The 72,089-nt window shown below is 35.5% G+C and overlaps 2 protein-coding genes across 6 annotated transcripts; both read right to left on the minus strand.

The window, feature by feature from the left end:
- Nucleotides 1–16,166: 16,166 nt before the first annotated feature.
- Nucleotides 16,167–25,989, minus strand: LOC108983666. Of its 2 annotated transcripts, none has more exons than XM_018955379.2 (3): nucleotides 25,361–25,989; nucleotides 22,278–22,376; nucleotides 16,167–16,558 (listed from the first exon to the last, which is right to left on the minus strand). In XM_018955379.2, the coding sequence occupies exons 1-2, from the start codon at nucleotides 25,743–25,745 to the stop codon at nucleotides 22,303–22,305; spliced, it is 459 nt and encodes a 152-aa protein (XP_018810924.1). In that variant the 5' UTR covers nucleotides 25,746–25,989; the 3' UTR covers nucleotides 16,167–16,558; nucleotides 22,278–22,302. The 2 variants fall into 2 exon arrangements, with proteins under 2 accessions (XP_018810924.1, XP_035548339.1); XM_035692446.1 differs by lacking the exon at nucleotides 16,167–16,558 and adding an exon at nucleotides 23,199–23,305 and having other exon boundaries at nucleotides 22,289–22,376; nucleotides 25,361–25,972.
- Nucleotides 25,990–53,427: 27,438 nt separating this feature from the next.
- Nucleotides 53,428–63,529, minus strand: LOC109004242 (E3 ubiquitin-protein ligase MARCHF3). 4 transcript variants are annotated; one of them, XM_018982725.2, is made up of 8 exons: nucleotides 63,421–63,525; nucleotides 61,518–61,840; nucleotides 61,125–61,210; nucleotides 60,757–60,903; nucleotides 59,475–59,577; nucleotides 56,265–56,377; nucleotides 54,877–55,000; nucleotides 53,428–53,868 (listed from the first exon to the last, which is right to left on the minus strand). In XM_018982725.2, exons 2-7 carry the CDS (start codon nucleotides 61,750–61,752, stop codon nucleotides 54,908–54,910), a joined length of 777 nt encoding a protein of 258 aa, XP_018838270.1. In that variant the 5' UTR covers nucleotides 61,753–61,840; nucleotides 63,421–63,525; the 3' UTR covers nucleotides 53,428–53,868; nucleotides 54,877–54,907. The 4 variants fall into 4 exon arrangements, with proteins under 4 accessions (XP_018838270.1, XP_018838269.1, XP_018838271.1 ...); XM_018982724.2 differs by having other exon boundaries at nucleotides 63,311–63,524; XM_018982726.2 differs by lacking the exon at nucleotides 63,421–63,525 and adding an exon at nucleotides 62,870–63,086.
- Between the last annotated feature and the right edge of the window lie 8,560 nt (nucleotides 63,530–72,089).

Consider the following 72,089-nt stretch of genomic DNA (forward strand, 5'->3'; position numbering starts at 1 on the left):
TTGAAGTTCATGCATTTTTATGTATGTTGCGCTACAATCACTATACGTACTTATGATTATTGTAAATGTTCTAATATGCAATGTCATATTATATGTCATGTTTATCTTTTACATGTCATATTATATGTTATGTCAATTATTTCAAATTCATGCTTATCTTTTACATGTCATATTATGGCATGTTATTTGTCACATGTTCATTGTTACATGTCATGCCATGTCCCATGAATATAGTATGTCACGAAAAGTATTTGCAAGTCTGTGGAGTCTTTTATTTTTATCACAACCACAAGTGCAAGGATGTGGTATTATCCTACTAGAACTCCATTTTCCATGTTGAAGAGTTTAAACTGGTGTGCAATTCCCAAGGTCAACAAAGTACCGTCAAAAGGTTTCAAATGGGACCTAAGTATTTGGTTGTCGGAGTGACGTTAGGCACCCAACACCGGTGGTGCCAACCTCATGTTTATCAATTTTAATTTAGTTAGCATGACGTACACACAGTTGGCACAGATGCATGTGATGTGATGCAGTACTAGCAGGAACACACGACTCAAGAGGACCTGTGTAGCATCCACATGTTCATGTTTAATTAACTATGTATATGTTGAACAAGATTCTAAGTTCATGTTTAGTTCACGTCAGTTACAATTCATATTAGGTTTAGTTCATGTCAGTTTTTAGTATATGTCAAGTTTCAGTTTATGTCAGGACTGTCATCGAAATGTCTTTTATATGGCAAGACTGTCAGTCACGTTTATCATAGTTCTGGCATCCGATTGACTAGAAGAGTGATCTTGAATCTCGATCGTCCATGTGTACACTGGACTGAGGGGTGGTAGAGACTAGGTGGATTGATGGGACAAGATGCGTACGTCCCTGTAGTGTGCCTTCTAATGAATATTGCCAACCTAGCATTGGGCCTTACTTCTATGGTCAGACATATGGCCTTCTTATGAATCCATTTCCCATGCGTGCCAATGTTGAGACATCATTGTGAGAACATGGGCCTCGGTACATCACTTGCTACCATCTGAGCTCTTCCATATTATTAACTTGGAGTGTTCCTAGCTCTATATGTTGTCCATTGCTCGTTGCTCACTTTATGTAGTGCCAACATGTCCTTTGCTCGCCCGGTGTAGAGTGTACCTCCATCGTCACTAGGTTTCTTGGTCGCCCAAGTGACACTTGCCTCGTTCTCTTAGTGCCTAGCCTTGCTCACCACAATGTGCTGCTCGCCTTACGTCATTTTTGGCTACCTGTTATTCTCCCAACTACCTTCTTCTCGCTAGTGTTTGATTATGTGAGGGATTTCTTCCCTCGATTCAGAGAGGCCCTCACATCGTCACCTGGTGAGGGCTCTACCTAAAGTGAAAGGGGAGCGACCATTTATGGAGTTGAAGGCAAGGCAAAGATGAGAAACGCTCCAATGGCCTTAGGAACTAGCAATAGGAGACACCAAGTGCAACATTTGGGCAAGTAGACACCTCAATACAAGCTAAAAAGGAATTGGTGAAAGGAGCTAAGGCATACCTAGTACACCTAACTTCGAGAAAATGAGTGCATAAGGAAGTGGGAAACATACCAGTAGTAAGAGAATTCCTAAGAGTCTTTAAGGAATTGTCAGGGATGCCCCTGCCAGGAAAATAGAGTCTGCAATTTATTTAGAACTAGGAACTATTTCAGTTCAAAGGGCACCCTATAGGATGGCCCCAGCAGAGTTAAAGGAACTAAAGAATCAACTGCATGAGTTATTGGTAAATGGGTTAATTAGACCCAATACCTCTTCTTGGAGATCGTCGGTACAGTTTGTGAAGAAGAAAGATGAAATCCTTCGAATCTGTATCGATTATCCAGAGTTGAATAAGGTGACCATTAAGAATAGGTACCCGCTACCTAGAAAAGATGATCGATTTGATCAACTGTAAGGAGCCGCAGTCCTTTTCAAGATCGATCTCAGATCGAGGTACCATCAACAGAGGATTAAGGAAGACGATGTGTCTAAGATGGCTTTTCAGACCAGGTAGGGTCACAACGAGTTTTGTGACGCCCCTAGATTGCACTTGGGATTTGGCAAATTCTGAAGGGTAAGGACATGCAATACGAGGTTACCTCTGCCCCCGTTCGTGACAAATAAAGATGCAATGCACCTACCAAGCATCTAAAAATATGCAATATTCACATCAGATATTTTTTTCTTTGAGCAATACTATGTACCAGATAAGATATATCTCAAACATCCAAACATATTTCATAATCTTAAGATAACAAATGTTCAAAAGTTACAATATATGAAAAGATCTGTAACATCATGAGTTTTGGAGACAACGCTCCGTAAGTACATGCAAAGACTAATATAGCTACTAGGCTATAGTCCATCGAGTACCTCGTGCAACTCGGCCAAGGAAGCCAAAATACTATCCAAAACGGAGCATTGAAGCAATGAGCTCTGCGTCGTTGTGTTACTGCCTAGTCGACCTCCAGTTTTTACCCTCTGTCACTGTGATCTTGGCACATGGTCTACCATTTCGAGATGAATGATAGTTGCGTATAACATGGAATTGAACTGTGGTTTGGCACCATCGTGGTTGGTGCTTGATTTCGCTCAGGTGACTATTTACTTATGCCACATTCGAAGCCTGTTAATAGTACCTTGTAAACCTAGGAAATTTCACACTAGTTTAAACAATCCAACATGAATGATAGAGTTCCACTAAAATATTGCCCATCCTAGCAATTGGGGTCATAATAAACATAAAAGACTCAACTAACATGAAAATTTTCGTGACAAGCTTCATATTTGTGACATGAAAATAAATGACAAATAACATGACATGACATCACGTGTAAGTAAGAATATGAAATAACATTGCAATAATTAAACATGTAACAAATAATTTCGTACTTGAAAATAAAACATGGTATGACGTAATATAACATGTAACAAATAATTTTGCACTTGGAAATAAAACATGGTAAAACATAACTTGACATACATATATATGTATATATATATATATATATATATATATATAACATAACTAACATGAATGATGGTTTCTTACCACCATGCACACATAGATACCCTGAACGTATGTTAGAGACTAATTTACAGTGATTGTAGTGTGACAAAATAAAGCACTAAATAATGAAAAATGTAAGGAGACATTTCTAAAGGTTTGAAACACCTCACTAATATACATAGATATATAAAATCATTGACTCATGGCAAAATTACCATTTTATGCATCGATATGTGGGAATGACCATTTTGCCCCTAATTTAATGATTTTGCATCCTAACTACAAAACTCATCATTTTGTCCTAAATTCAAATATCTAATTAAAAAAAATTAAAACACAACATAGCTATAAGAACTAAGCATATGCCGAAACATACAAATGCTATATTCTTGATGTTTGTTGCAATTCCTTCAAACTCTAACTTTCATGCTAAAACTAAATCATGCAACATACAAAAATCACATCCTATGCTTTAATATCATGCTAGGACATTAACGAAACACATATCATAAAAATCACAATTTCCGTCATGCCAAAACAACAAGTTTTTTTACAACTAAGAACAAGTTTTTCCGTCTTGGTCTATCCTTCTCCAAATCAACTCCAAGAACTCCAAAATTCAAAAACATAATCTCAACATGTTCATAAATCAACTCTAATGATTATCATGCTTGAAAAATTAAATCAAAGACCACAAAAGTCACAAAATATCATCCAACACAATCGGTTTGCACATTTACTCCAAAAGCGAATACTACATGTTTTGGTTTTTTAACAAACCACTAGATCCGAATTTTCCATAAAGTAAACCGTGAAGAAACAAATCATATGGTTCATATTCAAATACTAAAATTGATCTAAGCATTAAACTCAAGATCACATGGTAAAAATTATATAGAAACACAACACAACCCGTGAGCCTCAAGTTTGTGTTCCAACCGGACCTTAGCATGCATAAAAATTCATTCCCTCAAGATCACAACCATAAATCTTCAAAATAACTTCTTAGCACATAGATCAAAGTCTTAAGAACAACATATACGAATATCAAGACCATAGGAGCATACTTCCATAACAAAAGCTCCAAGCTTACTTAAAACATAAACTGTTTTTACACCTCCAGTTTCAAACTTTTTCATATCATGCAAAACTCTTAGTCAAAACTCTTAATATGCAACAAATTTAAATCCAAATTTCATTTTAATATGTTAAATATAAACCATATAAATTCAGACAAAAATCTTATCAAGAACCTCATCAAAACAATCAAAGAATCACACACTGTCCAGATTATTGCCCAACTTGACATTTGCATGCTTAAACAGATTTTTAACTAATCCAATATCCATTAATATGATGCCCCCAGACCCCGCTTGGGATTTGACGGTAACTGAAGTATCGAAACATGTAACGCAAGGCTACATACCCTCATACATGACAGTTACGATGCAATGCACCTATTATATTCTAGCAGTATGCAATAAATCGTAGCGGAAATTCATGTAAATCTAAGTAAAAAGTAATTTGTAAGATATCACGGTACCATACACTAATTATCCTAAATGATTCATGTGCTCAAATTTCTTCAAAATAGATAATGTTTTACATTGTGACCAGTAAAAATCCAAGTGTCCCTTCGCTTGAGATACACAAAAAGACTCCTCTCCTTTGAGGTGGTTCGGGCTGCTAAATTCCCAAACTCTGAGCAACCCTTTGGGCTTCTATGGTGTACTCACATGCTTGTCTTAGATAGCCAGTTACAAAATCCATATGATCTCTTAAGGAGAGTGCGTCCTCATGCTCGGACAACCGTGGTGAGTCATGGTCTTTATTCAGCGTATCTTGGATGTTCCTAAAGTATTGGGAAGTAGCTCTTAAGCAAACAATAACAAAAATGTAGTGGGCCTCAAGAGTGTACTCATCCTTGACTAGGTCATTAATCTCATTCATCCTGCTTAGGATCTTGAGTACCTGCCACAACTTCTACCACCCCAGGTTGGGAATGGCGGTGGAAACTACCATGATGAGATTTTGAAAAATCGCAGTAAGTAAACAAACAACATACAACAGATAACATATGCATATAAAGACAAACCATGAAATGAATGCATAGACATGTACTTGACACAAAACTTGGCTTATGTAGCTTAACTTTTAAATAAAACATCATTTCCATCTTTGCATATTGAATAATATACATGTAACATATCCTTAACTCATTGCCTTGTTCACTTCTTGTAACATGTAGTTGGATACCTCACGGCTCCCCTATCTACCGTTGATTCCCCGCTAGTTACTGCATCATCCAAAGGCCCACTTGATCGTGGTGACTATGTCATGATCCTTGACTATGCGGCAGTTCACAATTTCACCTTCACCGCATATAACACATGTGAGGCACCCACTAGCTTTAGGTGTTACCCTACTCCAATATCCTTTCGACAAGGGTCAATTCGAGGTCCACCGATGACTCTTTGTCAACCCAGGGGCTACAACTCCAATTTAAACACTTCATAGTGGACAAAAGACTTCCACCAAGACATTCTCCCATCTTAGAATTGGGGGTCGTTATAAAACATGTACATACTCTTTCCTTTGAAAACAATATACAACCCAAATGCATGTGACATGAGACTTGTAGCACTTTTCTTTCCATGGACCATATGAACATGTGAATGCCGTGAGTCATGTAATCATGAAATCAAACATTGAACATCTTATGTTCTGGCTTTAAAATATTAGAATATTCGAATACTCAGTTTACAACACAGGCAAAGCACTCAACATATACCAAACAGAAGAACAATGTTTAAACCCAAGCATATACATATAGACATGGCCGAATCATTGAGACTCATAAGAACATGTTATAACCAATCAACTTGAACCACTATTTCTAAGCATTTTCGAAAACATAAAAAACAAGTAAGCATGGCAAGATATCATGTAAATCCAATTACATAGTAAGAGATTATCATCAATCAATGAGTACATACGATAGCAAATAAGAATGCAACGTTCACGAAGCATATACAAACATTATCCAAAGTAGGTTGAGAGTCTACTTAAAGAAAATCTGAGTCAACAAGAAGCAAGCTGAAAATATATTAAACAAGATTAAATGAAGTGACACACAAAATCCTAATCCGAGTGGGTGCATGTGTCGTGCCTAGGGTTTACTCCCTCATGGATTATGAAATCCATTTCATGGCTAGAAGGATTCTTCATGCATTCGAATTTCACTCATAAGGCTGAAACTCTATAGAGAAAAAGGACACTAGTTCATACTCAAGAGGGTGGTCGTGGCCTTTCTTCTCTTCCAAAATCTCATGCTCACGTGTATAATGCTAGTGGTGGTTTGGTCTTTCCATTTTGAGGAGAAACCCTAGCTTTTCCCAAATGTGCATGTGCAAAAAAATATATGGGTCTGAACCCATTCATCACCCTCTTCACTCAAGGTGGTCATGTGTGTGTGTGTGGATGAAGATGGGCGAATGGTTCTTACCGTGCGTGTTCCTTCCTCTTGGATGGATTCACAACTTCCTTCTTCACTCATGAGATTGGTTGGATGAAGATGGAGGATACATACATGGTGTTTGGTTGGAGAGAAATGGTGAGAAAGTGAAAATATGAACTTCTTCTCGGGGTGGTCATGAGAGAGAGAGAGAGAGAGAGGGAATTCAAAAATCAAATGGGCAGAGAGTGTCCCCTTGGTGTGTGCCTCTCTTGGGCGCCAGCCCTTGGTCTTCCCCTTATATAGACTCTCGAGTTCTCACACTCCCAAGACATAGGGAATCTCAAAGGTTGTATGCCATGTGTCATATGGCTTAGCCGAAACCCTTCCTCTTCCTCTCTTGGGAAGTCCACGTGACTTCTATTATGTGAATGACAAGTGGCTCATTTGCTTAAGAAAAACCAAATTCCTAAGGGCTCTTGGGCGTGTGACACAAGGTAATCTAGGTTCATTGAACCTCTAGGGCGTGTTGGTCATTTTGACAAAACCCTAATCTTAAACCTAGAGCTTCTTAGGCATGTGCATGCTTGCCAAGTGGCAAGTGGCGTGTAGGGATATGTGCTAGTGCCTTTTTGCCTCACATCCTTTGTTCTTCCCCACAAGGATTCTTCTAGAACCTTGGTGAGTGTGTGTGTGTTGCTGCCCCTTGCTTTTCCCCACAAGACCTTTCATCTCCTCTAGACTTGGGTGGTGTGGTCCTAAGCAATCTTTTCCTATTCCCCATGAATCTTCTTCTAGGATCCCAAGTAAATGACAAGTGGCATGTGTGAGGGTGAGTGGTGTGGTGGTCGAAACCTAGGGACTAGGGTTTTGCTCCATCCCATACGTCCCTTCCAATTCCAATCATTTCCATCTTCTAGAAAATCTCAAGCATGAGTGACACTTGGCAAAAAGTAGTTGGAACCCTTGGGTAGGTGTGAAGCCCTTCTTGAAACCGAAACCCTAATCCTCTTAGTGGGACGTGCCTTAGCCCCTTGAGCTCCCCCATGCGCCACTTCTCCATGCACCTTGGAACTCACATGGTTTTGACAAGTGGCATGAAAACGTGGGTGGTTGGTGATTGGGTGCATTGGCTGAGTGATCCATGGTCTTCCCTAGACCTCCCCATGATTGACTCCTTCTAGAAACCTTCTACATGTGTGACAAGTGTCAAGAAAAGTTGCCTATGCCATGGTAGGCGTGCTAGGGCTTTTGCGCTACCGAAACCCTAAGTCTCTCACCCTTTCTTCCCACAATCACATCCAGATTCATTGGGTCTTGCATGTGTGAAAAGTGGCCTAAAGGTGTCATATGTTGGGCGTTACTCTTGTTCCCTTAGGGTTTTTGGCTTTAGCCAAATGGGCTAGCTGAATTTCTAAGGCCTAGTTGGGCCCATCCTATGGGCTCAAATGCCTAGTGCATTAGAAACAATTAGGGTCCAAGCTCTCTGAGTACTCGACACCTCTTGCCTGGCCCAAAATTAAACATAAATTGGCGACGAAATACAAATGAAGACTTGACTAAGTCTGGGTTGTCACAATTAATGTGACGCCCCCAGGCCCCGCTTGGGATTGGATGGTGACTAAAGTGTCATGACATGTAAATCAAGGCTACATACCCCCGTACATGACAGTTAAGATGCAATGCACCTATTATATATTAGCAGTATGCAATGAATCGCAACGGAAAAATTTGTGTATCACTAAGTAAGATTTATAGCAATTTTAAAATAGCATGGTACCGTAAGCTAATCATCTCAAAAGATTTCACTTGTTCAAGATATTTTCAAAATAGATAATGTTTGAATTCTCCCAAAACAAAGGGATCTCCAAAATAAACCATAAGTCCTCTTTTTCACTTTTTGACTACAAGTTCTAAGATTCCCCCCCCCCCTTCTCAAAAAAACAAAACCCTATAAGCCCATCCTTATTCTGCCTTGTCCTTGTTTAGTATCCTCCTTAGCTTTTCAAAGAGCTGTAGCACTTCTGTGATAAACTGGTTGGCGACTTTAAGTCTTTCCATGATGGATGGCTATGATGAGCTCTCAATGCTCTTTGGGGCCTTCTTGACTATTCGAGCTACTGGCCTCTTGCACTTCTCCATGGTTGGTCTATTCCTGTCCTGTAATAACTTCTACCATTCCGAGTTGTGAATGGTAGTGGAAACTACCACGGTGAGATTTCAAAAACTCTTAGTAAGTAAACACACAACATACAACAAATAAGATAGACATAAAAGGGCAAAGCATGAAATGAATGCATGGACATGTACTTGACATAAAACTTGTCTTATGCAACTTTGATCTTTAAAATAAAACACTTTTCCATCTTTTCATATTGATCAATAAACATGTAACATATATTTAAGCTCATTGCCTTGTTCACTTCTTATAACATATAGTTAGACACCTCATGACTCTCCTATGCACCGTTGGTTCCCCGCTAGTTACCACACCATCTAACAGCCCACTTGATCGTGGTGACTACTTCATAATTCTTAACTTATGCAGTTGTTCGCATATTTTGCCTTCACCGCATATAACATCTATGAGACATCCACTAGCTTTAGGTGCTACCCCTCTTCGGTATCCTTTCCACAAGGATTCATTCGAGGTTTGCCGACGGTTCTTTGTTGACTGGGGGCTACCACTCCATTATAGTCACTCTAGAGTGGACAGAGGAGTTCCACCAAGAAATTCCCCCATCCTAGCATTTGGGGTCGTGATAAACATACACAGACTCTTTTCTTTGAAAACAATTTGCAACCCAAATGCTTGTGACATGAGACTTGTAACACGTTTCTTTTCATGGACCATATGAATATGTGAATGTCGTGAGTCATGCAATCATGTAGTCACATATTGAACATCTTAGCTTACGGCTTGAAAATATTAGAATATGTGAATACTTGGTTTACACATATGAACAATGGCATTCAACACTTGTCAAATGGTAAAATAGATTCATAAACATCCTTCACTATGCTTGGCCGAAACATATAAGCACTTGTAAGCATGATTTTACAAAAGTAACATGAGCTTATAACTTCTAATATGCTCGATACATCATCAAATAACATGGCAAAATAATCATATAGATCTGAATACAAAGCATGGCATCATAAGAGATTTCATTAAACCAACAACCAACATGGAAAACATATATTTATATAGAACTGAACACATAGCATGGCGAAATAAGAGATTTCATCCATTCAACTAGATCATCAAATAACATAAGAATGCAAATTCACACAACATATAGAAATATTATCCACAGTAGGTTGAGAGTCCACTTAAAAAGTCCAAAGCAAAGCAATATAATCAAGCAAGCTATAAAAAGTGTTCGCTTAATTAGAAACAAGAAAACCTAAACCTAAATCCATGTGTGTGGTCGTGCTAGGGCTTCTTTTGTTCATGGTGACACTCCAAGCATTCGGCCTAAAGGCCCTTGGTTAAAAATGGTCGTGTTTTTCCCTTGACTTTGGCAAGGTCTTAGGCATGTGCACGTGTGCATGGTACTTGTCATATATGGTGGCCGAGATTCCTTAGAAACGAGGTGAGAATCTCTTCATCTAGTTTCAGCCTCCTCTTATTGGAAAAACCCTAGTTTTCCCTATCAAATAACTCTTTCAAAAGAAAGGTTGAACATTCAGGCAGGATGGTCGTAGTCTTTCTTGGATCCGAAACCCTAGTGACCCCTTCACCCTTGTGTGTGTGCATGAGTGACTTAATAGTAGTGAGAGTTAGAATGATACCGTGCGACGTGTCCCTTGAGAACGTGGTTATCACCTCCTTTCTTGCTGGTGACTAAGAAGAGAGAGTGAGAAGAAGTGCTTGTTTGGAGAGAAAGTGGAGAGAATATGCAAGGAAGTGAATAGGCAAAGCTCTCCTTGGTTGGTCGTGCAAGAGAGAGGGTGAAAAGAAAGCACATGTAGAGAAAGATCAATATGGCACGCAAAGGAAAGGACCCTTGGACATTGGCCTCTTTCCCTTTTTATAGCTCTCCAAGTTCCATCTCCCTATGTCATATAGAAACTCAAAGGGTGGTCTTTTGCAATTGTCATGTGTCACCCCTTCTAGCTTTGACCAAAAAGTCTCTCCCTCTTCCCATCATTTAATACACGTTGGGAACTTCAAAGGTTTCTCTAAAATAGGACAAGTGTCATGACTCTCACGAAAATTCCCTGAAAGCCCTTGGACATGTCTCACGTATGGACTAGGCTCAATTAACCTCCTGGGCATGTATGTCCTTTCCTCAACCCTAGATCTTCCTTGGATAGTGGGGTGTGTGCATGCTTGCCAAGTGTCATTGGCATGTGAAGTGTTCTAACCCTAGGCGTCCACTCCTTTCCCTTTTCCCTGCAAAGATCCTTCTAGAGCCTTGGTGATTGTATGCATGTGTTTTCCCTAGGTGTCTCTTCCTTCTCCCCATGTGTCTCTCCTTGAAACTCTAAGTGTATGATAGTGGCGAGAAAGAGAGAGGGAGTGTAGTGGCTGGGATGCTTAGGAACTAGGGTTTTTGCTTCAATCTAGGCACCATTTCCTCTTCTAATCATTGCTTCCTTCTAGAAGAACCCTATCCCAAGTGCATGCATGACACTTGGAAAAAAGGTTGGGTGGCCTTTCTTAGATGGGCTTGAAGCAACCCTTGGCCAAACCGTAGGATCCTCTTGGAAACATGTGCCTAAGCCCTTTGGCATCCCCCCTACGCCACTTCCCTATGCCATCTTCTTGAAATCCTCTCATTCCTCTATATGTGTGACAAGTGTCAAATGGTGGGTGAGCTTGTCATAGGTGGCGTGTAACCTTCATGGTCGAGACCCTAAGGGCCTTCTTGGGGTTCCATGCCTCTAGTTGGTAGTGGCTCTAAGTGTCTCCTCCTATTCCAAATCATTGTTCAAAGCTATGGGAATTGCCAAATCTCATGGGAGGCATGTGGGGCTTTTGGGTTACCAAAACCCTAGAGTCTTTTTCCCCCTTTCCTCCAAAATACGTCTAAGTTCATGGTGTCTCTTGGGTGGAATGTGCATGCGTGTCAAATGGCTAGAGGTTGGTGGGTTAGGCATGTGCCCCAAGTTCCACTAGGGCTCCAAACCCTAATTCGAAGTGATGGCCGAATTCGAAGGGCCTTGTTGGGACTCTCTTATGGGCTTAGATGCCAAATACACTAGTAAGGGCAAGGGCAGTGTAGCCTCTAGCTCTAAGCATGTTGAGGGAGATAGTCTCGAAGACACGATCATTGACTTAACAAAGCTACTTGAGCAAATCAAAGAAGTCCAAGAATTGTTGAATAAAAAGAAACGTTGTATTTGGAAAATCAAATAGCTTATATGCTATTCGTCACTTTTGATGGATTTTGAGAATGTGGTATCAAGGGTTGTGGTTTAAACCCTATTGGCACAAATTTTGAACAAATACTTTTGGGATTAATAGTTTTCTTTATTTGGTATCATACTTTAATTGCTCAATCTTGCTTAGAATTAAACGTTTTCGCCGCGATTATTGCATATTACTATAAACATGCTAGGTGCATTGCATGTTAACTGTCATGAACGAGGGTGTGTAACCTTGACTTGCATGTCCCGAAACTTAAATTTCCGTCCAATCCCAAACGGGGTCTGGGGCTTCATAAAGAGTCAATTGATGGGTATTTAGGATTTTACAGTACAAAGTTTATTTTTCACTTTTTTAGAGTGAATAGTAGCCTCGTTGTTAGCACCTACATCAGTGTTTTTAAAATCATAGTGTGAAATGTTCAAAATAGGTTAGAGAAGTTTTATTGAAACACTTGGCAAGATCTTAGCCACAATTGTTGAAATGTATTGGACACCTGGCACCAAGAGGAACCAAGAGATGGAAATGTGAAGGAAATCAAGCTTTAAGATCATGTCACCTAAGCAAAATCCTATTTTCAACCCTAGTGAAACCCTAAACACTTGGAATCTAATTGAGACCCCAAAATCTTGGTGAAAACCGAAACCCCAAATAGTTTTCCCAAACCCCAAAAGTTTGCCTCCAAACCCTAATTGAACCAGGTTTTAGGTTAGTGTTTAATCACTTAATTAAATCACTTCCACATGCTATTAACAACTCAAAGTTATGTTATTACATCTTTATTTATTATTTAAACCATGGTTTTTTTATTGGGCTAAGAAAAATTAGATTTGAGCTTCATAGCAACCCAAACCCCATTAAAACCCTAAATGGAAGCCCATTCAGTTAAGGCCCACAAAATTGCACCACCAAGGCAAGGCTTTTGGAGGAATTTTCACAATTGCCCAGGTTATCCTTTAACTACCCAAGTCCCCAAATAGTGGTTTATGAGAAGGCCAAAAGCCACCTCACCACCACCCTTCACAAGGAAGCTTCCTTGGCTGAAAACCATGTGCAGTACTAGCACATGGTATTATCCACGGTTTTGGCTGACACCCCATCACTCAAAGTATCTTTCACACACCTCCTATAACCCCTCCAGATGTTTAAGAGTCTTTCATGTCCATTCCCCTTGCAATTGGTCACTTTTCAAACATTTTCTTTGAGAGAAAACTAGAGGAGCTCTCGAACAGCTTTTCTGGCTTACCTTGATCGACTTGTAAGTATTTTCTCACACAATACTCTTCACAAAAGTCATTCCTATTCGAGTGTAGTTTCTGTTTATATGTTTTGTGTTAATTTATGCAGTCATTTGATGGGTGAAAAGTTGTTTTAAGAATGTAAAGGTCATTTTGGCCGATAGTTTGGACAGTGTGTGATGTCTTGATAATTTTGACCAAGTTATTGGCAAGATCTTGGTCTGATTTTTTCTGGAGTATAGTTAACATGCTAATATATAATTTTGATGAAAATTAGTTGCATGTTATAAGTTTTTATGAGAGTTTTACTTAGATCTAAAATGTTGAAAATAGATTTTGTTTTGAGTAAACTTGGATCTTTTGTTGTGAAAACATGCTCCAATGGCTTTAATATTCATCTATGATGTTTCTAAGACTTTGATTTACATGTTAGGATGTTATTTTAAGGGTTTATGGTGTTGGTTTTAAAAATATGATTTGTTATGCATGAAAGAGTTTGGATAGGTCACAGATTTGAGGCTTTCGGGTATATTGATGTTTTGATTCAATTTTTGCCATGTGATCTTGATTCAAGTGTTTAGGGTTTTGCTAGGGTTGAAACCCTTTTTGAGTTGACCAAATAGTGTTTTGGTTGGATAGAATAGTGTTTGGCATAGGTAGCATGATCACATGGTTGGATACCCTTCATCTCCTTCACTTTTGTCCTCCATGGGACTAATGTCCTAACACTATTCATATGAGTGGCTAGAATTGTGCCATGTGTCCACAACATAACCCTCAAGGCTAATTTGGACATTCTACATGACGTTTTGACAGCTGTTGGAAATTGGTGCCACATGGTACTATCCCAGGTGTTACTATTCACCCTAAGAATCCCAAAACTTTTTATTGAACCATAAAATCCTTAATATTCCTATGAGGCTAATGGTGCAATTTGTGTCACAAAACTCTACTCCTAAGTGCCTTAATTAAATAAAAAGGCACTCTCGACTACTATTCATCTAAAAGTTGGAAACGTATTCTTATACCATAAAATCCTAAATATTCATCTAAGGCTAATGGTGCAATTCGTTTCACAAAACTCATACTCCTAAGTGCCTTAATTAAATAGAAAGGCAACTCTGTCACCATTGTAGATCGGGATCCGACTACATTGATAGACTAAAACCTAATCGGTTGCTTAATTTGTGAAGTCCTTTCGGGATTTCACAACGGTTCTAAGGCCTAATGAAATCCATCCATCGAATTTCTTTTGGATCGTTACATCTACAGCAGCAAACAAGAAGTCTCAACACACAAGAGTATATTGATGGTGTCAAGAAGTTTTTGAAGTTTGCATTTGATAATTATGCTACAAATAGGTAAATTTGTTGTTTGTGTAGAAGGTGTGACTTGCGTAAGCTATTTATGCCCACGCGGTATATGATCATTTGATTAGAAGTTCAATTTATATAAGGGTTGTACCATTTGGTATGCTCATTGTAAAGAGGAAATGGGCTACATCTTATCACGTTACTCATGCTCGTCAATAATCAGCCTAGACATGAAGGGTGTAGCGAGATGAATGTCAGGTTGCATGGCGTTTTCCCAATACTTGATTCCAACAAGAGGGTTCAGAAGTTTTATATTAAGTTGACAGATGCTCTAAAGATGTACAAAACATACAAGGATTAGTGTTATGGTACGTCTATGGAATATAAATTTTAGAGTGGATGGAGTACTAGCATATTTACAAAGCCACTTGAATTTGTAAATGAGCTACTCCCACTTGGAGTATTCTTGCCTAAGAATACATGCTTGGTGAAGAAATATATGAATGACTTAGAGCATGGTTACAAGAAGATCTTTGGTTTGTCCTAATGGTTGTATATTGCTTTGACAATTTAGAAACTTGTGTGATCTATGGAGTGTCAAAATAGAAGCAAAATGATGCTACGGCTAAAAGAGATCAAAGAAGTCTGCAAAGCATTGTTTTTAATCTTGTACCGTACCGGCCGGTACAGCCGATATTTGCCGTACCGGCCTCAATTTCGACCTGTACTGACTTATATTTCGGCCTTCAATTTTTTATTTTTATTTTTTCATTTTTTCAAACTACAAATTTATTTTTTGACCTCCAATTCAGATTGGGCTATTTATAATTTATATATATATGTATTTATATATAATTTATTCATATATAGACTATTATTTTAGAATATAATTTATATATATTTATATATATAATTTATTAATATATCGACTATCCCGAAACGGTATACGAAACAGTACCAGTACTGAAATATTTCGTTCTAATGCCTTGACTGATATGACTTCCAGTACGGTATTCAAAACATTGTTGCAAAGGCCTAATGGTGGTTTCTGTTGAAATCAAGATTGCAAATAATTTTTCTGACATCAAAGAACACTTCACAAATGAAAAGGTATGTTGTGGGCTGCATAAATGACGCATATAGTGTATTTTGTAAGGTATTTTATTAACAATATTATGATTTGCATATGACCACTGCAGTTTCCCACATGGGATGTTTAGGATAGATTTAATCCTATCGGTAACTTGAATATTTTCAACAGTACTCAGCTGGTTATGTAGGTATCTGGCAATTTTCCTTCTTAGATGTACATGAAATAACCAACTTTCAAGTTAACATTAATTACACAGGGCCCATCTCCACCTTTAATGAAGATAACCACTCATTGGTTGGTGCAAACTCTACATTTGCACAAGACCCGGCCCAAAGAAAGAACTCTAAAAGGAATTTACCCTTAAACAGGAGCTTGTATAAAACTTACTTTTATACCATCCAATCTCATATTTTTAGCAAATGATAATATAATCGTTATCTTACCCACCAAAAAAGAAAAAGAAAAATCACAACCATTGAAATGCCAAGAAATTATAAATTACACTCAATAAACATCTGACTCCTAAGATTGTGCTACTGGTCCTACTGTTGGAAATTTTACCATCCCATTGTCTTCCTTCACTTTTATTGTTTTCTTTCACCCTGTTAGCATTTGATATCATTTGAGAAAGTGAGCAAAAGGAGAGAGAGGAGTGTTTCAACGACTGAAGATTACTTCGAAACGTGCTTGATTCAACTTTTCCAATATAAGCAAAAGTAGTGTGAGAAACACTGAAAAGCCAATGCGGTAACTGTAACTTGTATACACGAAAACCCAAAACAGAGCAAAGAAAAAGAAGAGAGAAAAATCATAAAAAGGATAATTACCAAGGGGGATAGTACAGATCACATAGATTGCAGTAGGAAAGCTTTAATTATTGACTAACACACGGGAGTAAGTTTTCAGCTACTAAAAACTTGCTATGAAGTGAAATTATTCGTGGCTTGGTAAACAAGATGCATGATCTGTACAGCTCCTCCCATTGACGAAAAGGTCTGTGCTAATACAGTTTCTGCATTCTCTTATCCTTCTTTCTGCATATAATTTACACGCCTGGATGAACCTGCATATCCACATAGCTAATATATGTCATGCATATCCAAGGTGTCTCTAGAATTTTATCACCTTCCCCTCCTAAATCAAACACAAGTAATGCATAAATCAAACCCAAAAGCTACTAATAAAGAAGTATTCCCATAATAAACAAGTTTATTCATTAGCTCACAGCTTTGACCCAAAACTATTTCCTAGTAAAGCAAAATAGTTCAAACTTTCATTGGAAAGTTGCTGCACCTCAATGGCAAATTGACTGTTTATCTTTCAAATGTTATCAGTCATTAAAGAGGATGAAGACTCGAGTTTCCGTATCCCAAAAAAGTTTTAAAGAATAATCACACTCATAATTTCAGATTACGAACACTGGTGGAAGAAAACTTGAATGCTAAAGCACAGAGAACTATCTTTGGTGCGGTAGGTGGGGGGAATGACGCGGGGGGGGGATATGAACTCTAGAAAAGGAGAGAACCATCTTTGGTAGTTGGGTTCGATCTGGGTAACATTGCAGGGCCTAGTTTCCTGGTGGAAAAGATATTTTTAAAGGAATGGGGCAGGAGAGGTCAGAAAGTTGCAGAAGGTGAAGAATTTCAGACATTTTGTGTGGTATTGTGTGCGGGCCCTGAAGAGTTAATGACTCCGTTTATAGCCATTGAAGCCTAGCCACTACCCCAGAAAAGGTGGATCCCAGCAACAAATTAGGCCTTAGAGGTGGTAGAGAACTGAAGAGGGTGGCTTGTTCTATCAACTACAAGTCAAAAACTAATAATTTTAGCCGTGCTAGAATAAAGCGGGGTTGAATATCATTGGAATGATCGGGTTGAATAGGGAAGATAAATACATTGGGGAGTGGAATCTGCTCAGAAAATGGAAGGTTGGCTTCATGAAACTATACTAGAACATGAGCTCGGTAGTATCATTCACAACTTGTGGGGATGCCAACGTGTAGATTGGTGTCTTCTGGACTCCTCAAGCTTCTGTGGGAGAAATGTGTGATGGAAAAAGCTGCTGTATAGTGGAATTCACAATGACTTGTTTGTTTAGAAATGTGGAAGATCACTCTACATAGGCATTCGTAGGAGTCCATAACTCAAACTTTATTCAAACAATGATACCCACACATCACATTTCACAAACACATTTTACAAAATTACTAGTCATTTAAAACATAGTTATGTAAAGTGTTGTAACAAATACTGTGTAAATCATTTTCCTTTCACATTACCCAAATTTCAAGTGGAACGTCAGGAGCAACACATTTCAGCACTCTATGGTGGAATTATCATATAGTATTTTCTTAGCAAAACCTCACTGATCTTCCAATGGTAGGGGTAATTATACATGGTCTATTAGGTCCAAAATTGGTAGATTCCACCTATCTCCTTAATGGGGATCATTGTTTCCTGAAGTGGCCAAAAAAATTGGGAATTAATTATTTAGATTTTCGCCTTCAAATCAAAACATGTTTTAAACAACAAAACAATTTTTGGTATCTAACAAACAAATTCATCTAATCAATTGCCTCCGTTTCAGTGACTAGAAACACAAAAAACCAAAAATAACTTTAACAAAAACTATAAAAACACATCTCACAATTGTTTTTCCTAAACATATTTTTAATGAATTCCACTACTTCTATCAATCCAAAAGTATTTTCTAGAGGTTTTCTTAGACAAAACCCTAAAAAACTGACATCTCAATTTTTTTCTTGATAAATAAATCAACTACATGTTTGAATCCTTGTTTCAGAGTTTATAAATTTTATGCAGTGTGCAGTATGTTCGGGAATTCAAAAAATTGATTTGCTTACAGCTTATAGGGAATGGTGCTAATACAACTATGTGCCTCGGCCCATGTCAATCTCGATAGTAGTTCCATAATCCATTTTTTTGACAGTGTAAATGACAAATCATTTTTGTTTGATGACCACAAGCTATTCCATCCCTCTTGTTCATTGAGTCTGTTCTGAATAAACCGCACTTTGCCAGACTATCCCAGACAAATCATAACAAGTTAAATCTTTTAGGAAACTTGGACCAAGCTTCGGCCTTTCAATCTTGATCCCGCCCTTAGACTCGTAATGCTGTTTGACTGATTCCTATATCAAAAAGTGTTGACTCCTATTTTTTTCACTATTTATTCCATTTCATCTCTATGGGAGATCTAACACTAGCCTAGTCAAAGTCAAATAGTAATGATTTGAAGCATTTTGTTTACACTATCTCGGAACCTTCAAGCACTAGAGTGCCTCATCAAAGCTCCAAGTGTATTTGATGCTGCCTGCAATGGGGAACCTGCCTCTTCCAATCAGAGGTGGTGGAAGCAGCTCAAGCCCTGCACAACCACCACAAATTGCTTGCTAACTGCTAATAGGGTAGGTTGGTATTGTTCATAAATAGAAGACTATACCAGTACCTCTTTTGTCTTTGCTGGAATAGGGAAGAGAAAGATGTTGGCTCAGGTAGAAAATTTATAGCTTTCAAATGGCTTTCATAAATGGAAAATGGATTCAATAGTGGCATGTGTGGTATAGGTAGACAATTTATTTATGAACTCCAAGCCCATGAACGTATTCAATTTCAAACACACTAGGGATCACACCTCACAGAAACAGTCTATATATATGTACAAGTACACATATTCACACACAGTCCCCCTCATGCATGTAGAGATTCCAGGCGCTGCTAGGGTTGCTGTCAACCACCTTTCTGCTAAGCCCCACATTACTGCCGTCTCCTCCAGTCCACCAGCACCCTCACGGCATCCCCTTAGCGCCCTGTTGCACGGTAAAACACCACCCTATGCCCGACAAGCATTGCTCATGCACTGCCAAGTTGTGTACCAAAACCAGGAAACCATCGTGCGCCGGCACCAAACGGTTGCTCTGTTATGCATTCACTACCTAGCCAGTTGCAGACCACCGGAGGCCAAACAGAACTGACACCACAACTAGGTCGTGTGCCACCCATTTGCACAACCCTTAAGTACCTATGTTTTCCTTAATCGAAACAGAGCAAAACGGATACCGCTGCAACCTCTACTCAACCACCAAAGCCCAAAACACCTGCACGTAGACAACCACACCAGAAACCAGCCCTCTTCCTCCACACACAACCAACGATGCCCCTGTTTTAAGAAAGAAAAACAGAGCACAACCCTTTCCTCCAAGCAGGCAAAACAACCACCTTGTAAGCCTCCGTCGCATTTTGTCTCTCCGTAATCTCTCTCTTTTCCTCCCAGAGTCAAGCCCCTCTCTATCTATCGGTTTCTCTCACTCTCTCTCTCTCTCTCTCTCTAAGATAGCATAGATTGAAGGGTACTGTACAAGCTGGTATGGTATATTGTTATGGGTTATGAAATTTTATATGGTCCAAGGGCTTGGACTTATTTTATATGGGTTTCATGGGGACTATTGATTTATGAGAGTTAGGGGCCGCGAAAGGTTAGACCATTTTAGGTAGGGCTGTAAGTAATTCAGTCCGAACCGGACAGAATTATAGACCGGTCGGTCTCGGTCCCAAAATGTGGACCGATGACATTCAGTCCGGTCCCGAGGTCTACCAATTTTGGACTAGACTGAATCGGATTGGACCGAACCCCTATATATATTTTTTAAAATATTTTTAATAATTTAATATTTTTTTTTCTATAGTAATTATATAAATTAATAATGTAATTTTCATCTAATTTATCATCATTGACCATATAAAATAATATATGCTATCAATTAATAATAAATCATAAATCATGTGATAATTTATGTTATTATATGTAAATAGTTGATACATCATACATTCATACATACTAGTATTTACACTTAATTAAAATAATTAGGTAATTTTTTTTAAATACCTAAGTTGCAAGCAAGTATGAATAATCTATGTACAATAAAATTATTTGATATTCATTAACATTGGCTCGAGTGGAGTGTTGAGTGTAGCTCGAGCGAACACTGGGGTTTGTGTCTCGCTCGAGCCCACTGTCGCGCGAGACTCGAGCGAACTCACGGGTTGAGTTTTGCTCAAGCCCACTATCAAGCGCACCTCAAGCGAACTCTTAGTTAGAACTTTGCTCGAGCGCTAAGTCGAGCGACAGTTGAGCGAACTCACTGTTTCTCGATCTTTCAGCTCTAAAACCAGCCTCCACCCCAACAATTCATCATTATGCATAATAAAGAGTAAAGTCTAAGTTAGTAAGTAGTAACTATCAACATCATAAATATAATTATAATAAAATATTTTTTTTATTAGTACATAATCCACATTAATAATTCACTTAATTTTAATTTAGTAATTTAAATAATTTTTTTATTAATTTATTTGAAAAAAAAAAGATGAAAAAAATAATAAAATAATTAGGCTGGACCAAACGAACCGATCGGACCAGACCGATAGCAACCGATCCAGTCCCTATGGATGTTTGGTCCAGTCCGAGAAAAATGGACCGAAACCGGACCGGACCGTTTACACCCCTAATTTTAGGGTTTTGAGGATTTTAGGCTTTAGGAAAATATAGATTATTTTAGTATTTTGGGTTTTAATTTTAAAGTACGTAATTAATTAGAAATTTGTGAAAATTACTTGCATATTTTATAGGTAATCAATCGCCCTCCGGAAATATTGGACTATCGCTACGAGGTAAGTAGCATGATCATACCCTTACACATATATATGATAAACGAAATGTGTTTTGTAAAAGTATTATGCATGTACCCCCTCCACTGGAAGCCCCATTTTATGTATCCAAGTCATGAATGAAATTGTTTTGATTGACATGATATATTTATGAATGCCATGATTTTATGCATGAATTTCCTGTTAGTTGCATGACACATGCATCAAGATATTTTATGAAAATCTATGATTTTGTGTGAATAAATTATGCATCAAAATATTTATGAAAAGTAATGACTTTATCTACTTAGATTCGCTAACTCTAACTCACAGGATCAACAGTTGGTACCGGCCTATGACAAGTTAATGCATTTCATGCATAGATTAGGTTCTTGTTCATGTTCATATTATCTGCGTATATAACTGAGTATGCATGTTTTCTAAGCCCAATGTTCATATTATGTTTATTGTATGATGTGTTGCTTATTAAGTATTCTACTCATTTTTGTATATTTTATGTTTTAAACTTCCTAGGTGAGGATCTTTATGAGGATGGAGTCGGAGTTGTAGGACAGGACTTGACCCAGGGAGGAGGCAGAGGCCTAGACAATTTATGAGATGCTTAATTTCCTGATTTCAATTTAATAAGTCATTCTTGATAAGCACATGAAACTTGATTGATTTTAATAAGTCTTTCCGCAGACTCTCTTTTAGATTTTAAATATTTTAATAAAGATTGACTTTATGTATTTATGGAATCTTTTGCATCAGGGGCTTTATTAAGAAGAAAAATTTTAAAGTCAATATCAGTAGCACACCGTTTCCCCGAGATTTATAGAAATGACTTTATTCATAACCCTAGTGGAACAAGGTGTTACACTCACTTAGTTGAACTAGTTTTCCTAGTCAAACCAAGTGCCAACCCTTGATTATCTCTTCCTCCAATATGGTTCAGTTGCAAATTGATTTTTAAACTAATTTTATGATTATTACGGGGTGTACAGTTTTAAAATTTTAAAATTCTACTTTAGTTTTAGCAGTTTTAAAATTCTATTCATCAAAAAACAATTCTAAAGTATGAGGTGAAAAAAGCAACTAATAAAAAAAAAAACTCACTCCAAATGCCAGTATAAAACATGTTTCATCCTTCGTCATCCTCAAGTTGAGACTTATTATTTGATGTTGGCTCTACTTCCACTGGCTGAAGAGATCCACCTAGAACCAAAAAAGAAAAAGCAGTGTGAGGAACATTACATCCACAGCTTAAATCACATTAAGATTAGATAACGGTAAATCCCTAAGATGGAAAATGGTTAAGTGTGCAAGGCATTCTTCCTTTGAAGATGAACTCAATGTTTCTTAGATTATTACTAACAAAATCTCTACGCGTTATTTCTGCTGGAAGTCAGTTAAATCTGTCAATACTTCTTCACCTTTGGTCTTTTAATTATTTTCTTATCAATTGAAGTCGACCAGGGGGTATTTAACTGATTTTTCACTGAAACTAAATCATTAGAACTCTTGATAATGGTGGGTCTCCGTAGTTTGTGTAGTTGATAGGAGCAATAACCGGCTCAATTTCTATGGGCAGGATGAGTTGTGGCCTCTGGCAACCATGGAAACTTTAGCTCAAGAGGTTGTACACTTGAAGAATATGGAGGCAGTTAACAAAGTGGATTTTTGTTATGCCAGAAAGTCACAAGGAGAAGGGATGGAAATAATTTGTTTCAGAGCTTCACAGGTGGTTTGTATTTTTCCATTCTTTTACTAACAACAGAAACAGATTAGAGTTGTAGGAAAGCTTATTCCAAGGATATTCTAAATTCCTATCAATCAGGCCCAGTCACTACATTAAAAAAAGGCCTGGCTCCATTCATCCATTTCTTTTTTGCAGGTAATCAAGAAATTTTATTAGTACACAGTTGTATTCACAATGAACATGTAACTAGAAATAGGAGAAGATACCATAAAATCATGAAAGCTGAGTCCATTGCAATCTATTAAAGCTGCCCAAAAAAGTAAAGTATTAATGAAGACCTCTCATAATCTTCAAACTCTATCATTCTTTTCTCTCCAGATGTACCAGATTGTGCAAAAAGGGATCATCTTCCATGCTACTCCAATCTGTGGACTGACGTATAGCCCTGTCTAATAGAGATCCAATATCCATTTAGGCATCTTCCAAACCAACCAAAGATGACTATAAACGTCATTCCATAATTTACTGGCAATCTAACAATGAAGTAATAGGTAGTGTACTGATTCCCCCACCATTCTTGCACATGCAGCATCACTTCTTCAAAAGTCTCCCAATCCAAAACCCAATCTTAAGTGGGAGGCAAAAATGCAGGTCAGTTCATTTTCAGTTGCAGAAAAAGATGTGGATGTTAAGGGTTATGTCTGAAGCATGTTGCATGTAACATACAAATCTTAAATTAGGCCATAAAATTATTTTTGTAGTATTGTAAGTATAATTATTATTATTATTAATAAATTATATTTTATTAATAAAATATAATTATTTTTTATTGGCATAAGGTGTCCGAGAACAGTGTCCCGACTAATCCCAGGAATTTTCCACAAGTGCACCTCGGGTAATTCTAGAGAAAAATCCCTCCGTCCGATGGCCCTAGAGATTGTTTGCACTCAAGAAGTTTCAAACCTTAGACCTCAGAGGGAGCATACCACCAAGGCCAAGGCCTTTGCCACTTGAACCAACCCCTACAGGTTAAAATATAATTAGTATTATTATTATTAATAAATTAGTTAAAATTGTGCTCTTGGATCAAACACTGTATCTCTACTGTTTGCTTCTGTCTTGGTAAATGGCACACCAAAGGCCTTTTTTAAAAGCTCATGAAGCTTGAGACAAGGTGACCCTCTATCCCCGAATTTCAGGTTTTTTGTAATTGAAGCTTTTAGCCAGATGATTTCGGGTGTCATGGAGGGTGGGTTCTTATCTGGATTCTTAGCAAGGTTGGCAAATAATGGTCCACTTCACATATCTCACTTATTATTTGCTCATGAGACCTTAATCCTTTATGGCCCCAATCATGATCAAATTCGATCTTTGAGGGCACTCCTTTCATGCTTTGAAGCTGTTTCGGGGTTGAAGGTAAACTTGGCTAAATCGGAAGTAGTCTCTGTGGGGAATGTGGAGAGCATGGCTACTATTCTAGAATGCAAGATATCCCAGCTACCGATGAAATACTTGGGTCTTCCTTTGAGTGCCCCATTCAAATCGATATCGATTTGGGATGATGTACTAAAAAAAATGGAGCGGAAATACTAGTCAACTTACTTTCTATCGCTCTTTCCACTTCAGCGGGATTGAATGATGAATTTAATAAGTTCCACTTGGTAAAATGGGCCGTGGTGTGACGCCCCCAAATTCTGTTTGGGATTTGACGGACTATCAAGCCTCAAGACATGCAATACAAGGTTATTTGACTCCGTTTATGAAAAATAAAAATGCAATGCACCTAGCATGCATGCATATAACTATGTACAATATTCGCAGCAAATAATTTTTTTCTTATGCAATCCTATGTACCAAATATAACATATCCCAAAAACATAAATATATTTCATAAAATCTACATAACAAATGTTCAAAAGTTACAATGTATGTCCACAGATCTATAACATCACGATTACCGATACCCCAAAAGTTACAATGTAAGCACATTGGGAATGAAAATAGACCACAATCCAATGCATTGACAGCACAGTCGATTTAACCTTATTTTCCCATAAACCATATGTATCTTAGAAAGACTGGATACAATGTTAACCTCATCACTCATTAACGGCACAAAAGAGTCTCTTGTTATTTCACCCAATGCTCCCGCCATCCCCATGAATAGATTCATTTGACTTCCAACAATGTTTTTTTAAGTACTTCCACCAAAAATGTTACCATGTTGTTACAAAATAACCCATTTTTCTCAACATTCTCACCCCTATTAACAGAATAGTATCGGATCATTTGGGTTATAACAGACGCACAGAAAAGAGTTATCACCTCATGGACAACAAAAAAAGCAAATTTATTTATTTTTCGTTTAGGTAGATTTGAAACATTCTATGATTACAATATGTTAGCGGGAATCAAAATGACTAAAAAATCAAAACCCAACACGGAAAGGAATAAAAAAATACTAACAGAAACAAAAATCATGGAAAAAAATGGATCAAACCTTTGATGAAGTAGGCGGAAGAAGGCCAGCCACGGTCGGTCGTGATGGCCATGGACTCCTCCTCGGACAAGGGATGTGCCAACTGGTGCATCAAGTGGGACAGGCCGTGGGAGCAGGAGCGCGGAGGAGGTGGAACCCAGTAGGAGGCGCCGGGGAGAAAAGGGAGCCAGTCGGGCGCGGAACGGCGCACGATGATCCGGTGAATGGCGTCCTCGAGCTTGCGGACAAGGGGATCGGAAGAGGAAGAGTCGGTGAGCTCGGCGAGGTCGACAAGGTGATGGGGTTTGGAGGACTGGTTGGATTGGGTTCGGAAAGTTAGGAGGCGAGATTTGGGGGAGAGATTGCGGGGAAGATTAGTTAGGGTTTGTGAGAGGGACCTTGCCATTTTCTCTTCAAACAGACAGATGGACAGCCAGGGAGAGACAGGAATTGCAAAGATGGAAATGTCTGGTGGTTTGTTTTGGAACAAAGGAAAGACGAGAGATGAGCGTCCGTGGAGCTGGGGATGCGAGGCTGCGAGCCTCTAATTTAGCGGGATTTGGATCGGAGATTCACGATAGATACAGGAACCTTGTGACATAACGAGTAATGCTGTATACGCGCCGTGTGGGAAATGAGATGAGATGGTTGGTAAATGAATAATGATAAGATTATTATTTTATTTTTTTGTTTTTAATTTTTTATTTTATTTAATGATTAAAGAAGTGAGTATTAATAAAGTTACATATTTTTTTAAATTTTTTTAGTAATTAAAGATATTAAAAAAATATTTAAAATAAAATGATAAAAAAAAAAAAAACTTGGAATGTACTTGAGTAGTAGATGGATAGTAGTGAAATCATAATGAAATTTATGAGTTGAAATAATTTTTGAGAATTTCTATTTTTGGATTGAAAGTAAGATGGGATAGTTTTAAGTTGTTAAAAATGAAATAGACGTAGATTCCACAAATAATTATATAGTATTTGTAATGATTTTATTTTATTTATAAATAAGTATTAATAATTTTTTAATGAAAAAAGAAATGATACTTATAGTCGTGAGTGCGCAAGTGCCGTACAGTCATTTTAAAAAAAATGAATAAATACGGAACCCACATAAAAAGAAATTAATTTTTTAATAGTGGACTCTACTCTTTTTCAAAACGACTGCACGACATTTACACACTCTACTACTGTATGTAACATTACTCTAATGAAAAATAGTCAATTTATTTTTATAATATAATTCATAGTAATATTATAAGATGATAATATTTTTATAAAATTAAATTTTATAAAAAAATATCAAATAATTTTATATTTTATTTACAATATTCTTAAATAATTATAAAATATTTATAAAATCAGTTTATTTTATTAATTTTTATTATTATAAAAATTACACATATATTAATTCGGTATAGTGGGCCTAGGATACCAATTTCGAGTAATAGAAACATGATATTTAGAATTTCTAGCTAAAAAGCTATTAATATGATCTCCTCTAATCTTATTTATTTGTATATCTAGATTTTTAAATTGGTTTTCAATATTACTAATTTCAGGGTCAGATAATACAGGTGAGTCTGTCTTACTTAATATATTAATATGGGGTTGTTTTGAGGTAGACGCAGAATTACTAATAGTTAATTTTTCTAATTTACTAGAGATTTGTTCTAATAAATCATTTTTGCTTTTAGAAAAAGTAGTTTTTAAATGAGATGGAATCTCGTGGGGAACAAACAAAGGAGTTTCTTTTTCTTCTTTAATAATGGGTTTGATAGGAGATATTTGGGTTTCAATTCTTTCTAATTATTTGCCCATAGTTTTTAGATATAAATTGGTATAATTGTTTTGTTGAATTATATTATCAAGATTTTTATCAGTATTTGTAATATTATGTTTTTTTATTGGTGAGACTAAAATTTGAGTGTTTCTTTGATTGAACTTGATAACTTTAAAATGGGGTATTCCTCATAAATAGTTTGGTTATTTTCTCATTTAATCCACTGGTTAGTAGTTCTGTTTATAGTAGATAATTTATTGGATTTATATATCTCAAACCATGTAAAGAAAAGTATATTAGTCTGTATTTTTTCTAAATCCTCATAATATTTTTCTTGAATATAATCTCTTTCTAATTTTGTAAAAGTTGAGAAAAATATTATTCTTTTGTGACTATTTTCTTCTTTCATATAATCTTGTTTAAGGTACTCCTTGTTGATTTTAAAGTCTTCTTTATTCAGGATATATATTTGGGCATCATCTCCAACTACTTGTGAATACGTTGGGGAAGAAGATTCAAGTTCTTTTTCAAGATTATGAGAAGTAGATGCTTTATCAGGATGGCTAACAGTATATACTGGTGTATCAATAATATTTCCAGGAATAATTCCCCAAATTTGTGTCAAGATTCTGGAATTTAGTATCAAAATTTTGAGATTTATTCCTAGAGATTGATGTAAATGCAGATCTGGGTGTCTGATAACTAGAGGGTGCTGGAGAAGAATAATGTGAAAATAATTTTCTAAAAGGTTGAAAAGTTATTTGAATTATTCCGTCTGTTTTTTGTTCTATATATTCAAGATCATTTTTAGAATTATTTTTTATCTTAGGTAATGGGATAATATTCTCTAATTGCCATTCATTTGGAAGTGTAATTTGATTCCAATTGATTTGTTTAGGAATTTGTATACTAGAGTTTTGTATACTAGATTGTAATAGTAATGTATACATTTTGGACTGGTAATAAGAGCTTATGGCTCTAATGTTGTTTTTATTAATTTATAGTAGATCCTATAAACTACTGTTAAAAGATGTGATCCTTTCATCATATGATAACCATTTGTTTTAATATTTAATATTAAAGAATGTAAGATATTGGTATCAAATAATGAAAGAGAATAATTGGGATAACAATTAAAATAAATCGGTCCTTCAAACAGACTTGATTCTACCATTCCAAGTAAAGAATCATGGAAATTATAGTGTCTTCTATCTCTTAAACAGAGTAATACTGTGGTGTTTAATCCACTTCTAGTAAGTGGTTTTATAGCCACTTGTAGTAATCCAACATGTATGAAAGAGTATTTCTGTTCTTTGTGACGATTAATTGTTTCCTTTGTTAATAAGTGTAACGATTCATAACCATTATTTAAATTAATAGTTTTTTCTACTGTTTTAATTGTGTAATTCGTAAGAAATGATATTTTAGAAAAAGTGACTGTTTGTATATTTGATGATTTGGAACATTAGAAATTGTCCAGTCTTGTAAGTTTATTTCTATATCTATTATACTGTAATCTTCTTAGTTGATGTTATTAGGTTCTGTGGGAATAATATTAGTGGGTTCCTTAGATTTGAATAAAGATTTCATTGAAACAGGTTTTTAGGCAAAGATTTCCTATATCCAAAAGAGAATAAGTAGATTAAGAACTTGAGGGAACACCACTGGAACCACCCTTAAAGCCTTCTGCATAAATGGGCTGACCATCGGTTTTTCATAGCTTACAAACACAAACTTCTCAATATACTTCTTATTATTTAATTATAGGTTATCTTTGTAAAAATCTATATCAATGATTTCTTACTTTTTTTTTTTTTTAGAGTAAGAATAGTTAAATGATTTCTTACACTTTTAATTTCATTTCTTAAAAATGTGCAATCAGCTTCTAGATATTTTATTGCTGATTGTCTGCTTTGATATATATGATATTTAGTCATCATTAATGTATAATCTTGTTTCATTAATTGCTATTGTCTTTTAAGATCTTTTATGTTAATCATTAAGATCTCTAATTCAATTCTTAAATTATATTCGGTACATTTTAACTCATATAAATCACGAAAACCAGTATTATGAGCATAATAATAATCCATCATAAATTATTCAAAATTAAACAACAATTAAAATAACAATATGAAAGATAGTAAAAATAAAATACAACAATATAATCACCAATGACTCTGATACCAAAAGCGTATACCAAAGGCGTATCCTATGCAATTCGAGGAAAGAGAACATATAGTAAGATCTGCTTTCGCACCAGATGTATTATATGAATGGAATATAGATGGATTATCTGAATATGAAATATTAAATCATTTCCAAGAGATGATTATAGTTGCCAACATCTATAAAAGTAATAGAAAGACTGATCATCAAGTAGCACGTATTATTGTCACAAGGTTTACTGGCCAATTAAAAGGCTGGTGTGATCACTATCTTTCATACGAACAAAGGTCATAGATATTAAATGCTTATAAATATGATGAAAACATGCAAATGATTAAAACTGAAAATGATTTACCTATAGAAGATGTTGTAAACACATTAATATATGCATTAACTAAACACTTTGTTGATGATCATGTTCAGTTCAAAGAAAGAACTAGTGATTTATTGATTAATTTAAAATGTCCCCAATTATCTGATTTCCGTTGGTATAAAGATGTATTTCTAACTAAAGTTATGATCAGAAATTATTGCCAACAGCCATACTGGAGGAAAAATTCATAGTCGGACTTTCATATTACTTCGCCCAAAAGGTACGAGAATCATTATTAAAACCAGATGGTACTATTGATTTTCATAATCTTACATATGTTGATATAATAAGTAAAATTAATAGGACTGCATTAACTATGTGTAATGATTTAAGATTAAAAAAGCAAATAGAGAAAGAAAATAAATTTGCTAGAAAAGAATTAGGTACCTTTTGTGAATAATTTGACTATACTCCATTATTAGTCCATTCAAGAAGACATAAAAAAAGAAAAAAAGTTTACAAGAATTATTCAAATAAAAGATGAAAATACAAAAAACTCTATAAAAATATAAAAGAAAAACAAACATATAATAAGCCACTTAAAAGTCCTAAAAAAACTAATAAAAAAAAATAGATTGTTTGTTATAAATGCGGAAAAGTTGGGCATTATAAATCAAATAATAAAGTCAAACAACATATTAATGAATTAAATATATCCGAAGTATTAAAAGACAGATTATTAGATATTTTATAATACATTCTAGCGAAGAGGAACAAGATAGTTCTTCAGAGGAAGAAGAAATCTATCAATTAAAAGAATCAAGTTTTTCAGAACAATCTTCTGATAATGAATCCGAAGAAGATGAAGTACAGATTTGTAATTGTCTAAATAAAGATAATTGTATCTGTAACAAAACTATTAATGTACTTTCAAGGTAAAAAGACATTATATTAGAATTAATAGATAAAATTAATAACCCTCAAGAAAGAAAAGATTACTTAGAAAAGTTAAAAGATACTTTTAGTAATCAAAATTATTCAGTAACGACATCTGCAACACCTTATAATTTTTCAGAAATAATAGGAATATTTAAAACTGACAAACAGAAAATTACGATACAAGATATACAACAAGAAATCAATGAGATAAAGCAGGAGATTAAAAATTTAAAAACATCAAATCTTAAACTAGAAGTTTCAAATGAACAATTATTACAATAAATTATACTATTAAAAATAGAGAAAAATGGAAATAATTTTCATAATAAAGAACATGATAAAGAACAAGGAGAATACTCAACTTTAGCTATAAAAGATGAAACAGATAATTTCATTAATATCCTTGAAAAGATAAATTTTCAAAAATGGTATACTGAGGTAACAATTTCAATTAACCAAGAATTTTCTTTTACGACAATTGCCCTCTTGGATACATGAGAAAATTTAAATTGTATACAAGAAGGAATAATACCCTCTAAATATTTTGAAAAGACAAAAGAAACATTATCCCAAGCTAATGGAACAAAATTAAATATAAATTATAAATTATCCAATGCACACATTTGTAATAATGGAATTTATTTTAAAACACCATTTATTTTAGTAAAAAATATTAATACTAAAATAATATTAGGAAATCATTTTCTTGTTCTACTTTATCCTTTATCTGTAACAGAAAAATGAATTTCTACTAAAATACTTGGACAGAAAACCCAATTTAAATTCTTATTTCCTCTAGTATCAAAAGAAATTAACTCTTTAAAAGAAATCTCATTAACCAAAGAAATTAATTTTTTAACACAAAATAGAATTAAAACAAAAAAAAATCAGATAAATTTTTTAAAACAAGAATTAAAATACAAAAGAATCCAAGAACAACTAAAAGACCCGTTATTAACCCAAAAAATTGAAAATTTTAAAACTATAATTGAAAATTAAGTATGCTCTAACCTGCCTAATGCTTTCTGGAACAGAAAACAACATATAGTTGAATTATCCTATGAAAAAAAATTTTTGAGAAAAATATTCCAACCAATGCTAGACCTATCCAAATGAATAATGAATTATTAGAATACTGTAAAAAAGAAATTAAGGATTTAAGATCAAAATGATTAATAAGAAAAAGTAAATCACCATGGAGTTGTGCTGTTTTTTATGTTAAAAAATAGACAGAATTAGAAAGAGGAGTTTCTCGCCTAGTCATCAATTATAAACCTCTAAATAAAGTATTACAATGGATTAGATATCCAATTCATAATAAAAAAGATTTATTATCTCGACTTTATAATGCTACAGTATTTTTAAAATTTGATATGAAAAGTGGATTTTGACAAATTCAAATTACTAAAAAAGACCGATATAAAACAGCATTTACAGTTTCTTTTGGATATTTTGAATGGAACGTTATGCCATTTAGATTAAAAAATGCCCCTAGTGAATTTCAAAATATTATGAATGAGATATTTACCCCTTTTACTTAATTTTCGATAGTTTATATAGATGATGAACAATATTTTCTTCATCTTTTGATATTGAACATATTAAAAGAGAATCTAATTTTTTTCTTGATTTTCTATCCCGAGAATTCTTACAGGGAAAATCATGTCTTCTTCAAAGTCTACAGTAAAGTCCAAATCCTTATATGCACGACCACCATCTCTCCCTTATCCTTCACCTTGTCCCTCCGCAACTCCAAGACCATATACGGTATTGAGGTCATTACCACAAAACATTAAACCCTCTTATAATTTATTTTCACCATTAGCTGCTCCAAAATTACCGACCTATTCCAAAGTTGTTTCTCCATCTTCCTCTTCTCATTCCCAAATTATTAATCTCCAATTATTATCTCAACCTTCTTCATCTCCTATTATCATCAAATCTCATTGGCACCCAGTATTTCCTATCGAATCTGAAATTCAACATCTGTCTGACCCCAGAAATTACTTGATGCATTCCTTTTACCAGACTGACATTATATTCCACAAAATATTAAGAAAACTCAGCATTTTTATGAGTTCATATTAGTAGATATCGACTCAATTATTCTCTCTGAAATTTCTTGTTCTCTACAAACTCAACATTCTCCACCTGCATCACCAATTATTGATTTTCATAAAGTCGCCATTAAATAGGTTCTCACTCTGGAACAATAGGGAAAAAATCTCTATTTAACAAGAAAGTTCTCTCATCCTTATGATCCTCCTTATTATGATTACTATGATTACCAGCAAGTATGGACAAAAATATTTCTAAAACAAAATAAAAATCTGCGTCATTTATGGTTCCTTCATTTTGACAAATTACAAGAAATCACCACACTCCCGAAATAGTTCTTACTATGGTGGGAATATTACAGACCTGAACCTCTTCTCCTTCCTCTTCCCTTTCAAGAAAGTCTCCAAAATTTCATTTCACAAAATGACAATCTACTAGTATTAAACCATTGTTCTCCACTTCTGCTCTTCTTTTTCAAAACAAAATTAAATTGGATTATGAAATGAGAATATGTTATCAAACCTCATTCCTCTCTCAAAACCATTATGTTTCTAGCCCGCCAAGTTTCTGTCAAATGGTGGGAAAAATACAATTATGATCATGTCTTAAAAATATTTTCAAAAGTTACCAAAACTCCAGAAGTCCTAGTCCAACGAAACAGATTTCAAGCACAATTAGCATCCATTACCAACAAGAAAGATTTGAAAAAATTAGCTGAAGTAATGTCACAAGTATCAGACAGTGACGATGAAGAAGAAGCACAACACCAAGCCAGATTATCTCCACTACAACAAACCGCATTATCACCAGCTCATCAGGCCTCTCCTTCTCAACAGGCCTCCCAAAGTAACCAAACTGCATCTCCCTCTCAAGATTACTCACCTTATCATCCAGTACAACTAATGGATTCTCAACACTCGTTTGAACTTGAATTAGCAAATTACGATCCTCAGAATATATGACTCCAAAAGATTATTACTTTTCGATTAGTCAGCATGACAGACGGAAGTTGACAGGAATATTATCCCTCCAGAAGATTATTGTCCAGCAAAACAACAAATGTTTGTGTACATACAAGTTTACGTGTCCCGTACTGTGTTTGTTTTTAGCGTCGGCTGATACTGTTCTTATTTTTAGTGTCGGCTGATACTGTTCATGTATTATTAGACTTACTGTTTAAGTGTCTATATAAAGGGGTTCACGAGGAAAGAAAGGCATTCAGAATTCCTGATCTGAAATCCCTTCCTCTCTCGCTCAAACCTCTCTTTCAATCCGTCCAGTCCATCATTCTCACTTCATCTCTCAATCTTCTTTTCCTAATGTCTTCAACCTTCAACTCCTTTGAGAATTAGTCTCCTTGTAAGTATTATGTTTTTAATAAAGAAGTTTATTTCATATATCTCTGTTATATTATTTACTTCTTCATGCATATGGTCGGTTATACCGCCTGCTTTATCTGTTATCATACATATGGCCGGTTATACCGCCTATTATCATTTCTATTAATATTATCTATTTATTTATTTCATACTTGGGATATACGCCTTTGGTATCAGAGCCATTGATGATTATATTATTGTATTTTATTTTTATTATCTTTCATATTGTTATTTTAATTGCTGTTTAATTTTAAATATTTTATGATGGATATATTCGATTTTTACTATCTTTTATATTGTTATTTTAATTGCTATTTAATTTTAAATACTTTATGATAGATATATTCGAGTAATAATCACGTCAATAAATTTGTGTATAGAATCAGAAAAATAAATAATCTTATCACAACACCTATAAAATAATCAAGATGGCTTACTAGAAGAAGAAAAAATTGTTGTTAGGGGAAATTTTTCAGACGGAGGAAGCTATATGCCACAAAGGGTCTTCTGAAATTGCCTACAGAGGCAACAGTCGAATGGCTGAATGCTTTTTTGCTGGATCACAGTAAAGTTTCTGAAATTGCCAAAAGAGGCAACAGACGTTTTGTCGTTTTCTGGATTTAAATGAAACCGTCTTTTTTTTTTTTTTTAATAAAAATGAAACCGTCTTGAAACTTATATATATTGGCCGTTTGGATAAAAGAGCACCTCTCCGTACAGAGTGAGATGGTATGATCTCAACAATGGGTTAAGCTTCGATTGAATTGAGTTTAATATTTAAATATTTAATATTTAAATTATTAAATTTATTTTAATTTAAAATATCTTTATACTTAAATTTCATAAATTTTTTTAATTCAACATCTCTTTACACGCAGAATTCACAATATTTTTTAACTTATCATAAATATATTTAACTCATCTTAATATCTAAACTCATCTTAGGCTAGTTTCACAAAATTCACTCTACCATCTCAACTCACTATTATTTATAAAGAACTCAACTAATCTTAACTTAACTTTACATCCAAACGGGGCCTTGATACGCAAGTATAGTGTAGTAATTTAAAAAAAAAATGTTTTTGTCTGAATAGATATATTTGTTTTTTGAAAAAGAATGTTCGAGAATTACATATTCAAAGATTTCAAATATCATTTCTCTAAAATAATTTTATAAGTACATGTGCTGTCATTTTCCTTTTGAATTTAATTTTTTAATTAACTTTTTGTTTAATCATAATAATAATTTTAAAATTTGAATCTTACAAATCAAATTATGTTATGTGGATGATGTGTAGTGTAAATGCATTCAAATAAAATATTTAATTTTAAAATGTGAATTTTATAAATCAAATTTTACAATTTAAATAATATGAATGATATGTTTTACATACCGATTTAAAAATAAAATAACTCTTTGAAAAACTTTGAATATACACAGTATTTATATGAATATACATATCGGGGGTGGGTTTTATAATATTTTATTGTTTTTGAATTTTATTATTTATTTTATGATTCTTTTTGTTTATTATTTTTTTTATAAATGAGATAGGTATTAACTTTGATTCAATAAAAACATTACAAAGCTTTCTCCTATGATACAAATGTCATGGAGGATCATTGGGTAACCTTCAAATCATAGTTACCTTGCCAGCTTTTGAGCTTAAACTCCCATCCTACATTTCTTCAATGCTTAAACTCCCACGAGGTGCTTTGTAAGTAGTGTTTTATATTGTCAATAAGTTGACCAAATGTTGAAGAATGTTTTGATTCAACTGTTTCGTCATATCACCTATCGGTGCAGCTTTCTTTATTTATAAGCGACAATTACAAGCATTATTTGACTCAACGTCCAAAAGTCTTGTCTTTCAATTTTTGTACTTTTATTTTGAAGCCACATGCATCATACCTTTGTTTTCCGTTAAACCCGTAATGTACCCCACACTTCTGAGATTTTCTTTAGACCTAAATTAAGTTTTAAATTTGAGTTAAGAGCATTAATCAACTTATACATGATTAGTGATCTCTAAACTATGATTTAAACTTAATTTCATTTTTAATTATTTCTCACATTTTTTATTTGAACTCTATTATTTTTTCATCATTCTTAGACTAAATTAGAATATTAGTCTTGATCCAACACATGTCACATGAGGCAAAGACATGTCATTGACCAAAACACCACAATCAACACCTTGATGCATCAAGGTCATTTTTGTCTTTTAACCCCTCACATTATCCCTCTTGTTTCAGTTTGGTTGTTGGTTGAAATGGTTCCAAGACAATCAAACCAAATTGATCCAACCGGTTTCATTGGAAGCCTAGTTGAGTGCCTAACCGAATGGTTTGTGTTTGGTTGTATTTCTGCACTTAGTTGAACCACCACCACATGTCACCTCCATTCTCCTCCAATCCCCAAGAGCCCCTCCAGTCATCATGGTGAGTCTTGACTCAAGCCACCTCAAGTAGAGCCAAAACCGATTGGCTTTTGTGCAAGACATCACTCAGCAACCACCCCCACTTCACCCTCTTCTTTGAGCTGCACACACATCATCTATTGGTAGCCAATCCCTCCATCTTCCACCATCTGAAAAGGGCATTAAAGAGTGTCATTATGCCTATGCATTTCAGCCACAGAGATAAAACAAAGGGATGCAAGCAATGAAGTGAAAATCTGTCTAGATTTTCAGACCCTTACTCGACAACATCATGGCATGACTTCAAGCCTTAGTTTTATTTTATTTTTTTCTTTTCTTTCAGCACCATGGTAGCCCTACACCCTTAGCCTCCTTGCAGCACTTGACCTTGATGAGGTCATGGTAGCATAGGGCACTATTCACATCTGTACAAAGATGACACGAACTGGAATTGTGCATTCATCACCACCACCGCCCCCTTCCACCACTCACAAGCCTCTCCATTGTTGTGCGCCTCACCCTTCTATTGAACACTATAAAAAACCCCTTCACTCCATCATTTCTCCACACTTCTTCTCCAAGCCTTCTCTTGAGTTCTTAAGAGCTTCTCCTCCCTTAGTGAGCCGTAGAGTGAAACCGAGTGAGGTTTTTTAGTGTTCTTGAATGAAGTTATGTTGGGAGCTTTAAAGGGCCATAATTTTTGTAAGTGTTCTTGCTTAATATCTTGCTAAGTATTAGAATAACATGTTAGGTTTTAATTTATGGTATAAGAATGAGTTTTTAAATGAGTTTAGTTAAGGTTTAGCATATAGATATCAAACCGACTCAGATTTGAAGTTTTGTTGAAATTAATTATGTTGGGTTGAATTTTTAGCCATGGCATGAGTTGGTATGATTTTATATGATTCATAAATATCTTAGAATGATTTTAGAAGGTTTAATTTCGAAGTTAGAAACACGTCATGTTAGACTTTAATTCTATCTTGTGTTGATCATCCAAGCATGCACGATTTTGATTAATTTATGCTAAACTTATGGAGTTTTGATTTATTTTACTAGGTTTAAATAATGAACATTTAGAAAATCTTGTGATTGGGATAAGAAGGAAAATGCATGAGTTGACTCCAGTTTTTGAAACTTTTATTGATGAAAAAGACTAAGAGATATCATGCATACTTAAGGGTTAGTTTAATGGTGATGAAAGTCTTGAGCCAAGTTCAAGTGTTAGGATGAACTTGTATGACCTAACCCTAAGTTTTAATTTATCTCTAAGGTTATAATTTCTATTATCACTTGATGAATTTATGTACACATGCATCCATAGAGGTGGAATAGTTGAAATCACATCTAGGCCTTAATGGAAAGCATGCCACGGTTTGGGTATAATTGGCATAGTTTCACTTGATTTCTTAAAATTCTAAGGGCATATATGGTTTTATAATATGGAAAATATGAGATTATGAAGTTTGGTTAAATTTAAAGCTTATTTGCAAATAGTGAAAAATTAGGGCCTTAATGACAATTTTTGAAAGTTTAGGGATATTTTTGTAAATACCAATTCTTGAACCCTTTTGATTTTATGAACATATTCCTTAGTAGTTCAAATCCTAACTTAGTACAATTTTGATTACAGCCGCTTTGATTCTCTAAACTCGAGAAGTTTGTAAGTTAGCTTCTAAGTTACACCTTGATAAGTTATTTATGATTTGTTGATAAATGCCACATTCATGTTATAATTGTCATTTTGAATATGAAACACCATGTTATATGATACATTGAGTACATGACTACTTACTTACATGACATGGGAAATTTTTACCATTTTTAGCATATTGCATATAAATGTCATTTTCACATGAAAGCTTGTTACATATTCACATATCAAGAAACTACATTTTTCAAGCATAACATGAAAATAATTTTTGTCACAACACCAAAGGTTAGGATGGAAAATTATCCTAGTGAAACTCCTTTATCCACTCTGGAATGAGTAAAAATTGAGTGGTGACTCCTGGGTTGGCAAAGAACAGTCAACAAGTTTCGAATGAGTTCTTTTTAAAGAACGCCAGAGTGGAATCAAATGTTATGACACCTAAGGTTGGTGGGTGTATATGTTATGATGTTATGATGATGTTATGTTATGTTACTAATTCATTGAGAAGGAGTTTGCAGACAACGTAGTTTTAACAAGAGTTGTACTACGGTCACCAGCAAATACTCACAGTGCATATGGGGAACTGTGACGATACCGTACGTTATGATGTTAATGTTATGATTAAGGCCCTGTTTGGATGTTGACTTGTTATAGTATGCTCAAACTAAAAATCGCCTAATGAAAACTTATCAAGATCACGTCAAGTTGGCTTGATTTGTTTTTAAGACTAAAACTCAAAATTTTGAAAACTTTGAAAATCTCTTATCTCATCATTACAACTTTTCTAAATTTTCATACAAAATAAAATAAATAATTCAATTTTTTCAAATCCCAAAATAAAAATAATATTGAAAAATATATTCTAATAATATTTTATTCAACTTTTTAACTTTAATCTCAACTCATCTATATCTGAAAACAAACGAGACAGATTTTCCCGCTTGAATCTTGGTGCAATTTCATTAAAAACTTCGCGAGTGAACATCTCTCCGAAAAATGAAAATGAAAATAACCCCATTCCCAACTACTAAAGCATGTGATTAAAAAGAACACACACTATTAGCAAAAGCAAAAAGAAAGGGGAAACATCTGGTAAATTAGGAATTTTATCATCACTACTTGAACATGGATTATAAGAAAATTTTAAGGAGTTTCAACATTACTACGTGCATTAATTGTTTCCTGCTGAATTAGAACACTGTCAAGTCTTTCATATAAAGCTTTATCATTATGAAACTGTAGATTCGGGATAAAAACAGAAGCAGTGTACGTAAGGTACAGAGAGAGAATGCAAGAGCACCAGCCAAAAATAGAATGGATCTGAGAATTTTTAAATAATAGAGATCTTTGGGGGCACATGCATAGAAACTCATTTGAGTTTGCAAACATTGGGCTAAAAAACGACCTATAATTATAAGCGATTGTATAGAGGAACAGACTCTGTTTACGGAAGGGTGTGGCCTGTTTGTGCGTGTATGCACATTCTATTCGCACTCCATTCTTGAGATATAGATTACATGGTATTTAAGTACTTTTAGATCCCATTTGGACATTAAGCTGAATTGATATGAGTTGAACTCTTTATGAATAGTAATAAATTGAGATGGAGAAATAAATTTTGTGAGGACCTAAGATAAAAGATGTGTTTGTATGTTAAGATGAGAGCATTGACATTAGATTAGCTAAATATATTTTCATCTTCAAATTTAGCAAATATCATCTATATTAACTCTACATTGAATTAGTTAAATTATTTTCATTCAAAATATAAACTACAATAAATCTATTCTTCTTATCAAATATGAAAAGAACTATAGCAAATTTAAAAGTATTTTTTGAGATTATTATATTATAGATTTGATATTTTTATTCATATGAGATTTTAACATCTATATACATATGAGATTATTATATTATAGATTGTTAGATTGTGAAAATGAAAATAAATATAATTGTTGGAGGTCATTGAAGATTATGAAAATAAAATAAAAATTAATTAAAAAAATATAAATAATAAAAAATAATAATATTTTATTATTATAGAGAGTGTGATGACTAATCTAATGTAAACTTCAAGTTTTGAATGATTAGCTAAAAGGAAAAAATCTACATATTAGTCAAAATTTAAAGAATATGATGGTCAATCCAATGCTAATGCTCTAAGATGTATTTATGATAAGTTTAAAAAGTTTGTGAATCCCACGTATAAAGAGATATTGAATTGAAAAAGGATGTAAGTCTCACGTGTAAAGAGGTTTTGAGCTGTGATGAATTTAGTGATTTGAGAGTTGGGTATTTAAATATTAGACTCAACTTAAAATTAGACTGAACTGACTTAATCTCAGTTGAGTCCAAGTTCCAAACAAAACCTTAATCAATTTATTTTCCTTTCTTTTGTACGAGTTGAAGCAATTGCTATCAATAAATCAAAGCTTAAACTGACTTGTACCAAACATAACTCCCAGGAAAATGTTCTTGGCATTTCTGTGTTTACTGCAACCATAAATTTCTAGTCAATAAAAAATGTTCTCATCAAAGAACAATAACCAAAACAGGCATAAGATAAACAAAAATGCTTTACACTCAACCTAAATGCTAGGTATCAGTCACATGATCTCCACCATTAGTTCCACCATCAAAGCTGGCATCACCAGCCCCAATGACTATACTTCCAGCATTGTTGCCTCCAAATAAATACAAAGGCAAAAATGATATAAACTATTTTATAATTTCCCAATAAAATTCAAAAATATATATATTTATTTGAATGTGTTTAGACTTTGATGAGTTTTTAATTCAAAAAATAATAACATTTTAGTGAAGAGGCCAAATAATGGCGATCGATTGGTCCAAAGGACTAGAGGAGTCCGGATTGTTGGGTGAGCACTAACAGTTGTAAGCTGAAGTTTTTTTACTGGCTTTTAACTTTTGGGTGATGCTAGCGGGCGCCCAATGTTTAGACATATAGCTAGTTATAAAATTTTTATTCTTTTTCTTTTGATTTTTTTAAAGTATTTTTTTAACATTATTAATCATTAAGAAAAAATATATATATAATTTCACTAATAGTCACTTCCTTAATCATTAAAAAAAATAAAAAAAAATATACAATTTTATTAATAATAACTTCTTTAACTATTAAATAAAAATAAATAAATAAAAAATTAAAATGCATGAGCGGTAAATTTTAGGGGCTCTACGAGCATTTTCCTTGACTTTTTGGTCTATTTACAGCTGAAATTTTTCTGTATTTGAGCAGACTGCTTAACGAAAACTATTTGCCCCTTCCAATTAAAGACACCTACTTAACTAATAACTGATGCAGTTACAAGATTCTTTTACCTCACCTTACGCTATTACTGTGGAGTTTTCAAGACCTCAATTTATGGTGCATTAACACAAAAGACCTTTAAACAAGTTCGAAAACACTGACATAAGATCTAAAATATCAAAGGATCGTCCAGGCAGCATGACAATATCTCAGCTTCTTTTGGTGTCCAAACTTGTCCCCCACTATGTGTGTACAGGTGTGGGCGTGGATGTGGGAGAGGGGAGTTTTTTGAACTAGAAACATTTTAGTTTAATGCATAATCGTTCGACTTGATGGGAAGAGAAAATTATTTATGAGCACTATATCAGGAAAATTGAGACGGAGAAACAAGAAATCTTCGAAGATAAAGAAAACTATAACAGCCAAAAATGGAGTTCAGAAGAAAACAAATGGCAGGTGAGGGGTGACATGTTGGAAGAAGTGGGGTGGACCATGAATTTGAAAGTAGTAATGACAATAACATCAATGCCAATTTAAATGTGAAAAGGTTAGAATCATAAGTACTCCAAAAATGATGCAAAGAAATCCAAGGTGTATGATGACCGATTACATAAATTAGTTAAGAAGAAGAAGAAAAAAAAGATGTCAAACATACACATTGGCATTTTGGTTCATATAACTTTAGCATAAATAGTTGGCGTAGAGGCTCTTTCCTGTCTCAGTACAGGTATTTCTGGCAAAGTATTACGGCGAAACACGTATAATAAGGGTGTTGGTGTACAAGATGGAGGGGTATTTAATAACTTTACAAACGACTCTCTTTGTCTGAATATGAAAAGGAAGAGATTGTACTGGAGACAAACATGGTGGAACAGACAAGAAATAGAGGTGAAAATTGTCTAGTTATGACTCTTCTCAGCGACCGTCATTTTAATAAGGAAGCATTGAAGCAGACAATGCAAAAAATATGGAGACCAGTGAGGAGAATGCAGTTCAAAGACCTGGGGCCAAAGTTGCTGATTGTAGAGTTTGAAGATCACAGAGATAAGGATCAGGTTATGAGGGAAAGGCCTTGGTCCTTTGATAAATATCTCCTGCTGATTAAAGAGTTAGACACATGTCAACAATTCAACCAAATCAAATTCACAGAAGCAGCTTTTTGGATTAGAATCTATGATCTCCCATTACAAGTAATGAATGAGTAGGTGGGAAGACTATAAGGAGAGGCTATTGGCACTGTTGAAGACATTGATGTGGAACAAGGAAAAGCAGCATGGGGAGAATATCTCAGAATTAAAGTTCGCTTGGATATTACCAAACCTCTGTTAAGAGGTAAACGTATTAACTGTGGACCAAGTGGATCCTGCTGGGTTCGTTTTGTTTATGAACGATTACCCAATTTTTGTTGTGTGCAGAAGGGTCGGCCATGGATATCGAGAATGCACCTTGTGGCAAACTCAGGAGGATCAATTTGATGAAGAGAGGCTTCCGTTTGGTCAATGGATGAGATCAGTGAGTACAGGCGGCAGGGAGAAGAACTTTCTAGAGCAAAACACCATGACTGAATGGAATTTTTCGCTAGAACGATCACCAAGGCCAGTTTGGAAAGATGCACATTCAACGACTGAAATCTTGGAGGCGAGAGATACAACATCAAAGAAGGAGAATATTCATGGCAAAGTCAGCGGCAAATTGAATGCAGAAGAGATATTCATAATGAAAATAAGGAAGTTACCAAATGAGATTGAAGATTCAAACATCCCAAAAGTTTCCAAGATTACAGCAGTTTCTTTACAGGGAGGAGAGCGCGGGAAAGAGAAAGGGGTTGCCATAGTCTCATAGATGAAAGAGGGTGGAAGTTTACATAATTTAAATGGCCTCGTGAATAATGAGGTGATGGACAAGAGGCCTTCAGATGATAATAATGTGGATAAGGCCTCAGAAGAAAGCCCAATGTCCCAACTGATTGGGACCAAAAAGCCCACTACGGGTAAGAAATGGCAACGTCTGAAGAGAAATGTAACTACCCAGGATGGTAGCAAGACAGCCATGCAGACACATGAGAGGAAGGAAGTACATGTTGAGAATGTTATTTCACAGAGGTGTACGAAACAGAAAAGAGATGAGATAGAGGAACAACAACATGATTCAATACTATTGGTGGAGGCTGGATTCCAACCCTGCCAAGAGCAATGAAAATTATAAGTTAAAATTCTTGTGGGCTTGGGAACCCACGGGAAATTTGAGCGCTTCGTGACATGGTCAGGAAGGAAGGTCTCGAAATTTTGTTTCTTCAAGAGAGAAAGTTGGTAGCTAGGAAAGTGGAATCGTTAAAATTCAGTATGGGGTTTGATGGTTGATTGGCTGTAGATAGTGTAGGAAGAAGTGGGGGTTTAGCTTTAATGTGGAAAATGGAGATTCAAGTCACTGTTAAAAGTTTCTCCAGATATCATATTGATGCCAAGATCTCAGAGGGGGAGAGTGTGGAATGGTAGCTTTCTGGGATCTATGAACATCCAGAAGCAACAAGAAGACATGAGACTTGAAATTTGATTAATGCATTAAAAGACAGGGATGATCAAGCTTGGCTGGTTTTTGAAGACTTCAATGAAATTCTTAGTAGACAAGAGAAGCATGGCAGGAGAGATAAGCAGAAAGGCAAATGAGGGAGTTCAGACATATGCTAGATGGTTGTGCTCTAGGTGATCTTGGTTACGAAGGCAATAAATACACTTAGAGCAATAGAAGGGGAGAGCACTATGGCATTAGTGAAAGGTTGGACAAATTCCTAGCTAATAATTCATAGATCAACCTATTCTCAAATGCCAGAGTAACTCATGGTACAGCAGCCCATTCAGATCATGTGCCTATCATCTTACATACACAAGATATCCAATACTATAGTAGCGGTAAGAAGTTGTTTCGGTTTGAAGCAATGTGGATTGATCATGATGATTGTGAAAGAAGCATTGCAGGAACTTGGGGTGAAGGTCTTGGTGGGGCTGATATGAAAAGAGTGATGGAGAAAATTCCAGCTTGCAGCTAGCAACTTGAGGCATGGAATAAAAGTACATTTGGCTTAGTCCATAACAAGATCAAACAATCAAGAATGGAAGATCATCAGAGGGCCAGGGATAGTTTACAATGCTGGTTGGAGAGAGAGGAGATAATGTGGAGGCAAAGATCAAAGACTTTGTGGCTACAAGTTGGAGACCAAAACACCCAAGTACTTCCACAAGAAGGCATCACAAAGAAGAAAGAAGAATTTCATTTCTGGGCTAAACAATGATGAAGGTCAGTGGCAGGTTGGAGAAAGAAGGGACAAGGTCATCTTGGATTATTTCCAATCTGTGTTCACTGCATCTACACAAAATTGAGATTTTAATTTTCTTGAAGGCTTAAAATGAGTGATTTCTGCAGGCATGAATAGAGAGCTTACGAAGACCTTTACAAAGGAGGAGGTGACTTCAGATGGTATGACACCAGTTTTCTTCCAAACGTATTGGCACATTGTTGGGGAATCAGTTTCTGCTGCTGTCTTGCAACTTCTAACACTGGTACCTTTCCTCCATCCCTCAATCATACATTCATTACATTGATTCCTAAGAAGAAGAACTTTGATAGAATAACAGACTTTTGGCCTATCAGTCTTTGAAATGTAATCTATAAGCTGATTTCAAAAGTGTTGGCTAATAGGGCTTAAAATTATCCTCCAATCTGTTATTTCTAGTTCCCAGAGTGCTTTTATGCTAGGCAGGTTGATTACGGATAACATCTTAGTAGCCTATGAGATGATCCATTTTTTAAGATAAAAAAGGAAAGGAAAGACAAGTTACATGTCCCTCAAACTGGATATTAGCAAGGCTTATGATCGATTGGAGTGGCATTACTTAGAGGAAGTGATGGTCAGGATGGTTTTGCAGCAAAGTGATTTCAGATTGTGATGCTTTGTGTGAAGAGTATCTTTTTGTCTTAATCAATGGCGAACCAAAATGTCCACTTACTCCTACCAGAGGCATTAGACAAGGGGATCCTTTGTCTCCATATCTGTTTTTGTTATGCACAAAAGGCTTGATCTCAATACTACAACAAGCTGAAGCTAGAAAACAAATCTCGGGTATAAAGATATGCAGAGGTTCTCCTAAAGACACTCATATTCTTTTTACAGATGACAGTGTTCTATTTTGCAAAGCTAGCCAACAGGAGAATGAGAAAATAAAGGAATTGCTTGAGATGTACGAACAAGCTTCAGGACAAAGAATTAACAAAGAGAAGACATCTATGGTTTAGCAGGAATGTGGGCAGGGAGACTCAAGAGGATCTGTTATCATTTTGGGGTGTTCAAAATTTCCAACAATAGGATAAGTATTTGGGATTGCCCCCACTGGTGGGTAGAGATAAATCAAAGGCCTTCTCTGATATTAAACATCCTGTATGGTAGAGACTTCAGAGTTGGAAAGAGAAGTTATTATCTCAGGGAGGTAGAGAGGTTTTAATAAAGGTTGTTGCTCTTTCTATACCCACATATTATATGAGTTGCTTCAAGCTATTTGGCATTCTTTTGCTCTAATTCTGGTGGGGGCAGAAACACCAGGAACATAAAATTCACTGGGTCAGCTGGAAGCACGTGTGCAAGCCTAAACATGCAAGTGGCATGGGTTTTAAATATCTGAGATCTTTTAATAATGCTCTTTTGGCTAAACAATGATGGAGAATTCTGAAGGAAAATGATATTTTACTTCATAGTGTCTTCAAAGCTAAATATTTTCCTGAAGGGGATTTAAAATCCAGTTTGGGACACAATCACTCTTATGTGTGGAGGGGCATTTGGGCTGCTAAAAAAGACCTGACTTTTGGCTACAGATGGAGAGTAGGCACTAGGAGAAACATCAAGATATGGACAGATCACCGGATCCAGGTTTTACGAGCCTACAACATTGAGGGGGACAGCAAAGATTTAAATGAAACTGTGGATAGTCTCATTGATGAGCATACTAAATGGTGGGATGTGGAAAAGGTGAGGACTATGCTACCTCCAGCTGCTACAAATGAGGTTCTGAAGATGCTGCTCAGTGCAAAAGAATATGAGGATACTATCATATGGGCACCTAAGCATAATGGTAATTTTAGCGTGAGGAGCGCTTATAGACTTTTTGCATTGGCTGTGGGTTGGTTTTAGATGGGGTTATGCAAGGAGGTATTCATTGATCAGAAGTTGTTCGAGCTCAAAAAGGAGAATGCAAAGTGGTGGAGGATTATAGAAAGTAGTCATCGTGGTGTGAAGTACATTTCAGTGGACTGGGAAACTCTGGGTTGGCTGGGTTCTATGGTGAAGGATTGTGCAGTAACAGTGGGTACTCAGGAGTTTCTGCAAACTCGTAGAAAAGGAGACACTGTGATAATAGTGAGGAAGGGACGTAACTTTAATGGTAGTTTTATTTCCATCTCAGAATTTGGTCGTGATAAGAGAAGAGGTTTGCTAGTGATTCCGGAAGGAAGGAAGGGGGAGGGATGGAAAAAGCTTGCTGACATTTTAATGGAGATGGCTGATTTTCAGATAGTTGCTGCAAAGAAGAACAATGGTGAGGGAGGTGTTCCATCATCGTTGGCAGGTGGGGCAAGGACGTACAGTGAAGTGTTGAAGAAGTTACCGTATCAGGATGCGTTAGTGGTGTCAGGTGTAACCATACCTGAGGACGTGCAGCGGCATGGTGTAGCAGAAAGCAGTTTGGCGGGGCTAAATGAGGAAAGCATTTTGAAGATGTTAACGGGATTGGAGGAGAAGATCGGCTAGATGAAATAAATCATCTAAAACGCTGCGTTAAAGGCAAGGAGGTGATGGGCCGAATTGGTGGGCCTGGTATGGGGCTGAGCAGAACAATGGGCTTGGGTAAGGGTCAGGCATCAGGCCCTGTGAAGGTCTGGAGGGCAGTGGAGATAGCCGGGTCGGGGAAGGGTCTCGGATCCGTGATATCGGACCAGGGAAAGAGAGTGCCGCCGATAACCTCATTACCGGCAACCCTGCCGGCACAGAAGTGGCCGACAACCTCGGTCGACCCTTCTGGTGAGATGGGAAACGAGGTCCGCCTCGGATCCGAGATTTCGGACCAGAGCCAGGGTGCTTCTGTGGCGCCAATAAATGGATTATCGGCAACCCTGCCGGCACAGAAGCTGCCGACACACTCGGACGACCATTCAGGTGAGGCGGCGAAGGAGGTCCGACGGGAAGAGACAGAGGAGGGGGAGTTTCTGGCGTTAGAGAGTGCGTCTGCGTCCTTGTCTTCAGAGATATTGATGGGAAATGAATTCTCGGAATTTTGTGTGGTGGACGAAGCTCCAGAAGAAGGGCATGAGCAGTCTGGTTTGAGGGATAGAGAGCTGCCTCGTTGCGGTGAGATGCTTTCGCGGGACAGTAATGTGATTCAGAGTGGTCTTCCACTTTTGGTGAGGAGCAGATCTGATGAGTTAGTTGCTGGGGATGATTCTCCTATTAATAATATGGTTGTAAATGGTGAAACAAATAAACTGATGGTTTCGGTGATTCCCAAGAACAGTATTGGGGAAGAGGGGACTCTTACTCCTTTATGTACACTCCCTCCCAGTGATTATGGGAGTTATTCGACGAATTGGATTTTTAAAAAGGTAGAGGAGTTACAGAAAATATTCGGGGTCTCTTTTGGAGGTTATGAGGAACAATTTATGGCCCTTCTAGTGGCTATTGAAGCTAGCCGTTCGAAATCAACTTCAAAGCAAGATAGGGAACTTAAACGCCTAACATGCTCCATCAATTACGATGTCAAGGAGGGGAGTAGTGGAAGGGTTAGATCAAAAGGGAGGGGTAAGTTAAGTGTTAATGAAGCCTAAGCTCGTTTCTTGAAATGTAAGGGGTCTCAATAATAGGAAAAAACGCCTTCGGATCAAAGCTCTATTGAGACTATGGAAGGGAGATGTGATATGCTTGCAAGAAACAAAGTTGGGTCTTATTGATAGAAGTATTGTACGTAGTATTTGGGGATGCTCTTATTTGGGTTAGTCTTATTTAGTCTCTCAGGGAGCATCAGGTGGAGTATTATTAATGTGGGATAAAAGAGTGGTTGAGGTGATTGAGGAATGTGTTGGAGAGTTTTCGGTTTCGGTGTTGTTCAAAAATGTGAGCGATGGGTGGATTTGGGCTTTTGCAGGGTCTTATGGTCCTAACATAGATAGTGATAGACGACGGTTGTGGGAGGAGTTGGCGGGAATATACTCTTTATGGGATGTGCCGTGGTGTATGGGGGGTGATTTTAACATTATTCGCTTTCCTAGTGAACGATCGGGGCATCATCGACACACTTTGGCCATGGCGGAATTCTCTGAGTTCATCTTTGATATGGATCTTATGGACCTCCCCTTGGTGGGTGGTGAGTATACTTGGTCTAATGGCCGTGTTTGGTCGAAATTGGATAGATTTCTTGTCTCGCCGTTATGGGAAGCACACTACCCAGAAGTTAGCCAGAAAAGGTTAGCTAGAGTTAGCTCAGACCATTTTCCCATCCTTTTAGATTGTGGTGGCATTCAAGGGGGTCGCCGGTACTTCAAGTTTGAGAATATGTGGCTTAAGGTGAACGGGTTTGTAGAGATGGTGAGAAATTGGTGGACTTCATACCAGTTTAGCGGCACTCCGAGTTTTATTCTTGCAGGTAAGATGAAGGCTCTAAAGCAAGACCTGAAGAAATGGAACTTGGAAGTTTTTGATCATATTGACAATCAGAAGTCTATTTTGTTGGAGGAGTTGCAGGAGTTGGAGGGTAAGGAATTATTGGGAAGGGCCTCGGAGGAGGAGTTATTGAGAAAAGTGACGGTTGTGGCAGAATTGGAAAGGGTTTTGCTGTTAGAAGAGACTTCATGGCGTCAAAAATCCAGAGCCCTCTGGTTGAAAGAGGGTGATAGGTGTACGAAGTTTTTCCACAAAATGGCTAATTCTCATCGACGCAATAATGCGATTGAGTTGTTACATTCAGGTACACAGGTGCTATCTTCTTCGGCTGATCTAGAAAGTCACATTGCACATTATTATGAGACTCTGCTTACCGAACCAGCAACTTGGAGGCCGAAGCTTGATGACTTACCTTTTGAGACAATTGATTCACAGCTGGTGAGTGTATTGGAGAGACCTTTTGTGGAAGATGAGATCTTCAAGGTCATATCTGGTATGGTTAAGGACAAAGCGCCGGGCCCGGATGGTTTTTCAATGGGTTTCTTTCAAACTTGTTAGGATGTGGTGAAAGGTGATGTCTTGCGGGTGTTCAGTGAATTTCATGCTTATCAAAAGTTTGAAAAATCACTTAATGCGACTTTTATTGCACTCATTCCAAAGAAATATGGGGCGTCGAATATTGAGGATTTTCGTCCAATAAGTTTGATTAGCAGTGTGTATAAGATTATTTCAAAGGTCCTTGCTAACCGACTCAGTCTAGTGCTGGAAAATATTATCTCCAAGCCCCAGAATGCTTTTATTCATGGGAGATATATACTTGATTCGGTGCTCATTGCAAATGAGTGTTTGGATGCTAGGTTGAGGGAGGGAAGTCCAGGTATTCTTTGCAAGCTAGACATGGAGAAGGCTTATGACCATGTGAACTGGGATTTCCTTTCGTATTTATTAAAGAGGTGTGGCTTTGGAGATAGGTGGATTTCCTGGATGCGTTTTTGCATTTCAACGGCCCGGTTTTCAGTGCTAGTTAATGGCACTCCTGCAGGTTTTTTTTATAGTTCGAGGGGTTTGCGACAGGGTGATCCATTATCTCCCTTTCTTTTTGTCATAGTTATGGAGGCGCTGAGCAAGATGTTGCAGGCTACTGTTAGTGGGGGTTTCTTATCTGGTTTTCAGGTGGGAAATGGCTCTGGTAGCTCTTGTATCATTTCACATCTTCTTTTCGCAGACGAAACTCTGTTGTTTTGTGAAGCGGATAGGAGTCAGGTCCAAACTTTGCGTGCATTATTACTTTGTTTTGAAGCAGTATCAGGGCTCAAGGTGAATCTTGACAAGTCTGAGATGGTACCGGTGGGGGTGGTCCCTAATATACGCAATTTAGCAAGTCTTCTGGGTTGCAGGGTGTCCTCGTTCCCAATGAAATACCTGGGCCTTCCGCTAGGTGCTACTTTCAAGAGTAGAGCTATATGGGATGGGGTGGTAGAAAAGATAGAAAAAAGGTTGGCTGGATGGAAAAGGGTGTATCTTTCGAAAGGGGGTCGTCTCACTCTTATCAAGAGTACCCTTACAAATCTTTCCACTTATTTTTTATCCCTTTTTCCTATGCCTGTAGGGGTGGTGAATAGAATCGAGAAACTCTTCAAGGCATTTTTATGGGGAGGCTTAGGGGAGGAGAAGAAAGTTCATTTGGTTAATTGGAAGTCAGTATGTTCTCCAGTTGAGTATGGGGGGTTGGGTGTGTGTAATTTGAGAACTTTTAATAAAGTGTTGTTGGGGAAATGGCTTTGGAGATATCATATGGAAGAGGGTTCTTTGTGGAGGGAAATAATAGATGCTAAACATGGAGTTGATTGGGGTGGTTGGTGTTCTAAAGAAGTGAGAGGGGGGCATGGAGTGGGGCTATGGAAGTTTATAAGGAAGGGGTGGATTATTTTCGTAAATCATATCCGTTTTGTCGCAGGCGAGGGTAACCGAATCAGTTTTTGGCGAGATGTGTGGTGTGGAGATCACGCATTGGAAAGGGTGTTTCCAGCTTTATATCGTATTGCAATTAACAAGGACGTGTCTGTGGCGGAAGTGCGATTATTTGCACATGGCTCGCATCAGTGGAATATTCTGTTTAATAGAGATATTCATGATTGGGAATTATCTATGGTTTCAGATTTTTTCAGCTTGTTACATTCTTTTGGGTCTACTATGGCACAACAAGACAGCTTGAAATGGAGGCTCCAGGATCATAAGAAATTCTCAGTAAAAGCGTATTATAAACTTCTGATTTCTCAGGATCACACCTCATTCCCATGGAGGAACATTTGGAGGTCTCGAGTGCTTTCTAGAGTTGCTTTCTTTGTTTGGAATGCTGCCCTTGGGAAGATCTTAACCACGGATAACTTGAGGAAAAGAGGATGTGTTGTATTGGATTGGTGCTACATGTGTAGAAAGAATGGAGAATCGGTAGATCATATTTTACTACATTGTGATGTAGCAAGAGGGCTATGGGATGAGATTTTTCGACGGGTTGGGGTGGCTTGGGTAATGCCTAGGAGAGTGGTGGAGCTAATGGGTTGTTGGAGGAAATCGCAGGGCAGTCATCAAGTGGCTGCAGTTTGGAGAATGATTCCGTTGTGTATCATGTGGTGTATTTGGACGGAACGGAATATGCGCTGCTTCGAAGACAAGGAACAAACAATGTTGGAGCTGAAGAATTATTTTATGCACACTTTATTGCTTTGGTTTTCAGCTATTGTATTAAATGGGGATGATATACATGAATTCCTATCTTTAGTTTAACACTCGTAGAATGTATCTAGGTGTTCAACTATATACTTCCGGTGTACTAGGTATATGCCTATTTCATTCACATCAATAAAATTTATATCTTACTTATCAAAAAAAAAAGAAAATATGAGAGTACACTAGGGGAGAGCTCTACTGCTGGAAGATATAAGGCAATCTAGAAAGAAATTTGGAAACTGCAAAATCCAAATAAAATTAAAGCTTTTGCTTGGAGACCTGTAAAGAGGCACTTCCCACAAGACACAATCTACTGAAGAGGAATGTGATCAGTGATGACAATTGCTAGTTCTGCCAAAATGTAGTGGAAGACATGACACATGCACTTTGGAATTGTTCTACACTTTACACAGAACTTGAAAAAACATCTTCCTGCACTATACATCTCTGAGTCTCACCATGAATTCATGGAAATTGCAAATTAGGCCAAGGAGCAAGGCCAAAGGAAGGATGTGGAGCTTTTCTTTCTGTTAGCTTGGAGTTTCTGGTATAGAATAAATCAGATGATTTATGAGAACAAGATTTTGACCCCTAACCAAGTAATCAGCCAGGCACTTGCACTACAGAAGAGTCATAAGGAGCACAGAGGAATGCCTCAAAAGGGGATGAAAAGATGCTGCAATTGGGAACCTCCACCTCAAGGAATTCTGAAACTTAATGTGGATGGTGCCATATTTGCTAAGCAACATAGTGCTGGAGTAGGGATCATTATCAGAGATAATAGAGGATCAGTTATAATGATTGCTAGTAAAAGAGAGTGAGGTTAATGATGCCATTGAAATGGAATTATTAGCCCTACTTCAAGGCCTTCAACTCAGGTTGTGTTTGGGTAGTGAGGTGATTTCAGAAATTTTATGGATGATAATGAAAAAGTAATGATAGAATATTGAATATTAGTAAATAGTAGTGAAAAGTAATAATAAAATAATGAATAGTAGTGGAGTATTCTGATAATACTCTACCACCCAAACTAGCCCAGTGTTCATTCGGGTATTAAAGATATGATTGTAGAGAATGACTCTTTGTTGTTAGTAGAGTTATAGCAAACATAAGCTTCTTTGTCTCAGTGCGGCAACATGATCAAAGATGTTAGAGAATTGATGTTGTGCTTCAACAGTTGCACTATCTAGCATGTGGGAAGAATGGCAAATGAAGCTGCTCATAGACTTGCAAAGTTTGCTTGGAATGTAACTGATATTTGTGTTTGGTGGGAATCTTTTCCTCCTGATATTGCTCAGGTCATCTAGGTTGATAATCGGTTGTAAACCTTTCTTTTGCAATAAAGTTCTACTTTGATATCAAAAAAGGAAAAAAAAAAACTTAAGCACAAATAAAACGTAAATGCATTTGTCATATATACATGTTTCTTTCTATAGTGTATGGTGGCCCGAGGAGGGGGCAGGGAGAGAGAGAGATGGTGGACATAAAAATTTTAAAAGAAAGAGATGGTTAAGAGAATCTTAAAATCCCTTAAAATGTGTAAATGCGTCGAGAGAGAGACCTAGAGAGTGAATGATGATGTTGAATGAATGAAATCTGTGTGAGATGCACTTTGAGAACAGGTTATATGAAAGAAATTCTTTGAAAAAGATACGAAGAAAACAATTTAGGTTGAATCCAAGCTGAACGACAATCTATAGCTTGCATCATTTAAAATAAAATGATAAAAAAAAACTACAACACAAGGGACGTCAAATTTACATGTACACGTAATAATACATATATCTTTAAGAAGAAAATAACAATAAAACGAGATGTCGGTGTATGAAAGAGATAGAGAGAGAAAGGGGGGGTGTTAATGGAAGAGATAACGAGACAGATGGCATTTACTTTGTTTACTCTCTGAGTTTCATTGCTTTCAATCATTTTAAGACCCCTTTCTCGCTGTAGTTTGTAAAGTGGCATTCTGAAGTTGATCTTGAAGTGGATGCTTTTCAATCATGTCAGTTTCAGTTAAGACCAACCGACCTGCATTATTTTTTGTCTTAAACTCAGCACTTCCTAAGTTTCTTTTCAGTTGGTGGCAACATTGAAAGTTTTACCATATATCACCTGAAACATAAAGAAACCTCTTGATCAAAGTACTCAAGATGAATTCATTTCTAAAACAAATAGCCTGAATAGTTATGTAAAGCCAATTAAGAATAGACGAGATGTTATAATGGACCAGTTATGTGCAACAAAGACAATTACTGCATTTATAACGAGTGAGTTGAAATGGATTTAAGCAAAGATATACAAATACATAATAATTGAAAAGAAACACTAGGTTAAATTTCTCAAAGACAAACTGATCAAAAAAAATTTCTCAAAGACAATGGTCTAATGAAAACATGGCCCTAGAGAGATACATTCACGCCAAACTAGATCAATTGTTTGGCTTAATTGAATTTATACTGAAATAGACTCTTGGGAAAATCCATGTTCATCCTTACTTTTCCGGAAAATTTTACTTTACAGGCTTCAATTCCGCAATCATCTATAGCTGCCCTCTACACCCAACTCTTTTAAAGCCCTCAACTCCCACCAATTGCTTTTCTTGAGACACTTCCAGCAATATTGCATGTAGTTAAGAAACAAATTCCTTAGAAGAAGCAGATAACAAACAAACAGAATGAATTTGGTTCTGTTATCTTTGTTTTTTACTCCAGTAAAGAGTGAGATCTAATTAAATGGGAGTGCAGATGATAATAAGGAAATAAACGGCAGTGGCAAAATATCAATATCATGAACAAATATAATGAAAATATGAAAAAAAAAAAAAACATGAATATAAATTTATTTCTGTGAATTGATACACTATGCAACACTGCAAGAGACACTCAAAAAGCACATTTTGCTCCTTATGCATTTTGCTCTCCACTTTGAGAAAGAAGAGTCAATGATGGAGACCTCAAATGTATATTGACGCAAAATGGAACTCTTGACAGATTAAAAAAGCATATATTTGATCTTTGTGTTACACCGCATCTCAAAAAGAGGAGAAGAGATTTATATAAAGTATATATATTTTTTTATAAGTAGATTTATATAAAGTATATAGAAGATAAAGATGCTCACCAGAAATTAAACAGGGATACAGACTTTCAAGTTAATAGAGACCCAACATTTTGAGCTCGGTCACATGGCTAGGGTCGAGTTCAGGGACATTTGTATTCTCTTCTCGGTCTTCTACCACATACTCCTGATTTTAAAAAATTATCCAAACTGTCAATAGAAATGACATTTAAAGGTAAAATGCTTTGAAGCTGTAGAAGTTAGGATTTAGAGAGAAAAAAAGACATGAAAATTCTTCATGAACGTGAGATGGTTGATCCAGAAAGAGGGAAAATCTTTTCCTACCCCCTTAAGATTGCATTATATATATTGTAGCTTACATTAAACAGTTTCCCCTCATGCTGTATGCTGGATAAAGTTATGCCCTCTAACACTCCCCCTCAAGCTGAAGCATATATGTCATACAAACCCAGCTTGAAACACATAAACTTCCTACACGCTATGACACAAGGAATAAGTAAACATCTCTGCAAGTTGCTCCACAGGTTGCTTTTCTATGAGGAACTATTGTTTCCAAATAGATATCCCAGAATCCCGACGATATGAAAAATAAGAAGAATACATTCCAGCAGTCACACAATGTCCAATGATGAGATAAATGTGTGCAAATGATGAAAATAAGAGGGCGGGTCACACTGAAGGACATTGAGAAGTTGTGGTCTTTGGATGTTTACATTCATAAATATTAATGTGTTGAGCATAGTAAGTAAAGGTTTAGAGATAAATGTTTTATGATATGCGTGGAAATGTTATGTTTTCAAAGATAAAACCTGATTCAAAATTATTCTACTATACAATGTACCATTTACTGAGTATTCTGCTCATTTTCATTTTTATGTTTTAAATGTCCTAGGTAACGATGATGAGACTAAGTAGGCAGGCCCGAGCCAGTAGTGGAGACCATGCCCTGGTTGAGTTTATAGTTATAGTATGTATCCAACACAGTTGTTTAAGTTTTGGATTTGATGTCATAATGATTTTGAGGATTAGGTTTAGCTTCATTTTATTGAACTTTGTTACATTCCACATTATGATTTAAAAACAGTTAAGTTATGGTCTTGAGGTTCTAATGCTTTTGGATCTCTTATCACCCGGTGCTACATAATATTAGAATGTAGCATTTCTAATCCTACAGGAATATAGTGTCACAAAGGAAGGTTAACTAGTTTCCCACCTTAGTAAATGATAAATCCTCACAAATATAACAGAAAAATAAAATATCAGACTACAGGCAACAAGACAATTTACATGCAACTACTTAAACAAAAACAAACAGAGAGAGAATTAATATGCAACCATAAGAGAGGGAAAGAAGACAAAAAGAAAAGGAAAAACACTGATTGTTTCAAAGGTATTAATACATTATTCACCAAGAAAATGAGATATCATACCTTTGTTAGTTCTTGTTTGGCAAGAACATGGTAATGGCGTTGATTGATCTTCTGACCGCATATTATAGCTATGAAGAAACCATAGAGCAAACCCACCAAAATGATGGCTAAAACTGCATAATATCAAGTTGGTAAATTGAATCTCCCAGTTAAATCAATAAAATTGATCATAAATGCAAAAAAGAACAAGTAAAAAATTGATTGAACTATAAAGAACATTGGTAAGGATAATTATAATGGAAAATTAAACAGATCCAGTTTAAAGCAATACTTTTACGAGGATGCCTACCAGTGCATCAATAAATACAATAACAGCAACATTAATACCAAAAAATTAAAAATATATGTATTTCCACACAAGGAAAACTCAATAGAACACGAACCAAGTCTTCAGAATAGTTCTTAATTTCAAATATTGGTCCAGAAACTTCACGAAGTTTAACTCATTATACACATCTTCAGCAGCATAGAGCATTCAATAATCACACACAGTAAGGCAGCATGCTATGTGCCAGACTTTGTAGCCTAGTCATATCTCTCCTTTCCAACCTTGAAAAGTTCATAATTCATTCCAGGGGAATAGAGAGAATTTGCAAGGGGGAAGGCTATCACTAGTTTTAGAGCCTACATTAATACCAAAAAATTATTGATTTCTTTTAAAATTTGTAACTTTTAGAATAATTCTCCCCAAGAGAAAGGGGGAGTTACGCTTCCACAAAATACCACCTCTTCTTAACCTTTTTTTTTTCATATAAGAATAAAATGTTATTGACTCATAGAAAGAGACATGGCCCCAGTAAACAGGCAGTATGCAAGAGAAAATGCCTAATTAGGAGATATAGATACAAGAAACTCATTAAAACTAACTCCATTAAAATATATAGTTGTAGCCCAGATAAACAATGTTTTGAAAAAAGTCTTCTGAGTTCTTCAATGAGCATCCTGATCTTCAAAGCTCGTCATTCCTCTCCCTCCACATGCACCATCTTCCACACTGCTGCAATTTGGGTATTACCATAAATACATCTCCAACTGGCTAGAAGATCAACCACCCACCGGGGCATTATCCTTACAAGACCAACTCTAGTAAAGGTCCTCCCATATAACCCTAGCAACCTCACAATGAAGTAGCAAATGATTGACTGATCCACCACCCCTTCTACACATAACACCAATCAACTGTTATAATCCGGCATATTCTCAAGTTATTAGTGGTCAAAATCTTACCGAGGGAAGCTGTCTAAACAAAGAATGCAGCTTCCAGAGGTGCCCTACTCTTCCAAATACTCCACAAAAAAGGGTTATTCTTCAAAATAGTCATGGCTTTGTAACAAGAGTGTACGAGTTTTCCTTTCTTAGAAGGGATCCAACACATCTTATCAACCTCCTCATTGCTTACACCTGTAGAATAAAGCAAATTGAAAAATTCAATGAAGGCACCAACTTCCCAATCCTCGGCCACTCTAAGAAAGCAGACATTCCCATGTAATGAGCCACCAGCAACTACCCTTAACTTAGCCACCGAAGCCCCCTGTCGATGCACAATACTAAAAACTACTGGGAAAACAATTGAGGGCCTGTCTCCACACCATCTGTCGTGCCATAATCTGATCCTAGAGCCAATCACCCACCACATATCTTCTAGTATGTCTAGAGAATTACCCCCAACCGCTTCTTATGCTTTTCCACAACCGTACTCCATAAACTTCTTGAGCTTCATTGGAATAAAAACCTCCCCAAGCATCTCCCATAATTGGAATCAATAACATCTCTCCACAAAGCCTTCCCTTCCTGGTGATAATGCCATAACCAAACAACCTCAAGTTCCGAACCCCGAACCCACCTTCTAAAATCGGCAAACAAGTCTTGTCCCAATTGACAAGATGGAGCTTGAACTATTTCCTAGCCCACTCCATAGGAAATCTCATTGGATCTTCTTAATACGGTTCACAACACCCACCAAAATGGGTAATAGGGATAAAAAAATATGTTGGGGGTTTGATAAAGTGATCCCATATTCAATTAATGCATCATCTTCAACCCTACTAGTCTTCTCTTAGGGCTCATTTGGACACTTAGAATATCTCAGAATATCTGTGAATAGTAATGAAATGGTTTGAGTTAAGATGTTTTATTGGATTTTGGAAAATGAAAGAAAACGTTGAATAAAAATATTATAAAATTAAAAACTATTTGAATATAATTTTTTAATAATATTTTTGTTTTGAAATTTAAAAAAATTGTATTTTTTTTTGTGTTTTGTTTAGAAGTTTGAGAAACTTGTATTGGGTTTTGTGTTTGGATAATGATTAGGTAATGACTAGATAAAAAAGTTGAAGATTTGAAATTGAAAATTGTTTTGTGTCTGAGTGTTGGGGAAGGTTAACCAAAACTCTGAAGTGATTTTGGCTCATCCCCACTTCCCCTAGACCAAAATAAAAAGAAGTGCCCATATTCCCAAAAATATTTACACCTTTCAAAAAGAATTCATAAAGAATTAACTTAAGCAATTTTCCATTAATTTATCATCATAATATTCCAATGTTCTTACTTTGTTTGGCTAGCAATTTAATCTTATTATAAAAGCATAGAGGGACACAATCCTGATACACAAGAAGTATACAAGAGAACCCTTTATTTGGGAGAGAGAAAAAACCGTCCAAAAATTCAGAGAAATTAGGGGGAAAAAATGAACTACTATGAGCAGCTACCAATCTGTAAAGGGAGTTGAGCAGAATCTTCTTTACAACATGTAGCTAACACCCAACCACTGGGGCTGATGTGGCATTTTGACAGATTATTAATTCTGTACTAAAAAATGGACTAATTTGATCACAATTGAATGTACATATAAAATAAAATGTTCAAAACTAGATTATTGGGATTATTCTGTCCAAAAGCAAATGACACGGGCTATTTTAGTATTTAACCCCAAAACTTAATTTTTTTGGAAGGGATCCAGCATATGCTATCCATGCCTTGTTGCCTTACTCTGATGGAATACAGCATCTCAAAAAACTTAAGCCTTTACTTTATTTTTTAAAAGCGACCCAACTCAGCTTAAACCCATATCCCAACTAAATTAGGGTAGGCTCCAAAGGAAGACTACTTTTATTGGATTAAGTAAATCACTACGCATTATGGAAATGCCCACACACCCACAGAGAGAGAGAGAGAGAGAGAGAACTTGACAGCCGAGAGTGAGCATACCAGCCATTGCATAAAACCCATATGGGTGTTCTTCATATCCAAACATTTCTCTAAGTTCATCTCCATAAAACTTGTATACAAGCACCCCCAATAAAGCCACAATCTGTTAAAAGCATATATTCAAAACTTTTATTGAACAATTATTCTAGAAATCTATTCCAAGATCTAACCAAACCAATTTATTCTAGATCAATGTGAATTAAAACAAACAGGACATTGCATGTCAGAAGCCCATGATACTTGAAGAACAAAATGATAACTGATTAATAATAATATGCGAGAAACATGGAAGAATATATAATTTATTTAATGAGTAAGTTAAGCTTTTTAAATGACCAAAAAAGGCACTCAGGCGTATACATGAGATACAACTAACTGAGAATAGAAAAAAGAGCATAAATCCTATAAACTAGAAAAAGAAAAACCGAAATGAGAAACCAGTAAAGGGTTTTCAAAAAAAAGAAACATGTAAAAATAAAATGAACTGCAACTTGTGTATTCAACTTAGAAGAAATGTAATCAACACCAGGAGTCAGAGCAAAAGGAATTAGCAGGCTCCAAAAAGATTGTATAATTCCTGGCAAGGTAGTTTAATCCAGTTCCTAAAGCAGCTAACCTGACCTTTAAATCCAACAGAAACTACATCAAATTTTATGATATTTGGGAATCAGCAAGTCAAGGATATTCAATTCCCAAATTTGTTAGATCATACGGGGCTGCATATATCCATAGTTCACGTTGCTGTTAGTATTCTTACCAGAGCCTTGATATTGATTGTGCACAAGGATTGACGGTGTTGTCTTCATAAAGATACAGATCTTATGATATCAGTACTAAATGTACAAATTGGCTCAATAACTTTTTTTATAAGTAAATCGGCTAAATAACTAACAGTCCACATAAGACAGCAGTGTCTTAAAAATTAAGGACCAGGGAAAAAGAATATCTGAAGCAGTTTTGTGTTTGAATATCTTATTAAATATAAGTTATAGACCTAACTCCAAAGTTTAGAAGCTTTATTTGCAGGAGTCCTTCCCTTTTAAATTATTTCTACAATTTGAAAAGTTAATCATCTGAGTTTCTAAAAAAGGCTCTTCTCACATATATTGTCTGTGAATATCATACTCCCAGACAACAAATGGACTCACCTAGATTCATTATCAATGATCATAAGTGCCAATTGGACAGATAATAATCAGTATGGAAGAATTTCCAATAGAAGCATTTTCATGAAAAAAAGTATATAACTAACAAAACTTCATGAAATAATCAATTATCATACCATCTGGACAATTATAAAAATGAACAGATGGTCCCTAGCAACAAGAAACTGGAATTTCAATCTCAACCACCAGCGATCAGGTGGGACATTTGCTCGTAATATGAACATAGCCCTACACTCTGTACAGTGAGCAAAAGCAAAGCCCTCCTGAGACAACAAAGGAATTAAAGAATCAGTTTTGTTCCTCCAAACAGGAAACAAAAATTTATTCTTTTAAATCAGTACAATAGTGTGAATATTACTACTGAAAATACAAGTGAGACAAACAACATAAGAAAGTTTAATTTAATTATCTGCAATCTCATGATTCCAAAAGCAACATTCTCATATGCCAAATAAAATTTTAGAAAGAATTACTAATAATTCACCTTAGTTGACCTCCAATTATCAAGACAAGATCTATGAACATATTTCTGGGTGCCCTTGCAATGGCACGGTGCAATTAAGTCTTCTCCTGAAAATGTATGAAAAGAGCCCAAGATAAGGAGATTATGTAGCGCCCCCAACCCCCCACCACCTTCTCTCTCCCCAACAAAAAAAAGAGGGAGGAAAAGGAAAAGTACAAAATGAAAAGGAAGAAATGGGAATGCTAAAGTAGAATCAAAATGCAGAGATTTAAGTTCACAAGTCACCCACAAGTCAGGTCTGCATCCACATAAATCCTTTTGTTTTACCTTGAACCATCTAAAATGGTGATAGTAAACTGAAGATACAAAAAAAGAAAAATAAAAAATATACCGAGCATGGTAGGTAGTAAAAACCTCCATTATCAAGGCATATACGGCATTGTGGTTGGTCCGTATTCACCAGATGACAACTCTCCTCAAGATGAAGATTTTGTAAGTCACCATTACCAATAGCACATTCCCCTCCCACGGCTGTAATCTCGCATGAAGATGAAGATTCTTCAGATCTTTGCAAAATGCTGGTTCGAGGTAGGATGGGTTCACTTTCTGAAATATCTTCCCTATTACTATCATTTGAGACTAACTGCATGGCGAAGAATGCCGAATCAGGACAACACTATGACAATCATTGCCAAAGCAATGGTTACTAGTGACCATTTCAAAAGACAATTAGGAACCTACAAAGAGAGAAAAAAAAATTATATTAATTAGGAAAGAGGACCTGTATAGTGTAATAAACATCAAGATATGACTAAAAAACAAACGATCAGTAAAACGAACCATCCGTCAGCATGTAATACTTGTGTGAAAATACCACAAAAGAAGAGGCAGCAGAGAAGGGAAAAAATAAGAAGACATTAATGATGTTAGTGCCAATGGAGATTAGTAGTATCAACACACATACCACAGTATGATCACCATAGTCCATTTCATCAATCTAACCAATATACCAATGACTAGAAAAATTCTGTCAAGCCAAGACACCATATCTTAACAGATAAAGAATTAATGCAAAGTCGGATCTTTTTAATGCAAATCCATTGCTAACTTAACCAGATCAACACAATACATAATAATTTCCATACCCTTTCGATGGTGAGGAATCCTGGAGACTATGCAAATGCAACATGTCTTTGACCCAATTAAACCCAGGACCCATTCAACATGCCCATACCACACAGATTAGGTAGATCATCAGCTTTTAAACAATGGAACGTGGCCCTAGAAATGTTTCCACCCAAGGTTCGAACCTTAGACCTGAGGGAACATACTTCTACAACCAAGGCCCTTACCACTTGAGTCATCCCCTTGGGGTTGATAATAATTCCTCCATTACAGATTGTTTTTTTTTTTATCAGTAATTCCTCCATTACAGATTTGGGGGAGGCAATTACATATTCGAAACTTACTACTGCTAGAATAATCCGCCTTATTTTCTTCATTAATGTCTTGCAATAAACTGAAACTAAAAGAGCTTCCTTATTCCCTACACATCCCCTCAAATGCATAATTACTAAAAGAGACCCCCTTTCCCACATTAATATTCACATATGAAGACGCTATTAAGAGCTCCCCTTGATATCAGCTCCATAAAAATCAACAAGTTGGCGCAACATGGTAAAAAATCTAATCAAAGAGCTTCACTGCACATTATACAGCTCAGCAGGTCCTATTAAAAGGCTTTCATTGATATTTCTTAGAATTACCAATTCACTTCAATCTTCTTTGTTCTCCCTTTGGGTGGCTTCAGAAGCAAAAGCAGATCAAATAGTGCTCCATTTCCTCTCCAAACATACAATCGTGAACAAATGAAAGAAATCCAAGACAATCCATATGCTCAATATTTAAGTAGAAAACACGTAAATTAGTCAGAAAATATCTAGCATTAAAACAGCCTAATAACAAAAATTAAGTACGATGCATAAACAACAAAAAAATACGACACAAAACTAAACACCCCAAAAGAACACACAAAGAACAGTAAGAACAAAACCCAAAAATAATGAACAAAAACGAATCATCAACCAATAAGAAGAAAAATTCGAAAGTCAAAATTCAAAACGATAGCTCAAACTTCGGCATCAGAGAGAAATACAATTCTTAAAAGAAATAAGAACATGAAATTTAAAAAACAATCCGGCCCTTACCTGATATTTAGCAATTTTCGAAGACATTGAAACAATATAGGCATAATTTTTCAGAACAACAATCAAATTCTAGGGTTTTTTCAAAATTTGCGTGAACGAACGAGCAGCACCTGCTTGAAGACAGAGGAGACGGAGAGGGAGACTTTAAACGGACCGAAATTGATAAAATGTAGTTCTTCTATATTTTTATTTCAAATACACTATACATACACGTCGCTTTGCCTGCAAATTTCTTATTATTGTATTACTAATTTATTGAAATAGTATTTTAATTTCAATCAGGATTGATGTTATTTTTACAGTCAAATAAAAGCACACATCAACTTTTTACTTTGTGCCGTTCTGCTCATTATTCATACATTATACTTGTGCCGATGGTGAAGGCTGACCATCCGACCGACGTCAACTTGGTGTTGGAGGCCAAGTCCGACAATTTCGATGCATGACCTTGTTGGGAATATTTTGAATAATAAACTATATATGTGTAAATTCTTTGTAAATTAAAAAATATATAAAATAACAAAAACAAAATAGAAAAAAAGAATCCAATGTTGAGACACGTTATGATAGACTCTTTCTTAAGAGTAGATTCCATTACCTCCAAATTTAAATATGCATTAAGTTTTTTGACACTCTACTCTCAAGATACAACAATGTCGGTCCTCGTTAATTTTATGTCAGTGCACACAAAATTTGATTCTTGAACCCGATAGTAAATAGTCAAAGCCCAAAGAAATAAAAACAAAAAGAATGAGGAAGTATTTTTCTAATTTTTATAGAAATTTTTTGAGTGAATAAATTTGTGGATATGATTCCCTATTTATAAAGAATAAAATGACACTTATGAAAAGTCACGACTGGAATAAAATTATACTTGTGAAAAGTCACTACTTATATATTGAAAATATTTCTAATTCACTAAGGGTACAACCCTTTGTTTGGTTGGCAAGCGATTAAGGTTTCTATCCCTAAGAGGCATGCATTAGTTCAAGTAACCATGACACTTTTTTCATTTAAATCTAGACAACTGAACCATTACATTAAACAATGATAATAATTCACGTTATTTTTTACTTAACATTAAATATTTTAATCATTTTTAAGTTTAAAAATCAATAATCTTCCACCTTATTAAAATATTTTAAAAGATAAAATAGAACAAAATTTTATTTGGGCTAAGTACTATGCATCAATAGAGGTAACTTACAGATTTGAACGTCTACCTAGTGTTAGCTTATTTCCATTTAAAAGATCCATGGCGAACAAAGTCTTGAATCAAAATCTTTTAATTCATGCTTCTTCACACTACACACATAGTACAGCATATATCAAGTTCCTTTCAAATTGGTGCATAACGGTCGTGCACCGTATCTTGGATAGGGGTGATAAACAGTCGGTTTGGAAATGAAAAACCAACCAGACTAGTCGTTTCGGTTGGGACTGGACCGGGCGAAATTGAGACCGATCGATCTCAGTCCATGTTTTAGAGGATCGAAAAGTTTCGGCCCAGTCTCGATCCTGGTCCAGGGTTTTCCACCCCAGACTGGACTGAATAAAAATAAAAATAAAAAATATATTATATAAATATTATTTATATAATAATTGTACAATTTATTATGTAATTTTCATCTAACTCATCAACATTAACAATATAAAAATTTAAATATGTTATTAACACTTGTTAATATTCTATCAAATAACTAATATATAATATCAATTAGTTAATTATATAGTAATTATATAAATTAATAATGTAATTTTCATCTAATTTATTATCATTGACCATATAAAATATTTTTGTATTGAGTTAGTTACATAATCCACATTAATAAGTCACTTAATTTTAATTTAGTATTTTAAATAATTTTTTTTATTAATTGATTTAAAAAATAATAATTAGGTTGGACCGAACGGACCGACCAATCCTTATGGGTGTTCAGTTTGGGAAAATGTCCAATCCATCACCGGACTAGACCGACTGATTTGCACCCTTAATCTTGGATTCATGAGCGCTCTAGGGAATAACTCAATTACCATAGACTATAGCTCTACAATCACAGTCACATAGGTGAATCCTCCAAGGGTACCTGCAATTCAATACCTCGCCTTAGTCTTAGGCTCATTCAAAGTATTTCATATTTCCTTTGCCATTACATTTGTAGCACTCACATATAATGAGTGGATGGATCTATAATAATATTTTAATAGTGTTATCCAGTCACTTAAATAGTTTATTCTTCCTATTGAACCTTCTTATTGGGATCTCCAGTTAGGAAGGTTGGGTTGCCGCTATCGGTGACCTAATTAATGGGATTCAGTCTCATCTCCTTTATGTACGTATAACTTTCGACTTTGACAGTCCTTTCGACAAATGATCAGCTAGGTTATCTTCTGACTTTGCATATTCCAAAGTCAGGTATACATTTTTTATCAGGTATCTTATCATAGAATGTCTTATACTCAAATATCTCTTTTTATGATTAAAGTATTTATTATTACAAATACTTATCACAGTCTGATTGTCACAAAGAACAGACATAACTAGCATTGGCTTTTTAACCAGTGAAATTTATGATAATAAATTTTTAAGCCACTCTATCTCATGTCCAGTAGTATCCAAGGCTATTAATTCAGCCTCCATAATAAATCGTGAAATCACAGTTTGTTTGGAAGATTTCCAAGTCATAGCTACTCCATCAAGAGTAAGGGTGTAACTAGTTTGGTTCGATCCAGTTTTGGATATATTTTATAACCAAACCAGTATACACCGATTTTGATAATTGAATAATTAATATCACACCAGTTACACTCTTAAACCGGTACTTCTGATTTTACTAGTTTCGGTCCAATTCAATCCGATTTTTTCAGTATATTATATATATAGTATATATAATAAGTTATATAGTGATAATATATTGTAGTATACTATAATATATATTATAATTGTATTATAAACTATAGTAATAATATATAGTTATTTACATAGGATTTTAAATTTTAATATTATTTTAATTAGTAATTTAGCATTTAATACAAGATTATTTTATATATAATTATATATATTAGATATCAAAATTAAATATAATATAAAAAATTAAAAATATATATTTATATGAACCAGTTCAGTTCGGTACAATGTTAGAAAAAGAAAAATCATAACTAAACTGATTTAGAATCGGACTGAACTCACCAATTCAGTTCGGTTCGGTCTAGTTTACTGGTTCACCGATTTTTTTTCACCCTTAACCGAGAGTGAAAATATGTTCACTCGTTCCCTTATGATGTATTGTGTTAGTTATCCAACTAGCATTATTGTATGCTTCTTATAAAGTGAGATATCCAAAATAATGAATATCATATGTCATGGTTTTTCTCAAGTATTTAAAAATTATGTCTAATGCTTTCCAATAAGAATCATCAGGCCTACTAGTATACATGCTAAGTCTACTCATAGTATATGAAATATCAGGTCTAGTAGAATTAACAATATATAGTAGAGAAAAGCTTAGAACCGGTCAGGTATCATACCCATTTTTACACTGGCCAATAGGAACTCAACACATATGAGATTTATTTATTTTACAATGGATCCTACCTTATTGAATCAGCTATATTCCTTTCACTTTCTCTCTCCTCTCCTCTCCTCTCCCCTCCAGACTTGTGGTCACCGTCCATTTCCAATCTAATTGTTTTTGTTTTTTTCTCACTGAGAGTTTGGGACTGAAGAAATGATAGATAAAGATAAGTGAGAGAAAGAGAGAGAGGTGGTATAAGAAAAAGAAGAATCCACATACATAACAGAACTTTAATAGGCAAAAAGAAGTCCAACCCGTAAAACCCATAACAACAAGACTAGCCTCTCACAATGCAGGCAAAAGTAATTTCAAATACTCTAGAATTAGAGAGAGAAAGAGAGTGAGAGAAGCATTTGGGATATCTTTTGTTTTGGTGATAAATTTGATATCATGAAGTCTATTTGATTCTCTTGCATGGTCTTATCTCATTGTAAAACTTACTCTTTATCATTTGGTTTGTTTGTAATAGAATCCCTTCTTTGTGTGTTGAGCAGCAAATCCTTTAATTTGTTGGATAGCTTGAGAAAGATCTTATTTAGTTTCTTCGTTGTAGTTTGAATTCTTGAGGTCAGAGATCATTTTCTTCAATTTGCAATCTAAATGTTTTGTTTTTTTCTCGCTGGGAGTTTGGGATGAACGAATAGAGACGAGGGAGGAGGCAGACGAGGGTTGGGGGACAATGTTTCAAAGGGACTATCTTTTTCACACAGTGCGAGAGAAAGAGAGAGAGAGAGAGAGAGAGATCGGGCACACGGGAATACAAAAAGAAAAACGTGATCTGCTACATGTGGGTCTATTCTCTATGTTACTAAAATCCATACGCGGCAGGTGCTCATTTGCTGTTGTAAAAATGGGTATGACACCCGACCAGTTCCAAGCATCTCCCTATACAATAACGTACCAATAATCTGAAAATATCTCAATTGTGATACAGGATCTTCAAGATTCTTACTTAAATGCAAACAAAGATCAAGAGGAGTACTAACAGTTTTGCATTCGAATCTTTCAAACTTTTTAAGAATCATTTCAATATAACGAGATTGATTTATATTAATATTATCACGAGATCTCGTTAATTTAATACCAAGAATTACTTGTGCCTCTCCCATGTTTTTCATGTCAAAATTCTTAGATAGAAATTTTTTAACATCAAGAACAATATCTATATTAGTACCAAAGATGAGAAGATTGTTCATATAAAAATATATCTACAAGTGCATAGAATCGTAACAAGTAGTAAAGTATTTTAAAGAAAACAGTTATCGAACCCACATGGAATAATTATGCTATTAAGTATTAAAATTGACTAAATTAATTACTATTTGTAAAATCGAAATTTGAAGAATGGTTTATCTAAATTAAACTAGGAAAAAAAGTATTAAAATTAAGATTTTTAAAAATAATAAGAATAGATTTAGAGTATTTGACTTCACCTAGCAAATCCTACACAATTTATTTTTCCTTATTATAAAATCTCAATTATTCCAAGTTGATGATAAAAATTTCTTAACTATTCAATATTTTCTTTCGAATGATATCAAAAATATCTCAAACTAATAACTTCATATCTCTATGTGAATTTAACTAATTAGAAACTCATTAAGTTCTTTGGATTTTTCTTGAAAATAACACTAGTTGCGGTAAAGCATTTCTGCTTTCGCTCAACTAATGGTGTTTAATCATAGAGCTTTAATAACAAATCACTTCTTGGTCTCATTACAATCCAAAAGATCGAACAATAGTTAGCTAGAAAATTGTAAGCATTAAGAACAAGGAATAAACACTCAATCATGAAAATATCAAAAATAAAATAACTTTGAATATAAATTGTGTGTTCAATACTAGGCTACATCAAAACTCTAAAAAATAGAATTAGTTCATAATGAAATTAAAAAGAAAAAGAATAAAATTGGTGTTCTTCGTTGGAGTCAGTTGATGAAATATACGGCTCTCGCCTCTACTCCCCCAGATATGCCTCCTTGAAAGAAACTCAAATGATAAACTCTGAACTATCGAAACTACAACTCAAAACTAAAACTAAGATTAAGAACCAAGACTCCATATTCATTCCACAATATGAGATTAAATAGATGTCAAAATCTAAATTTGAAAACAATATAAATGCGGCTACAATCTAGAGAGTGGAACTCTGAATTATCCCAAGAATACCATAATTATCTAAAATGGAAGATTCAGTGATATGTGGCTTGAATTGCAGAGTTCAGGAGGATTTGTTCGTCAATAGATTGATTGTGGAACTCTGAAGGTCCCACCTGGTAGATGTCGTGTGCGCCAAGTGGTAAGTCTTCTCACCTTTAGGTGAGAAAGATCTCTTTGTTGCCCACGAGACAAAACTCCTCGCATAAACCCCATCGACTCTCTTCAGATCTTGCTGCCTCTTATTGGTCTGGATCCGTAGTCTTTGGTACCAAAATGCTCTCATTTTACACTAAATTTTCTCATTCCTTCAAATCCAAAAAAATAAATAAAAATATGTAAAAATAAAATAAAATCAATAGTATTGAAAGGAAAATGATATTTTTCATAAATAAAAAAGTGATAAAAATCACATAAAAATAACACTTATCAAATACTCTCAAACTTAAGCTTTGCTCGCCCTTGAGCAAAGAAGAAAAACAGACAATTAAAACAAGCATTGGTTTGATTCATAAAATTTATTGCCTCAAAGATTGTCTAAATTCTATAATTCAAATAAATCATTCAAGACCAATCAAGTCCAAAAGTTAATTCAAAACTCAATTCCACCGCATTATCCATCTCCACACTCATGCATACCCATCATTCTCACTTCATTATTAGCTCCCCGGATAGTTTTATGTAAACAAGTAAATAAATAATAGATCTCTAAAAACTCCATAGGCTTGCTTTTTAAATCACTCTCCACTAATGTAGAATAGAAACTATCACCAGGGATCAATAAGTCTTTATTAAACTTGTAATGTAAGACTAGGGTGAGAGCTACAAAGAAAATGTATGATTCAAATAAAGCAAAATAATTTAAGTTTGAACATCAAAAGAACAAATAGAGCATTCTCACTTCTAACACAAACATCGCTTCTCAATCATTGTAAATCTCTCAACATATCTTTCTTTACTGCACTTTCAAATATCTCTCTCTTTATCCCTTTATTTGGCAGATTGTATTTTTTTTTTTTTTGAAATATTCCATACTTTTTTTTAATAGAAGAGTTTAGGTCACATGTCCAATAGTGGCCCCTCCCTAATTTTATTAATAACCTTCACTTATAGTGGAGGAAAACTGTGGTTACAAAACAATCATTTGGGCTACAACAGTACACCCAACATGCGAAAAGAAAACCAAACCAGAAGAAATAAAAACAAGAACAACAAAACCTCAAGCAAAAGATAAACGAGACTAACTAAGACGTAGCGAAGGCATTTCGAAGTAGTTCATGCGAATAAGACCACGCATCGCTCAGGGAGTCTCCCTCAAGTGGGAAAAAACTGATACCAAAAGCTCTATGCTTGGCTAACTAATCTACAACGTTATTTCCCTCACGAAAAACATGGTAAATCGAACAAGTCATGGAACTCATAATATCAAGAATTTCTTCCAAAACATCCTCTAGATACCACACCCCACATCTTTTACTCCACCAAGAAACAACAATCATAGAATCAAGTTCAATTTCCACATAATTGAAAGATAGAGATTTACAAACCTGGAGCCCATGAAGGAGAGCTAAAGCTCTGCCTGATTATTGGAGCTTGTACCAATGAACGCAGAAAAAGCATGAATTAACTTACCATGATCATTTCTAATAATCTCACCTATGCTAGAGGCGTCCGGATTACCCAAACTACTACCATATGTGTTTTGTTTAACCCAACCTGCCGGAGGCCGTTGCCAAGCAATAGCTTTGCAACGCCTAATGGGAGGGAACATAGGTTGGACATGGAAACTCTCAAGTACCTGTAAATCAAAACCAGAAATGTGAGAACTAACATGCATATTACGACAAATAAGACTAATCCACCGATGAACAGAGTGAATGATGTCAGAGGCAGTTTCAAAGTGTCCCTCCATGCGCGCCAAACAGCTCCTCCGCCAAAGTCTCCAAGTAATAACCACTGGAAGAAACCCTACAATGATGTTAATTTGGAATGATAATTTCGCATGGCGAAACTAGGTCTACATCGTGTCTTTCCAGTTGCGGCCATACTTTTGTGATTGCCTTTGTGAATGAATCTCGTCGGCCTTTTCTTGTCGACAACACAGTAGACGAGTTGACTTTTCACACCTCCAAACTTATGATTTTGATAATATTGTTATAATTACTTTATTTGTAGACCTTCTACCTCTCTTTCCTCTCATGCTCTTGTGAGTCTGTGACTTTATGTAAACTTAGTTTTTTTGAAAGGTAAGGAGATCAGTGTTTAGGCTCAAATAGGGTAGGGAATATGAGGTTTACAAGAAATAAAAATATAAGACCAAAATATACTTCAATAAAACTCAGAGGGGCAACTAGAGATAAAGATAATAAATAGGTAAGCTTGAAAGGCTCAATCGGCCCAAAGAATGCCTTAATCATTTTTCCAATAATATTTTGTCTAGGATTTGCCTCGAGTGTAATCAAATAAGTTCTATAATAAGTTGAGACCATGCAAATTCAAAAAATTAATATAAAATTTCTCTAAGCACTCAAAACAATTAATGATCATAAGAGGCATTCATTGAATATAGGAAATATCAAATTAAATAAGATCAAGTAAAGAATTAACAATTAGACTTAAGCAATGAGAAGTTTTCCTAAAAATTATAATCAATTTCAATCATATTCTTATCTTAGGTTTTTTATTCATCAAACCATACTATTTTTATCATCATCATTATTATTATGACTATTATTATTATTATTATTTATAAAATCAGAAAATAATATCATTCCCCCCAAACTTAAATATCACATTGTCCTCAATGAGAAAAATGAAGAAAAACTAAAACAAAGAATGAGAGAAGGTATGAGATGCTCTCCTGATTTTTTTTTTTCAATTGAATATTTTCCTTGAAGGTGCAGCCATGTATCCCTTGGAGATTTTCTCGGCCTCTTCGTTCCTTAAATTTGATGGAAGCGGTTTGAGTTCAAGTTTGGGTGGTTCTTTATGTGGTAACTTTGGGAATTCAACTACATAAGTCTCGTCGGCCATAACCACGTCTCGGT

This window comes from Juglans regia, chromosome 7 (genome assembly GCF_001411555.2).
Source record: "Juglans regia cultivar Chandler chromosome 7, Walnut 2.0, whole genome shotgun sequence".
NCBI classification, from domain to species: Eukaryota; Viridiplantae; Streptophyta; class Magnoliopsida; order Fagales; family Juglandaceae; genus Juglans; species Juglans regia.

Bases quoted from the DNA above. Each gene is read 5' to 3' on its own strand.
- LOC108983666 (XM_035692446.1), bottom strand. From the start codon at position 25,745: ATGGCAAGGTCCCTCTCACAAACCCTAACTAATCTTCCCCGCAATCTC. The intron at 23,306-25,360 runs GTTTGATCCATT...TCTATTAGACAG, and splicing joins TTCCGCCTACTTCATCAAAG to GGCTATACGTCAGTCCACAG.
- LOC109004242 (XM_018982725.2), bottom strand. From the start codon at position 61,752: ATGCAGTTAGTCTCAAATGATAGTAATAGGGAAGATATTTCAGAAAGT. The intron at 60,904-61,124 runs GTGAATTATTAG...TTGTTGTCTCAG, and splicing joins ATAATTGGAGGTCAACTAAG to GAGGGCTTTGCTTTTGCTCA. The intron at 55,001-56,264 runs GTATGATATCTC...TTTTAAAATCAG, and splicing joins CCAAACAAGAACTAACAAAG to GAGTATGTGGTAGAAGACCG.